At 41.1% G+C, this 72,089-nt stretch overlaps 1 protein-coding gene across 1 annotated transcript; it reads right to left on the bottom strand.

Annotated features, from left to right (window-relative positions):
- Window positions 1-42,133: 42,133 nt before the first annotated feature.
- On the bottom strand, window positions 42,134-68,725 carry gnmt (glycine N-methyltransferase). The gene is made up of 6 exons (XM_079459218.1): window positions 68,317-68,725; window positions 62,269-62,396; window positions 62,077-62,190; window positions 61,863-62,005; window positions 43,112-43,236; window positions 42,134-42,968 (listed from the first exon to the last, which is right to left on the bottom strand). Exons 1-6 carry the CDS (start codon window positions 68,520-68,522, stop codon window positions 42,794-42,796), a joined length of 891 nt encoding a protein of 296 aa, XP_079315344.1. The 5' UTR covers window positions 68,523-68,725; the 3' UTR covers window positions 42,134-42,793.
- Between the last annotated feature and the right edge of the window lie 3,364 nt (window positions 68,726-72,089).

Genomic DNA, 72,089 nt, shown 5'->3' with positions numbered 1-72,089 from the left:
TCCCCTATCAGACAGAATGTCAGGCTATTACAGCCGGTATTTTCTAGTTCCCAAGAAGGATGGGGGGTTGCGTCCAATTCTAGATCTTCGCGGAATGAACCGCTACCTAAAGACACACAAGTTCAAAATGTTGACAATCAAGATGATTGTGTCTCAAATTCAGTGTCACGACTGGTTCGTGACGATCGGTCTCAAAGACGCATACTTTCACATAGAGATCTTGCCACAACACAGGAAATTCCTGAGGTTCGCTTTCGGGGGCGAAGCTTACCAGTATCGGGTTCTTCCATTCGGCCTAGCCTTGTCACCCCGCACATACACAAAATGCATGGATGCAGCTCTGGCTCCTCTGCGACTCCAGGGCATCCGCATTTTGAATTACATAGACGACTGGCTGATTTTAGCTCAGTCTCGGGAGCTAGCGCTTCGACATCGGGATGTCGTCCTAGTTCATCTCGAGACTCTCGGGTTAAGACTCAACGTCAAGAAGAGCGTTCTTTCCCCTACACAGAATACAACGTATCTGGGGGTTATGTGGGACTCGATTGCAATGCAGGCACAACTGTCACCTGCACGTGTCGAATCCATTCAGAACACCCTGAGGAGCATCAGGTTAGGCCAGAGAGTGACAAATCATCACTTTCAAAGAGTTCTAGGTCTCATGGCGGCGGCTTCCACAGTAATACCTCTGGGCCTCCTGCATATGAGACCGTTTCAGTTGTGGCTCAGAGCCAGGGGGTTTCATCCAAGGGCCAACCCCCAGAGGCAAATAAGGGTGACGCGCCAGGGGCTTCGCACCCTTTCTATGTGGTTCAGACCTCAGTTTCTGACTCTAGGTCCCACTCTCGGTCCGTGTTGTCGTCGCAGGATGTTAACGACAGACGCTTCCCTCACGGGTTGGGGTGCGGTTTTAGATGGCCGTCCAGCCCAAGGGATCTGGAGAGGTCATCTTCTCGATTGGCACATAAATTGCCTAGAAATGATGGCTGTATTTCTGGCCCTGAAGTACTTCCTCCGGCAGTTACGAGGCTACCATGTCCTAGTGCGGGTGGACAACACTTCAGTAGTCTCGTACATAAATCACCAGGGTGGGCTGCGGTCGCGCCACCTGAACAAATTGGCCCAGCAGATCCTGCCCTGGGCAGAGGGCAAATTCCTGTCCCTCAGAGCGATTCACATCCCGGGGCATATGAATGTGGGAGCAGACTTTCTGTCCAGACAAGCTGTGACGAACGGGGAATGGAAACTCCACCCCGAGATAGTGAGACAAATCTGGGAAAGATTTTACGAAGCAGAGGTGGACCTCTTTGCTACACAGGAGACAGCACAATGTCCCCTCTACTTCTCTCTGAGTCATCCAGCTCCCCTGGGTCTGGACGCGATGGCCCAAACGTGGCCCAGACTGCGTCTGTACGCATATCCTCCGATAGCTCTGCTCCCGGGAGTCCTAGCGAAGGTCCGTCAACAGGGGTTTCGCCTCTTATTGATAGCTCCCCGTTGGCCAACCAGAATTTGGTTTTCGGACCTAATATCCCTCCTCGACGACACGCCATGGGCGATTCCAGTCAGGAGAGATCTTTTGTCTCAGGCACAGGGGACGGTGTTTCATCCCCATCCCGAGCTGTGGAACCTTCATTTCTGGCCCCTGAAGGGCACCAGCTGAGAGGTTCAGGGCTTCCGCCTGATGTAATAGAGACTATTTTAAGTGCTAGGGCTCCCTCCACTAGAAGGAGCTACGCCCTTAGATGGAGCGTTTTTGAAAGATGGTGCATGGAACACCATGCAGACCCAATTCACTGCCAGATTGTTTCAGTGCTGGAGTTTCTGCAAGAGAAACTGTCCTCAGGGACAAAACCCGGTACTCTCAGGGTTTATGTGGCCGCTATTTCAGCTTGCCATGCCCTGATTGATGGGGTTTCTGTGGGAAAACACCCTTTAGTCGCCCGCTTTATTCGTGGAGCGAGGCGGCTAATGCCTCCTTCTAGACGGACTGTTCCGTCATGGGACTTAGCAATAGTGCTCGAGGGTCTGGTTAGCGCCCCTTTTGAACCTATGGAGTCAGCACCTATTAGGCTTCTGACCTTTAAGATGGTTTTTCGAATGGCAATCACCTCTCTTAAGAGAATTGGAGATTTGCAGGCGCTCTCGACCTCACCGTCCTGCTTAATATTTGCCCCTGGGATGGTCAAAGCTATTCTGCATCCTCACCCGAGTTATCTGCCTAAAGTTCCGTTCTCCACCGTGCATCCGGTTGTTCTTGAGGCCTTCTGTCCTCCGCCGTTCACGACGTCGGAGCAGGAACGATTACACCTACTGTGTCCAGTACGTGCTCTTCAGAATTACATCCACCGCACTAGCCAGTGGCGTAAATCGGAGCAGCTTTTCATATGTTATGGGACCCGCAACAAAGGGGCGGCTGCCACCAGGCAAACAATGTCACATTGGGTAAGGGATGCTATTGCTCTGGCCTATGAGGCGCGAGGCCAAACTTCACCTCTGGGTATCAGAGCCCATTCAACAAGGGGGGTTTCATCTTTTATGGTCTTAGCAAGAGGTGTCCCCTTGCAGCAAGTGTGTGATGCGGCGGGCTGGTCCTCTCCGCACACATTTGTCAGATTTTATAGTCTGGATGTCCACGCTACTCCAGGCTCACAAGTCCTGGAGTCTACATCCCAGAGTCACGTCTGATGCCTTCTCTTGGCTTGTGCACACATACCACACAACCTTGGGGGGTCCAGACACCTCCAGTGCGGCGGCGTTGGTATTCTCGTTCCCATAGCGTTTGAAACGCAGCATCAAGTGTAGCTTTTGATAGGGAACGTCTCGGGTTACTTGCTGTAACCCTGTTCCCTGAAAAAGCGGGAACGAGATGCTGCGCCTCAATGCCGCACTGTAGGCGTGCCGGACGTCCTTTCAGACAAAATTGGAACCTGAAGACGCGTTCGCGCCATGCGTATTTATAACCTGCAGGTGTAGGTGTAATTAACCAAATTACCTGCCGAGGTTATTTAAAGCCAAAAGAATTTTTGGCGTGTTTGACACACGTGCTTCACAACCGGTCGAACAAAGACGTTCTCCCATAGCGTTTGAAACGCAGCATCTCGTTCCCGCTTTTTCAGGGAACAGGGTTACAGCAAGTAACCCGTCGTCTGTTCGTTCTCGAGCTAGCTCAAGAATAACATCTCGTTCAAGCCAGTCTTCTGCAAGACAAGATGCTGCTGCTGAAGTTGCTGCCAATGAAGCCACTTTAAAGGTACTGCTAGAGCAAGAACGTCATATCGAAGAACTTGAAAGACTGCAAACTGAAGCAGACAATTTACGAGCCAAACAAGAGGCTGAAAATGCAGAAAGAGAAAGGGCACTGGAAGCCAAGCGCAGACAACTACAAAGACTGGAGACAATTAAGAAGCTAAAAGCTGCTAAGGCGAGACAGCAAGTATATGATCGAAGTGAATGCTCAGATGAAGAAATATTTGAGCTGCTCCACCAATGTGTCCCTCTGAAGGAGAATGAGGAAGTCAAGCATGAAAGTAGCCTATCGCAGCATCGCTCCCCACCTCCACCCCAGACACAATCAAGACAAGAAGACAATACTGCAGCTCTTGTCAGAGCATTCTTAGAGTCCATCAGTGCGAGTCGCCTTCCCGTACCTGAACCAACAATGTTCAACGGCGACCCACTCAGATTCAATGACTGGAAAGTCTCCTTTCAGACACTTATTGACAGGAAAAACATACCAGCTGAAGAAAAAATATACTAACTGTGAAAGTATGTGGGTGGACCAGCCAAAGGGGCCATAGAAAGCTACTTCCTGCTTGGCACAGAGTCAGCCTATTGTGCAGCATGGACCATCCTAGAAGAGAGATACGGCAATCCATTCCTTATCGCCAAGGCCTTCAGAGATAAGCTCGATACAAGGCCCAAGATAAGCTCCAAGGGGAGTGTGGAGCTTCAAGAACTCGCTGACTTCCTTCGCAGCTGTGAGGCGGCCATGTTTCAGATCAGAGGTCTTGAAGTACTCAACGACTGCCACGAAAACCAAAAAATACTCTCTAAATTGCCAGACTGGTTTACCTTAAGATGGAATAGGAAGGTGATAGAAGCGGAAGAACAAAGTCACACGTTCCCAAGCTTTAGCCAATTTGTCAAGTTTATCATACGTGAAGCTAAAATTGCCTGCAACCCAATGACATCCCTCCACGCTCTAAAACCAAGTGAAGGTGAGAAGATAAAGTTTTCAAAGATCAGAGGTCATGGAGCAAAGGTATTGGCAACTAACTCAGATGTCAAAGCTGTTACCACAAGCTGTGTCTTCTGTGAAAGGGCAGGTCACAGTTTACACAAGTGTCGCAAATTTATGGATGAGACGATTTCCAAGCGGCTAAAGTTTGTTCAAGAAAAGAAATTGTGTTTCGGCTGTCTGAAGTTTGGCCATTGCTCAAAGGACTGTGAAAACAGAAAGATCTGTGATATGTGTGAAAGGAGACATCCATCTTGCCTCCATGATAATCGCACCAAGGACGAAAGGATGTCAACACGGCCTAGTGGAGCAGGGGACAGTGACAGGTCAAGGGAAAGGAAAATGGATCGGCCACAAGATAAAGCAGCAAGATCGTCACGTGAGGCAACATCCAATAGAGTTATACAGAATGTTAAAGACACTCATACATCCACAATCATTCCAGTGTGGTTGTCAGTCACAAGTGAGCCAGATCGTGAAGTTCTTGTATATGCACTCCTTGATACACAGAGCGACACAACATTCATCCTGGAAGAAACGGCAAAGGCTCTCCACACAAGCAATGAACAAGTTCAGCTTAAGCTCTCCACAATGGCTTCAAGAAACACAGTCGTGTCCTGCCGGAAACTGACTGGACTGCAAGTGAGAGGATTCTACTCAGACAAGATAATTCCTCTGCCAGTGGCCTACTCAAGAGAATTCATCCCTGCAAACAGAGATCATATTCCCACACCAGAGACTGCAAAGGCATGGCCACACCTTGAACATATTGCAGATGAGATTGCTCCTCAGCAAAGCTGTGACGTGGGCCTGCTAATCGGCTACAACTGTCCTCAAGCTCTTATCCCAAGGCAAGTGGTGCCTGGTAAAGAAAATCAGCCCTTTGCACAGAGAACAGACCTGGGCTGGAGTGTGGTCGGCTATGGCAACCCATGTCTCGACTATGGAGATGAAATTTGAGTAAGTCACCAGGTTATCGTGAAACAAGTGATTCCTGGTTTCAAGTCCCCTTCAAACCTCACAAGCGAAGTGCACTATGTCTGTAAAACTCAGGTCAAGGAGGTAGTCTCACCCACAGACATCATCAAGGTGCTGGAATCTGACTTTGTCGAAATGTCTTTGGAGGACAGACACATCTCTCAAGAGGATCTCCGATTCCTGTCAAAGATGGAAAGAGGCATCAGACTTAAGGACAATGGTCATTATGAGATGCCGCTGCCATTCAAAGATGAAAGGCCCAACTTACCAGATAACATGGTGTGCGCCATCCACCGTCTCCGATGTATAGAACGGAAGCTGAGAAGAAACAAACAGTATTACAAAGACTACAAGAACTTCATGGATGAGATCATAACACGTGGAGATGCAGAAAGGGTCCCGGAAGAAGACATCAACAAAGTTTCAGCATGGTACATCCCACACCATGGGGTGTATCATCCCCAAAAGCCTGGGAAGATACGGGTTGTCTTCGATTGCTCTGCAAGATTTCAAGAAACATCCTTAAACAACCATCTCCTGACCGGTCCAGAGCTGACAAACACCTTGGTGGGAGTTCTGTGTCGTTTTCGAAGAGGTCCAGTGGCAATCATGTGTGACATAGAACGCATGTTCCACCAGTTCCACGTTAAAGCAGAAGACCAGGATTACCTAAGATTCCTGTGGTGGGAGAATGGAAATCTTGAAGCCAAACCATCCATCTATCGGATGAAGGTCCACTTGTTTGGTGCTGCTTCATCACCTGGCTGCACTAACTATGGACTCAAGCACCTCGCAGCCAAAGGACAAGGACACTTCAATGAAGCCACCATCAAGTTTATTCAGAAGAACTTCTACGTTGATGACGGTTTGTCGAGTTAAGAGTCTGAAACACAAGCTATCCAGTTAGTGAAGGAGGCAAGAGAGCTCTGCAACACAGGCAAACTACGGCTACACAAGTTCATCTCCAACAGCAAGAAAGTCCTAGACACATTCTCAAGGAAGAATGTGCTGAAGCCGCCCAAGACCTGGACATGGCCCTGGGGGAACTACACGTGGAAAGAGCACTCGGCATACAGTGGTGCGTGGCTTCTGATGAGTTCCAGTTTCGAGTGATTGTCAAAGAAAATCCACTTACCCGAAGAGGAGTCTTGTCCACGGTCGCTTCAGTATATGATCCACTCGGATTTGTGGCACCGTTCATCTTGGTAGGAAAGCAGATCCTGCAGCAGATGTGTCGTGACAAGCTCAGTTGGGATGACGTCTTACCTGAAAATCTTCGACCCCTGTGGGAGTTTTGGCTCAAAGACCTGCAAAACTTGGCTAGTGTGAAGATCCAGAGATGCTACATTCCATCAAATTTTAAGGTTCAAAGTTACGAGCTCCATCATTTCTCTGACGCCAGTGTTTCAGGGTATGGTGAGTGTTCGTACCTCCGAGCAATCAGTGCATCAGGCGAAGTCCACTGCTCTTTGGTAATGGGGAAGTCAAGAGTAGCCCCTGTTAAGGTTACCACCATACCAAGACTTGAGCTGTCAGCAGCAGTCGTAGCTGTCCGCACCAGTGACATGCTCAAAAGGGAACTGGAGATAGATGGCCTACAAGAATTCTTCTGGACCGATTCGAAGGTTGTCCTCGGATACATCAGTAATGAAGCCAGGAGATTTCATGTGTTCGTAGCAAACCGTGTGGAACGCATCAAGCAAAGTACAGAGTCTGAACAATGGAGGTATGTGGCTTCTGAAGAGAATCCAGCAGATCATGCCTCAAGAGGTCTTGCAGCAGGACAACTTGTAGCCTCTAACTGGTTCACAGGCCCAGACTTTCTTTGGCAGAAAGAGTTACCCAGCGGAGTAGTCAAGATGGGAGAGATTGCAAGTAGTGATCCAGAGATCAAGAAGGCCCAGGCTCATGACACCCAGACAAGGGAAATAAGGTCACTGTTAGATCACCTACAAAAGTTCTCTGACTGGTCAAGAATGGTGAAAGCTATAGCCAGACTAAAGCGGCGTGCAAAGGAAGAGAAAGGCCTCAAGCCAAGGTCATGTGAAAGCACCAGTTTAGAGGAAAGGAGAGAAGCAGAGCTCAGCATAATCAAGATGGGCCAACAAGCAACCCTCTCTCAAGAAATTCAGGACATCCAGTGTCATAAGAACACACAAATCAAAAACAAGGCCAACAAATTACACAAGTTATGTCCATTCCTGGATGACCAAGGTATCCTCAGAGTGGGAGGCCGCTTAACTCACGCTGCTCTACATCCACATGTGAAACATCCAGCTGTCCTCCCTAGAGACAGTCACGTGTCGGCATTACTCGTCAAGCACTATCATGAGAGAGTGCATCATCAAGGACGGGGAATGACCATGAATGAGCTCCGATCCAATGGCATATGGATCCTGGGATGTAGCAATGCAGTGTCATCCCACATTTACAAGTGCACAACGTGCAGGAAGTTCAGAAGATGCACAGAACAACAAAGGATGGCAAATCTCCCGGAAGATCGAATGGAAACAGCCCCTCCATTTACTTACTGTGGGATGGACTGCTTCGGGCCATTCTACGTCAAGGAAGGAAGGAAAGAGTTCAAGCGTTATGGACTGTTACTGACCTGCATGTGTTCCAGAGCAGTACATATTGAAATGCTCGATGATTTGACCACAGATGCCTTCATCAACGCTCTGCGTTCATTCATCGCTATTCGGGGAACAGTACGGCAAATAAGATGTGATCAAGGGACAAACTTTGTTGGCGCTAGGCGTGAGTTTATTGAAGCATTAAAGGAGATGGACCAAGGGGAACTCAAAGAACTGAGATGTGAGTTCATCATGAACACCCCAGCTTCAAGTCATATGGGTGGCATCTGGGAAAGACAAATTCGCACTATCAGAAGTGTCTTGACGTCCATTCTAGAACAGTCAGCCAGACAACTAGACTGCTCCACACTACGAACGTTCCTATATGAAGTCATGGCTGTTGTAAATAGCAGACCTCTGACCACTGATTATCTGAACGATACATCCAGTCCAGAGCCCTTGACACCAAACCACATCCTGACCATGAAATCTAAGATCATCTCTCCACCTCCTGGAAGGTTCGTCAGGGAAGATGTGTACCTCCGCAAGAGATGGCGCAGAGTTCAACTCTTAGCCAACAACTTTTGGACACGGTGGAAGAAGGAATACCTCCTCAATCTCGAACACAGACAAAAGTGGATCAAAGATCGCAGAAACGCAAAGGTCAACGATATTGTTATTTTGCAAGATGAATCTACACTACGAAACCAGTTGAAGTTAGCAAAAGTTATTGAAGTGTACCCAGGAAAGGACGGAAGAGTGAGAAGACTCAAGTTACTTATCAGCGATTCAACTCTGGATGGAAGAGGAAAGCGCATCTCTAAACCTGTTCATTTGGAGAGGCCCATCCATAAGACAGTTACATTGTTGGAAGCAGACTGAAAACTCCTGCATCCTCTTGTCACTCTTTCCACCGGTTCTTAAATTCAGCCATAAGTAAATAGTTAGTACTTTATTATATGCTGTTTATTTGCAATATGTTTGTTTCTTTAAGCTGTTTTGAGAAATCACTTGTGATTTGGTGGGAGTGTAACTGCCTCACGTATTTTAGTTAAATTTGTTACTGTTTTTCTTTTTTATAAATTCTCTTTTATATAATAATAGGTGATTTGTATAGGCGGAACTAATTAGCGCCGATCTTGTGTTCTGCTCGTAATTAGAAGCAACACAATCCTTGAAGTGAAGCGCTAAAAACATAGCATGGCAAGAGCTCCTCAAGTAAAGTAAATATTAAGAGTATAAACATATCTGGGCATATGTCATCTAAGAAGAAAGAAGACTTTAAGTTTAGCCCCTCTTTAGTAGAAAGCAGCCTACGAGGTGTGTTTCTTTTGTATCCGGTTTCTGTGATATATTTCATGTGCATAGCTTGTGTTAACGAAGTGTGTAACTATAGTGGCATAATCTGAATTCAAGACATACATGCATTTTATTTATAGTATCTTTTTATTTTTGCTCTTTTTTCACCCAGTTCTCACGGGTGGACAGAATGTGCTGTAGAAATAAAACCCCGTTTTTTAATCAAGACCTCGTGCTTCGTGTTGACTATTAGAGGGAGCTACAGCTTGTTTCTGACAGTCTAACAGCTCAAGTAGAGCATTTCAGTAATGAACAGTATTCTTTGTCAAAACTGACATTCTCATCATTAACTGATGCACTTTGTCACAAAATGTAGTTCTCAGCTCAGAAAGCTTGTTTCTGACATTCTAACAGCTCAATTAGATTTTAGTAATGAACAGTGTTCTTTGTCAAAACTGACATTCTCATCATCCACTGATGCACTTTGTCACAAAATGCAGTTTTCAGCTCAGAAAGCTTTGTTTCTGACATTCTAACAGCTCAATTAGAGCATTTCAGTAATGAACAGTGTTCTTTGTCAAAACTGACATTCTCATCATCCACTGATGCACTTTGTCACAAAATGCAGTTCTCAGCTCAGAAAGCTTGTTTCTGATATTCTAACAGCTCAATTAGAGCATTTTAGTAATGAACAGTGTTCTTTGTCAAAACTGACATTCTCATCATCCACTGATGCACTTTGTAACAAAATGCAGTTTTCAGCTCAGAAAGCTTGTTTCTGACATTCTAACAGATCAATTAGAGCATTTTAGTAATGAACAGTGTTCTTTGTCAAAACTGACATTCTCATCATCCACTGATGCACTTTTTCACAAAATGCAGTTTTCAGCTCAGAAAGCTTGTTTCTGACATTCTAACAAATCAATTAGAGAATTTCAGTAATGAACAGTGTTCTTTGTCAAAACTGACATTCTCATCATCCACTGATGCACTTTGTCACAAAATGCAGTTCTCAGCTCAGAAAGCTTGTTTCTGATATTCTAACAGCTTAATTAGAGCATTTTAGTAATGAACAGTGTTCTTTGTCAAAACTGACATTCTCATCATCCACTGATGCACTTTGGCACAAAATGTAGTTCTCAGCTCAGAAAGCTTGTTTCTGACATTCAAACAGCTCAATTAAAGCATTTCAGTAATGAACGGTGTTCTTTGTCAAAACTGACATTCTCATCATCCACTGATCCACTTTGTAACAAAATGCAGTTTTCAGCTCAGAAAGCTTGTTTCTGACATTCTAACAGCTCAATTAGAGCATTTCAGTAATGAACAGTGTTCTTTGTCAAAACTGACATTCTCATCATCCACTGATGCACTTTGTAACAAAATGCAGTTCTCAGCTCAGAAAGCTTGTTTCTGACATTCTAACAGCTCAATTAGAGCATTTCAGTAATGAACAGTGTTCTTTGTCAAAACTGACATTCTCATCATCCACTGATGCACTTTGTAACAAAATGCAGTTTTCAGCTCAGAAAGCTTGTTTCTGACATTCTAACAGCTCAATTAAAGCATTTCAGTAATGAACGGTGTTCTTTGTCAAAACTGACATTCTCATCATCCACTGATGCACTTTGTAACAAAATGCAGTTTTCAGCCTCAGAAAGCTTGTTTCTGACATTCTAACAGCTCAATTAGAGAATTTCAGTAATGAACAGTGTTCTTTGTCAAAACTGACATTCTCATCATCCACTGATGCACTTTGTCACAAAATGCAGTTTTCAGCTCAGAAAGCTTTGTTTCTGACATTCTAACAGCTCAATTAGAGCATTTCAGTAATGAACAGTGTTCTTTGTCAAAACTGACATTGTCATCATCCACTGATGCACTTTGTCACAAAATGCAGTTCTCAGCTGAGAAAGCTTGTTTCTGATATTCTAACAGCTCAATTAGAGCATTTTAGTAATGAACAGTGTTCTTTGTCAAAACTGACATTCTCATCATCCACTGATGCACTTTGTCACAAAATGCAGTTTTCAGCTCAGAAAGCTTGTTTCTGACATTCTAACAGCTCAATTAGACCATTTTAGTAATGAACAGTGTTCTTTGTCAAATCTGACATTCTCATCATCCACTGATGCACTTTGTAACAAAATGCAGTTTTCAGCTCAGAAAGCTTGTTTCTGACATTCTAACAGCTCAATTAGAGAATTTTAGTAATGAACAGTGTTCTTTGTCAAAACTGACATTCTCATCATCCACTGATGCTCTTTGTAACAAAATGCAGTTTTCAGCTCAGAAAGCTTGTTTCTGACATTCTAACAGATCAATTAGAGCTTTTCAGTGATGAACTGGGTTCTTTGTCTAAACTGAGTTTCTCATCATCCTCCGGTGCACTTTGTCACAAAATGCAGTTTTCAGCTCAGAAAGCTTGTTTCTGACATTCTAACAACTCAATTAGAGCATTTCAGTGATGAACTGGGTTCTTTGTCAAAACTGAGTTTCTCATCATCCTCTGATGCACTTTGTCACAAAATGCAGTTTTCAGCTCAGTAAGCTCGTTTCTGACATTATAACAGCTCAATAAGAGCATTTCAGTGATGAACTGTGTTCTTTGTCAAAACTAAGTTTCTCATCATCCTCTGATGCACTTTGTCACAAAATGCAGTTTTCAGTTCAGAAAGCTTGTTTCTGACATTCTAACAGCTCAATTAGAGCATTTCAGTGATGATCTGTGTTCTTTTTCAAAACTGAGTTTCTCATCATCCTCTGATGCACTTTGTCACAAAATGCAGTTTTCAGCTCAGAAAGCTTGTTTCTGACATTCTAACAGCTCAATTAGAGCATTTCAGTGATGAACTGTGTTATTTGTCAAAACTGAGTTTCTCATCATCCTCTGATGCACTTTGTCACAAAATGCAGTTTTCAGCTCAGAAAGCTTGTTTCTGACATTCTAACAGCTCAATTAGAGCATTTCAGTAATGAACTGGGTTCTTTGTCAAAACTGAGTTTCTCATCATCCTCTGATGCACTTTGTCACAAAATGTCAGGAAGCGGCAGTCGGAGATCCTGAAGAGAGATTTCAGGAGTCTGATCGAGACGGTACGCAACGCATCGCCAGCAGCGAGGATTATCGTATCAGGACCGCTGCCTACCTACCGACGAGGGAATGATAAGTTCAGTAGACTTTTTTCACTTAATCAATGGTTGATGTCATGGTGTATTGAACAGAAGCTGCTCTTTGTAAATAATTTTGATCTGTTCTGGGAGCGACCTAGGCTCTTCCGCCCCGACGGCCTGCACCCCAGCAGCATCGGCGCGGCTCTCCTTTCCGACAACATCTCGAAGGCGCTACGCACCTGTTGACTGTGTCTCCCTCAGGTAAGTCTCCCTCAGGTAAGTGAAAACCTTAACCATAGAATGTGCGCATCAACTGCTATAAATGTTACTGTTTCAAAATATATAAAGACTATATGTGTCCCCCGAATAATACTACCAAGTAAAATTTTTTGCAAAAGTCATAGAAAAAATCTGCTCGTGATTAAACCTGAAGACAATGTAATAAACAACCAAAACCAATTTATAAAGTTCGGCCTACTTAATATTAGATCACTAAATTCAAAGGCAGTTATTGTAAATGAAATGATCACGGACAACAGTTTTGATATACTCTGTCTTACCGAGACCTGGCTTAAACCAAATGATTATTTCGGTCTAAATGAGTGTACCCCACCAAGCTACTGTTATATGCATGAGCCACGTCCGGTTGGTCGGGGTGGCGGCGTAGCTACAATATTTAGAAACTTTCTTAATGTAACTCAGAGAATAAAGCATAAATTTAAATCATTTGAAGTGCTTGCGTTGAACATAATTATTCCTAACAAAAGTAAAAAACCATTGCTTTCTTTTGCATTGGCTACGGTGTATAGACCACCTGGTCCCTATACTGAATTTCTGAAAGAGTTCGCGGACTTACTATCGGATCTATTGGTTAACGCTGATAAAATACTAATTGTCGGAGATTTTAATATCCACGTAGATAGTGCTAACGATGCATTAGCACTGGCGTTTACAGAACTACTACAATCTTTTGGGGTAATACAACACATTAAAGGACCCACTCATCGATTTAATCATACACTAGACCTGATTATATCTCACGGAGCCGATCTAACCAATATAGATATTACGCCTCAAAGCGAAGATGTCACCGATCACTATCTTATAACGGGTACTTTGTGCACGTCTGGAATCAGCCCTTTAACTCGTTATCGACAGGGTAGAACAATCACCTCCGCTACTAAAGATAGTTTCACAAAGATCTTGCCAGATCTGACTCCTTTAATAACCATACCAATAAATAACGAATCGCTCGATGTCATGAACAGGAAATTGGGCACTATTTTCTCTAATACATTAGAAGCTGTTGCACCTACGAAGTCAAAAAAGATTAATGAGAAAAATATTGCACCATGGTACAATAGCACCACTCGGGCCCTTAAAAGAGAAACTCGCAAACTAGAGCGCAAATGGATAACATCGCAATTAGAAGTCTTTAAAATGGCGTGGAAAGAGAGTGCAAATTGTTATAAAAAGGCACTAAAAGCAGCAAAGGCTGAGCACCTTCGTAACCTCATAGAAACCAACAAAAACAATCCAAGGTTTTTATTTAGCACAGTCGCTAAATTAACAAATAAACAGACACCACCTGACCTGGCTATTCCGCCGCACCTCGGTAGCAATGAATTCATGAAATTTTTTACAGAGAAAATCGAAAACATTCGCTACAAAATTGTTAATACTCAACCTCCAAATCTGTCCTACGAATTAGCACCAACCATCGCTCCAAAACAAAGGCTCCAGCGTTTTTCATCTATAAAACAGGAAGATTTAATTAAACTTATTGCAACTTCTAAACCTACAACTTGCTTACTAGACCCCATACCAACTAAATTATTAAAAGAGTTACTACCTGTTGCAATTGAGCCCATTTATAACATTATCAACTCGTCAATTAATCTAGGCCATGTCCCAGGACCCTTTAAAATGGCCGTCATTAAGCCTCTTATCAAGAAACCAAACTTAGATCCAAATGAACTAGGAAACTATAGACCGATTTCAAATCTCCCATACCTGTCTAAAATCCTAGAAAAAGTAGTGTGCACTCAGTTGTGCTCTTTCTTACAAAATAACGACATGCACGAAAAATTTCAGTCAGGCTTCAGACCGCATCATAGCACTGAGACTGCGCTCGTTAAAATTACAAACGACCTGCTTATAGCATCAGATAAAGGTAACATCTCACTCCTGGTCCTGCTTGACCTTAGTGCTGCGTTCGATACCGTAGACCATAACACACTTCTAGATCGCTTAAACAATTATACTGGTATTGAGGGACAGGCACTACAATGGTTTAGATCTTACTTGTCAGACAGACATCAATTTGTCCATTTAAATGGGGAATCATCAAATCTAACGCAAGTAAATTATGGATTACCTCAGGGATCGGTTCTGGGACCCGTTCTGTTCTCCATATACATGCTGCCCCTCGGAAACATTATTAAAAAACATGGAATTAGCTTCCATTGCTATGCAGATGATACTCAGCTATATATCTCATCAAGACCAGATGATTCCTCCAAGCTATCCAAATTGGCAGAGTGCATTGTAGATATAAAACATTGGATGACCTGTAATTTCCTTCTTTTAAATTCTAATAAAACAGAAATATTACTTATCGGACCAAAGACACGCAAACCAAATATTTCTGATTATAAACTGCAAATTGAAGGATGTACTGTTACTCCAACAAATACAGTAAAAGATCTAGGCGTTATATTAGACAGTCAGCTTTCAAGTCAAGTCAGCTTTATTTATATAGCGCTTTTTACAATTTTCATTGTTACAAAGCAGCTGTACAAGAAAAAATGACTATAAGTAAAACATAAAAGGTTATGGAATTCAAAACACAGGTCAAATATCAGACACACAATAAATTCCTATATGCAGTGTTAATTAAATAAGACTAACAAATTCTAGCAGCCCCCCCGGCCAGGCAAAACAGTGCAAAACAGTATGCAAACGGTGGCGAGGAACCCAAAACTCCATTGGAGGAGAAAAAAAACCTCGGAGGGAAACCAGGCCTAACCAGGGGATTCCAGTTCCCCTCTGGCAAAAACTGCAGCCTCTGCACAAGCTCAAAAGTGCTTGCACAATAAGGCGAAAATAAAAAAAAATTAGATTTAAAATTATCATTAATAATCTAATAGTGGCTGAAGTTTTGTAGGGACGTCACTTCCTTCGTCCAGCATTTGTCAGGTCTAGGAATGTATTGCGCCCTGCCCGCTCCGCTCTTGTAACCTTGGAACAATGAGACAAGACTGGCTGAGAGTAGAGTACTGTTCTGCACTCTTTGATGCAACAAATGCATCAGTTGTTATTGGAAGTGTCCCTGGTTCCGGTTGATCTAACTAGTGCAGCCTAGATCTTTGAAATACATATATTATGATAATGTAGTGTATGCAAGATTAAAAAGATGCGTCTTTAGTCTAGATTTAAACTGACAGAGTGTGTCCGCCTCCCGGATATTGCAGGGAAGACTGTTCCAAAGTTTAGGCGCTAGATAAGAAAAGGATCTGCCGCCTGCACTTGATTTTGAAATTCTAGGTATTACCAACTGACCTGACGCCTGAGAGCGTAGTGCATGTGATGGACTATAATACGTTAGAAGTTCTCTCAAGTAGTGAGGAGCTAAACCATGCAAGGCTTTATAGGTAATAAGCAAGATTTTAAAATTTATGCGATGCTTTATAGGTAACCAGTGCAAGGTTGACAGAACCGGGCTAATATGCTCATACTTTTTTGTACGTGTAAGAACTCGAGCTGCCGCATTTTGGACCAGTTGGAGTTTTTGTAATAGGCCTGCAGGGCAACCACCTAATAGTGCATTACAGTAATCTAGTCTTGATGTCATAAAGGCATGTATAAGCTTCTCTGCATCTGATGATGACAGCATATGACGTAATTTAGATATATTTTTAAGATGGAAAAACGCAATCTTACAGGTTTTGGCGATCTGGTTCTCAAATGACAGAGTACTATCGAATATAAAGCCAAGATTCTTAGCTGAAGATGAGGGTTTTATGGAACATCCATCAATAGTTAAGCAGTATTCTTGGTTGTTACGTAGGGCGGTTTTCGGTCCGATAAGACAGCAACCTGTCATTTCAAAATCACATCTCAAATGTCACAAAAACAGCCTTTTTCCACCTAAGAAATGTGTCCAAGTTACGAAATATTCTGTGTGTTGCTGACGCGGAGAAGCTTATTCATGCATTTATAACCTCAAGACTTGACTACTGTAATGCGCTACTCAGTGGCTGTCCTGCATCATCAATAAACAAACTACAGTTAGTTCAGAATGCAGCTGCCAGAGTCCTAACCAGGTCCAGAAAATACGATCACATAACCCCAATTTTATCAACCCTTCACTGGCTACCCATTAAGTATCGTATTGACTTTAAAGTTCTTTTAATCACTTATAAAGCCCTAAAGGGTTTCGCCCCTACCTACCTAACAGAGCTTCTATCACACTACAACCCATCACGCTCTCTAAGATCTCAAAACGCGGGACTTTTGATAATACCCAGAATAACTAAATCCTCCAAAGGGGGTCGAGCTTTCTCATACGTAGCACCTAAACTCTGGAATAGCCTTCCTGATATTATTCGAGGATCAGACACACTCGCCCAATTTAAATCTAGATTAAAAACGCATCTTTTCACACAAGCATTCAATTAATGCAAATATGCTAAATAAATCAGATTTACATAGATATTATTTACTAGAATAATTGGATTTTTATAAAACACCATGTAGCGTGTTTTACCCTTTCTTGGATTTTTCGTTTTTCCCCTGTAAAGCTGCTTTGGAACAATGCAAATTGTGAAAAGCGCTATATAAATAAAATTGAATTGAATTGAATTGAAAATGCATTTTTTCAGCTCATAAAGCTTGTTTCTGACATTCTAACAGCTCAATTAGAGCATTCCAGTAATGAACTGGGTTCTTTGTCTAAACTGAGTTTCTCATCATCCTCTGGAGCACTCTGTCACACAATGCAGTTTTCAGCTCAGAAAGCTTGTTTCTGACATTCTAACAGCTCAATTAGAGCATTTCAGTGATGAACTGGGTTCTTTGTCAAAACTGAGTTTCTCAACATCCTCTGATGCACTTTGTCACAAAATGCAAATTTTCAGCTCAGAGAGCTTGTTTCTGACATTCTAACAGCTCAATTAGAGCATTTCACTGATGAACTGGGTTCTTTGTCAAAACTGAGTTTCTCATCATCATCTGGTGCACTTTGTCACAAAATGCAGTTTTCAGCTCAGAAAGCTTGTTTCTGACATTCTAACAGCTCAATTAGAGCATTTCAGTAATGAACTGGGTTCTTTGTCTAAACTGAGTTTCTCATCATCATCTGGTGCACTTTGTCACAAAATGCAGTTTTCAGCTCAGAAAGCTTGTTTCTGACATTCTAACAGCTCAATTAGAGCATTTCAGTGATGAACTGGGTTATTTGTCAAAACTGAGTTTCTCATAATCCTCTGTTGCACTTTGTCACAAAATGCAGTTTTCAGCTCAGAAAGCTTGTTTCTGACATTCTTACAGCTCAATTAGAGCATTTCAGTAATGAACTGGGTTCTTTGTCTAAACTGAGTTTCTCATCATCCTCTGGTGCACTTTCTCACAAAATGCAGTTTTCAGCTCAGAAAGCTTGTTTCTGACATTCTAACAAGCTCAATTGGAGCATTTCAGTGATGAACTGGGTTCTTTGTCAAAACTGAGTCTCTCATCATCCTCTGATGCACTTTGTCACAAAATGCAGTTTTCAGCTCAGAAAGCTTGTTTCTGACATTCTAACAGCTCAATTAGAACATTTCAGTAATGAACTGGGTTCTTTGTCTAAACTGAGTTTCTCATCATCCTCTGATGCACTTTGTCACAAAATGCAAATTTTCAGCTCAGAAAGCTTGTTTCTGACATTCTAACAGCTCAATTAGAGCATTTCAGTGATTAACTTGGTTCTTTGTCAAAACTGAGTTTCTCATCATCCTCTGATGCACTTTGTCACAAAATGCATTTTTCAGCTCATAAAGCTTGTTTCTGACATTCTAACAGCTCAATTAGAGCATTTCAGTAATGAACTGGGTTCTTTGTCTAAACTAAGTTTCTCATCATCCTCTGGTGCACTTTGTCACAAAATGCAGTTTTCAGCTCAGAAAGCTTGTTTCTGACATTCTAACAGCTCAATTAGAGCATTTCAGTAATGAACTAAGTAAATTGAAAATTGTCTAAACTGAGTAAATTGTCTAAACTGAGTTTCTCATCATCCCCTGATGCACTTTGTCACAAAATGCAGTTTTCAGCTCAGAAAGCTTGTTTCTGACATTCTAACATTTCAATTAGAGCATTTCAGTAATGAACTGGGTTCTTTGTCTAAACTGAGTTTCTCATCATCCTCTGATGCACTTTGTCACAAAATGCAGTTTTCAGCTCAGAAAGCTTGTTTCTGACATTCTAACATTTCAATTAGAGCATTTCAGTGATGAACTGGGTTCTTTGTCTAAACTGAGTTTCTCATCATCCTCTGGTACACTTTGTCACAAAATGCAGTTTTCAGCTCAGAAAGCTTGTTTCTGACATTCTAACAGCTCAATTAGGCATTTCAGTGATGAACTGGGTTCTTTGTCAAAACTGAGTTTCTCATCATCCTCTGATGCACTTTGTCACAAAATGCAAATTTTCAGCTCAGAAAGCTTGTTTCTGACATTCTAACAGCTCAATTAGAGCATTTCAGTGATTAACTTGGTTCTTTGTCAAAACTGAGTTTCTCATCTTCCTCTGATGCACTTTGTCACAAAATGCATTTTTCAGCTCATAAAGCTTGTTTCTGACATTCTAACAGCTCAATTAGAGCATTTCAGTGATGAACTGGGTTCTTTGTCTAAAATGAGTTTCTCATTATCCTCCGGTGCACTTTGTCACAAAATGCAGTTTTCAGCTCAGAAAGCTTGTTTCTGACATTCTAACAGCTCAATTAGAGCATTTCAGTGATGAACTGGGTTATTTGTCAAAACTGAGTTCCCTTTCGAGGGAACTCTACACTGCGTCAATGTTGACACTTTGGGGAACGCCAGCAGCGTGACGCATCTGAATACGTTGTGTGAAACTAATCTCGCGACTTATCGTCGCGCCGCGAGTTATCGTCGCGCCGCGATGACGTCACTATGACGTCACGAGTGACGCGCGGCACCATAAGGTATAAATAGGAAGCGGATGCAATGCAAATCAGCTTCTGCCATTTCAGCAAAGCGCTCTGTGTGTGTGAAGTTTATTGTCTGTTTGTTTACGACGTTGTCTAGATTGTTTATTGAAAACTTTATTAGAAATGAGTAGACAAAAGACCTTTAAGCCATGTGTTTCCCCTTGTCCTCGTTTTATTACGGGTGGGGATACACATGAACTCTGTGTTGAGTATTTGGGATTTGAGCATGCTAAGGCAGCTCTTAAGGGGGATCCCTGTGAACATTGTTTGTGGCTATCACTAAAAACACTCAACTCTCGTGCTGCTTTGTTTGATGAGTCAGGCAAAATTCGCCAGCCTCACGGATCGGGACCCGCTACTGCCGAGGCAGCGCGGCGTCTCCGTTCGTGGGGCTCGCAGATGGATGTTTATGAGGGTGTTGAGACGGCTTCGGCCTTTTCTCAACCCCCCAGTTCCATTGCCTCTGGAAGGGATACGGGAGCCCGTATGGCGGCTTCTCCCGCCCCATCCAGAAGCCCAACGCACTGCTCTAGCTCTGAGGAGTTAGAGAGTGTTGGTTTTCATGCACGGGACACAGATGAGCCCAATGAAATTCCCCTTTCCCCTGGGTATGAGGAGCTGTTAGAGGTTGTTGGCCGGGCGGTAGCCAGACTTGGCATTGACTGGCCCACAGAGCAACAAGAAGTTTTGTCTGTCAGTAAATTGGATGAAAGATTCTTGGAAAAACGGGTACAACCTCAGCGTCGGGGGTTGCCTTTTTTCCCCGATTTACACTCAGAGGTGTCCAAATCGTGGAAAAAACCATACTCTTCTCGCATTTCTTCCACATCCACGAATTTTTCGAATGTGTTAGGGGCTAGAGATAAGGGGTATGGCATGATGCCAAGGGTAGAAGATACGTTGGCCGTGTATCTTTCACCAGATTCGGCATCATCTTTGAAATCCCCGACATTGCCCTCCAAACCATGTAGAGTGACATCTAATTTGGTAGGCAAGGCATATATGGCTTCAGGTCGGGCTGGATCATGCCTACACACCATGGGTCTATTGCAGGCATACCAGGCCGACTTGCTGGGGGATATTAAAGAGGGCGAGGTAATAGATCCAAGTCTGCTCAACGAGTTGAGAACAGCAGCAGATCTTACTCTTCGGGCCACTAAGGAGACAGCCCAAGCTGTTGGGCGCTCCATGTCAGCACTGGTAGCCACAGAGAGACACCTGTGGGTAAATCTGTCAGGCATTAAGGAGAGAGATAAAACTGTGCTGCTTGATGCACCTCTCTCCTCGGAAGGCCTCTTTGGTGGTGCGGTCGAGACAGTTGTTGACCGTTTCCAGGAGACAAAACGCCAGGCTGCTGCGTTTCATAAGTATTTACCTCTCCGCTCTTATCCCCAGGGGTCTGCAGTCCAAGGACAGCCCCAGCCATCTACAAGCTCCTCATATAGGCAGCAGCAGAAACAGAGTGTAGCTACTCGAACCCCCCCTCAGAGAGCTTGGGGGTCGAGGCAGCAACCTCCTAAACCTGCTAGGCAGGCGAAGCCGGATCTGAGGACAGTCATTGCCTCAAACCGGAAGGCTGCTGCAAAGAGGTCCTGATGGGTTTTCAGGACATCCGAGGGCGGCTCCTCTTGGAGGACTGAAAAGTTCGATCCTTCCAAGAAGTCCTCAGAAAATCTTTACGTTAACCCTGCCGTCCAAGACGTTTCGGGGCACGTTAGTTTCTATTACATGGAATCATCAGAGTCTACCCGAAGATGATGTAGACCTAGTGAATCTGCAAATAAAATCAACAGTCCGACCATTCCCTGCCGGTCAGCCGCTTCAGGGCATCGGGCTTCACACAACCGACATCAATGTCGAGAGGTTGACCCCTTAGCATACCTTTCTCCACGAGTGGAGAAAGCTTTACAAATTCTAATGGGGTAGTAGAAGGGTAAGAGTTGTCTCTCTTGGTAAAAGGGGCCATAGAATATGTCCCCCCCATGAGAGTCAGATCGGCTTTAAACAGCCGGTACTTCACAGTCGGAAGAAGGATGGAGGGCTGAGGCACATTTTTATATCTGAGAAATCTCAACAAATCTGAAGAGATACAAGCTCAAGATACTCACTGTCCCTTTTATTGTGGCCGGAATCGGATCAGAAGACTGGTTAACCACAATAGCGCTGAAATTTGCATACTTCCACACTCTTATCCTTCCTCAATATCGGAAGTTTCTCAGGTTTGCTTTCGGGGGCAAAGCTTACCTATATCGAGTTCTTCCATACGGCCTTGTTCTTTCCTCACGCACCTTTACAAAATGCATGGATTCAGCCCTTGCTCCATTGAGACTTCAAGGGATCCATATACTAAATTACATAGACAACTGGTTAATATTAGTTCAGTTTCAAAATATGGCGATTCGACATTGAGATCTCGTTCTCGACCATATGAAGCGTGGGGGGTTATGGCTCAATGCCAAAAAGAGCAACTAAACTCCTCAATAGAGGTAGTATAGAATTCGGTCATGATGCAGGCACGATTGTCCCCTGCACGTGTCGAATAGATCCTGACAGCGGTGTCCAGGATCAAGTAAGGTCATGCTTACACTGTCAAGCATTTCTGTGAATTTTTTGGTCTAATGGCGGCAGCGTCCAACGTGATTCCTTTGGCCTCCTGCACATGAGATCTTTACAGTGGTGGCTAAAAGGCAAAAGGTTTTCCTCGAGAGGTAACCCGTTCTGTATGATCAGGTTAACGCGCAGATGCCTTCGTTTCCTGGTTATATGGAAGAATCCTTGGTTTCTCAATCAAGGGTTGAAATTGGAGTGCAGCATCACCAACTGCACAAATATTGCCTGGAGATTAGCTGTACTACAAGTACTGAGGTACTTCCTCCCAGTCCTTAGAGGCCATCATGTTCTTATCAACAGAATACGACAGTTCTCTTACATAAATCTTCAAGGGGACCTGAGTCTACGCCCTCTCTGCAGACTGGCGCACAAGGTTCTCCTATGGGCCCAGGAGAAGTTTACATCGCTCAGGGCAGTGTACATCCCTGGAGTCCAGAATGTGGGAGCAGACAAGCTGTCAAGGCAGGGGCTGAGGCCCGGGGAGAGGAGACTCCATCGACCTGTTTGCGTCCCAAGAGACGTTTCATTGTCCTCTGTGGTCTTCATTTACACGCCCAGCTCCGTTGGGACTGGGCGCCCTGGTACGGACATTGCCACAACGGCATCTGTAAGCTTTCCCTCCGATCGCTCTGCTCCCAGGACTTCTAGAAAGAGTCCGACATACATTAAAGTGTATGTGGCAGCTATCTCTGCCTGTCACCCCCTATACCCGAGGGTTCTCTGGGGAGACATCCCTTAGCTGTTCGGTTCCTGCATGGAACCATGAGGATGAGGCCTTCATCTCAGGTGAAAGTTCCTGCTCTAGACTGTGATTCTAGAAGGGCTTTCCCAGATGCCTTTTAAGGCCATTGAGTCTAGCTGGGACATTCATTTATACCTCAAGCTAGCCTGTCTGGTAGTCATTACCTCTCTTTGGAGGGTAGGCGACCTTCAAGCTTTATCAGCTTCTCAATCATGTTTGGAGTTAGCTCCAGGCTTTTCATCCTCCACCTCAAGATAGCAGATAACCGAAGGTAATATTTGTCATGCCCTGTCTGGGCGTTAGAAGAATATGTGCGCAGGTCTTCTGTATGACGAAATTCTAACCGACTGTTGGTCTGTTTTGGACCTCGTAACAGAGGTCAACCAACCTCTAAGCAGCCCATTTGTAAATGGATGGTAGAGGCAATTTCTTTAGCTTACGAGGTGCGTGGAATACCTTCACCTCTGCTAGTAAGGGCACATTCAACTCGGAGTATGGCTTCCTCGCGGGCCCTTCTGTCGGGCGTCTATGCAGGATGTTTATATGGTACTACAAACTGGACCTCTTTTCCTTACCTGGAACCCAGGCACTTTTGTCCTGAGATGTGCGTGGACACCTTCACACTTGGACAGACACAATGCATTATGGCGTAGTGGGCATTTCGTTCCCCAAAGTGTCAACATTGACGCAGTGTAGAGTTCCCTCGAAAGGGAACGTCTCAGGTTACGACTGTAACCGTAGTTCCCTGAGACAGGGAACGAGACACTGCGTCGTTGTGCCACAACTCCCTGTGCCTGGAGGATTTGCTTCAATAATTTTTGCAGAAGCTGATTTGCATTGCGTCCGCTTCCTATTTATACCTTCCGGTGCCGCGCGTCACTCGTGACGTCATAGTGACGTCATCGCGGCGCGACGATAAATCGCGGCGCGACGATAAGTCGCGAGATTAGTTTCACACAACGTATTCAGATGCGTCACGCTGCTGGTGTTCCCCAAAGTGTCAACATTGACGCAGTGTCTCGTTCCCTGTCTCAGGGAACTACGGTTACAGTCGTAACCTGAGACGTTTCTCATCATCCTCTGATGCACTTTGTCACAAAATGTATTTTTCAGCTCAGAAAGCTTGTTTCTGACATTCAAACAGCTCAATTAGAGCATTTCAATAATGAATTGGGTTCTTTGTCTAAACTGAGTTTCTCATCATCCTCTGGTGCACTTTCTCACAAAATGCAGTTTTCAGCTCAGAAAGCTTGTTTCTGACATTCTAACAGCTCAATTAGAGCATTTCAGTAATGAACTGGGTTCTTCGTCTAAACTGAGTTTCTCTTCATCCTCTGATGCACTTTGTCACAAACAGTGGCGGCGCCAGGGGGGGTCTTGGGGGGTCTCAAGACCCTTCCAAAAAACGCCTTGACCCCCCTTTAGACCCCCCACCCCATCCTGATTAAAAAATATTTTATATATATTCAAATATATATATCCGGGATAAAGATTAAAAAATTGTTCTCTTCAAACTACGCAGAACAATAATAATTAATAATTTAATCGACATATAAAAAAATATAAACACAAGAATCAAAGCGACGCCTCATGAACGTTGCTGTCGCTGCGCCTTGCGTCATTACGTTCAAGGCGCTGTCGCGAGCCGCAAGAGCTGCTACGCACTTTTCTTGAAGCTAAAAATGGATCGTTTTGTAATACCTAAAAAAGGGCGGAGGAGACAGGTGAGCAGATGGAAAGAAATGGCGCCTCATCGAGCGCTATAGCGGGCACGGATGGTGGGAATCCTGCCGGCGGAGAGCATTTAACTGGGGATTTAATCCATGGCCCAGCCGAGAAATCAAGACAGCCTCAACTAAAATCATACCCGCGTAGTTCATTTGGATTGTAAATATGTTTTCTGTCATGAGTGTGGCCAGCACCCCCGCTCCCACGCGCATCACACGCTTTGCGTAAGGCACCAAGTGCTGAGGGGGCACCAAAAATAGCGTAATGAAAAACATTTTTTTAAATCTAATTTTATTTCATTAGGCTATAGAAAAATGATTAGGCAGGCACATTTCAGCCATGTATATGTAAAAAAACCGGCCGAACATTCCCATATCACCACCACCAGCCCATGTACGGTCCGCGCGGCAGCGCCGGTTGATCGCGCGTGCGCCTGACGCAGTTTGACAGACGGTTGCCTAGGCAACTTATCAGAGAAAAGGAAGAAGAAGAAACTGCGAGATGATGCCCGTGCATCACATGCAGGTATGTCCATGTTTAATTAACTTAAATTCGGGAAATGTGGATGTGCTGCTACTAATTCTGTTTACTGAAGAAAAGTTTGCACTTTCAAATGTGTAGTGTGTGTTGGCTATTCTACATATGTTTACAAAGTCAGCAAAGCTGTAAAGATTTTACTTTCTCTATTTAGTGTTCCTAGGTTTTATACTGCGATGCTGCTATTGTGTTATTGGTATTGAGTTATATGTTTGGTAATAAAAAGTTAAACTGGCAAATTTCAGGGTGGGGGGGGTCATCATAATGGAATTATGCTTAGGGCACCAATATGGCTAGCAGCAGCACTGGGTGTGGCAATTAAAGTTTGAGCATATTGTTTGCATACAACAATTCATTAATTAATTAAAAACAAAGTAGTTGATATGCTGTGTTGTTTTATTTGTTTAGTAGCATTAATATGCAGCTATTAGCCGTGTCCACTGTATTTTCTGTTGGTTTTCATGAGACCCCCCTTTAAATGACCAGGACCCCCCATTGCTCCCCCAATCAAAATTGTCTGGAGCCGCCACTGGTCACAAAATGCAGTTTTCAGCTCAGAAAGCTTGTTTCTGACATTCTAACAGCTCAATTGTAGCATTTCAGTGATGAACTGGGTTCTTTGTCAAAACTGAGTTTCTCATAATCCTCTGATGCACTTTGTCACAAAATGCAGTTTTCATCTCAGAAAGCTAGTTTCTGACATTCTAACACCTCAATTAGAGCATTTCAGTGATGAACTGGGTTCTTTGTCAAAACTGAGTTTCTCATCATCCACTGATGCACTTTGTCACAAAATGGAGTTTTCAGCTCAGAAAGCTTGTTTCTAACATTCTAACAGCTCAATTAGAACATTTCAGTAATAAACTGGGTTCTTTGTCTAAACTGAGTTTCTCATCATCGTCTGATGCACTTTGTCACAAAATGCAAATTTTCAGCTCAGAAAGCTTGTTTCTGACATTCTAACAGCTCAATTACAGCATTTCAGTGATTAACTGGGTTCTTTGTCAAAACTGAGTTTCTCATCATCCTCTGATGCACTTTGTCACAAAATGTATTTTTTTTTAGCTCATAAAGCTTGTTTCTGACATTCTAACAGCTCAATTAGAGCATTTCAGTAATGAACTGGGTTCTTTGTCTAAACTGAGTTTCTCATCATCCTCTGATGCACTTTGTCACAAAATGCAGTTTTCATCTCAGAAAGCTAGTTTCTGACATTCTAACAGCTCAATTAGAGCATTTCAGTGATGAACTGGGTTCTTTGTCAAAACTGAGTTTCTCATCATCCTCTGATGCACTTTGTCACAAAATGCAGTTTTCAGCTCAGAAAGCTTGTTTCTGACATTCTAACAGCTCAATTAGAGCATTTCAGTGATGAACTGGGTTATTTTTCAAAACTGAGTTTCTCATCATCCTCTGATGCACTTTGTCACAAAATGTATGTTTCAGCTCAGAAAGCTTGTTTCTGACATTCTAACAGCTCAATTAGAGCATTTCAGTGATTAACTGGGTTCTTTGTCAAAACTGAGTTTCTCATCATCCTCTGATGCACTTTGTCACAAAATGTATTTTTTTTAGCTCATAAAGCTTGTTTCTGACATTCTAACAGCTCAATTAGAGCATTTCAGTAAAGAACTGGTTTCTTTGTCTAAACTGAGTTTCTCATCATCCTCTGATGCACTTTGTCACAAAATGCATTTTTCAGCTCAGAAAGCTTGTTTCTGATATTCTAACAGCTCAATTAGAGCATTTTAGTAATGAACAGTGTTCTTTGTCAAAACTGACATTCTCATCATCCACTGATGCACTTTGTCACAAAATTCAGTTTTCAGCTCAGAAAGCTTGTTTCTGACATTCTAACAGCTCAATTAGAGCATTTTAGTAATGAACAGTGTTCTTTGTCTAAACTGAGTTTCTCATCATCATCTGGTGCACTTTGTCACAAAATGCAGTTTTCAGCTCAGAAAGCTTGTTTCTGAAATTCTAACAGCTCAATTAGAGCATTTCAGTGATGAACTGGGTTATTTGTCAAAACTGAGTTTCTCATCATCCTCTGGTGCACTTTCTCACAAAATGCAGTTTTCAGCTCAGAAAGCTTGTTTCTGACATTCTAACAGCTCAATTAGAGCATTTCAGTAATGAACTGGGTTCTTTGTCTAAACTGAGTTTCTCATCATCCTCTGATGCACTTTGTCACAAAATGCAGTTTTCAGCTCAGAAAGCTTGTTTCTGACATTCTAACATTTCAATTAGAGCATTTCAGTGATGAACTGGGTTCTTTGTCTAAAATGAGTTTCTCATCATCCTCTGGTGCACTTTGTCACAAAATGCAGTTTTCAGCTCAGAAAGCTTGTTTCTGACATTCTAATTAGAGCATTTCAGTGATGAACTGTGTTCTTTGTCAAAACTGAGTTTCTCATCATCCTCTGATGCACTTTGTCACAAAATGCAGTTTTCAGCTCAGGAAGCTTCTTTCTGACATTCTAACAAGCTCAATTAGAGCATTTCAGTGATGAACTGGGTTCTTTGTCAAAACTGAGTCTCTCATCATCCTCTGATGCACTTTGTCACAAAATGCAGTTTTCAGCTCAGAAAGCTTGTTTCTGACATTCTAACAGCTCAATTGGAGCATTTCAGTGATGAACTGGGTTCTTTGTCAAAACTGAGTCTCTCATCATCCTCTGATGCACTTTGTCACAAAATGCAGTTTTCAGCTCAGAAAGCTTGTTTCTGACATTCTAACAGCTCAATTGGAGCATTTCAGTGATGAACTGGGTTCTTTGTCTAAACTGAGTTTCTCATCATCCTCTGGTGCACTTTGTCACAAAATGCATTTTTCAGCTCAGAAAGCTTGTTTCTGACATTCTAACAGCTCAATTAGAGCATTTCAGTAATGAACTGGGTTCCTTGTCTAAACTGAGTTTCTCATCATCCTCTGGTAAACTTTGTCACAAAATGCAGTTTTCAGCTCAGAAAGCTTGTTTCTGACATTCTAACAGCTCAATTAGAGCATTTCAGTAATGAACTGGGTCCTTGGTCTAAACTGAGTTTCTCATTATCCTCTGATGCACTTTGTCTCAAAATGCAGTTTTCAGCTCAGAAAGCTTGTTTCTGACATTATAACATTTCAATTAGAGCATTTCAGTGATGAACTGTGTTCTTTGTCAAAACAAAGTGCATCAGAGGATGATGAGAAACTCAGTCACAAAATGCAGTTTTCAGCTCAGAAAGCTTCTTTCTGACATTCTAACAGCTCAATAAGAGCATTTCAGTGATGAACTGGGTTCTTTGTCAAAACTAAGTTTCTCATCATCCTCTGATGCACTTTGTCACAAAATGCAGTTTTCAGCTCAGAAAGCTTGTTTCTGTTTTTCTAACAGCTCAATTAGAGCATTTCAGTGATGAACTGCGTTCTTTGTCGAAACTGAGTTTCTCATCATCCTCTGATGCACTTTGTCACAAAATGCAGTTTTCAGCTCAGAAAGCTTGTTTCTGACATTCTAACAGCTCAATTAGAGCATTTCAGTGATTAACTGTGTTCTTTGTCAAAACTGAGTTTCTCATCATCCTCTGATGCACTTTGTCCCAAAATGCACTTTTCAGCTCAGAAAATTTGTTTCTGACATTCTAACAGCTTAATTAGAGCATTTCAGTGATTAACTGTGTTCTTTGTCAAAACTGAGTTTCCCATCATCCTCTGATGCACTTTGTCACAAAATGCGCCTATAAAATAGCGTTTTGCCATCTTAAAAATATATCTAAACTACGTTATATGCTGTCACCATCAGATGCAGAGAAGCTTATTCATGCCTTTATGACATCAAGACTAGATTACTGCAATGCACTATTAGGTGGTTGCCCTGCAGGCCTATTACAAAAGCTCCAACTGGTCCAAAATGTGGCAGCTCGAGTTCTTACACGTACAAAAAAGTATAAGCATATTAGCCCGGTTCTGTCAACCTTGCACTGGTTACCTATAAAGCATTGTATTAACTTTAAAATATTGCTTATTACCTATAAAGCCCTGCATGGTTTAGCTCCTCACTACTTGAGTGAACTTCTCACGTATTACAGTCCATCACGTGCACTACGCTCTCAGGCCATGACCCAGGTCAGTCGGTAATACCTAGATTTTCAAAATCAACTGGAGGCGGCAGATCCTTTTCCTATCTAGCGTTTAAACTTTGGAACAGTCTTCCTTGCACTGTCCGGGAGTCAGACACACTCTGTCAGTTTAAATCTAGACTTAAGACTCATCTTTTTAATCTTGCATACACTACTGTTAGGACTCTGTCCTTCCTGTCTCGAGCTTTCAAGCTCCCTGGGCAGAGTCATGACATTGCCACGTCTTTCGGGTTTCTGTTGTGTTATGTGTGGAGACATGTGGCTTTATGTTGTTACTTGATGCCACGTGTCTTCCTGTTATGTCTCTCAGCCCCACCCTCCTATCTCCTGTAATTTCTTAAGGGTTTCATTCCCATCGTCTGTTTGGTGTTTCACTTTAATTAGGGTTTTATTCCCATCAGCTGTCACCACTCTCCCCATGTAATCACTCCTCGTTAGTGTCTCCCTTTATATAGTCTTAGTTTCCCTCTGTTCAGTGTCGGTGCATTGTCTACTGTTCATGCTTAACACTTGTCTTTGGATTACATGTTGTTCCTGTTCCAGTTTGTAGACTTATTATTTCTCTTTTATATAGACCTTATTTTTTCCCCTCGTGGAAAGTGTTTGTTTCTAGTGTTTGTTTTTTTAGTGTGTTTTTGTTCTTGTTTTTCCCCATTGTGGGTCTTTGATTTAATAAACATTTCTATTTTACCCTTCGTCTGCCTGCATCTGGGTTCTGTCAAAACCATTTTGTGACACACTACACTATAATAATATATATATTTCAAAGATCTAGGCTACACTAGTTAGGTCAACCGGAACCAGGAACACTTCCAAGAACATCTGATGCATTTGTTGCATCAAAGAGTGCAGAACAGTACTCTACTCTCAGCCAGTCTTGTCTCATTGTTCCAAGGTTACTAAAGCGGGCAGGATGCAGTCCAAGGTTACCGGAGCGGGCAGGGCACAATCCATACCCAGACCTGACAAATGCTGTGATGATAAAGCTGGACGAAGGACGTGGCGACTCTATAAAACTTCAGCCGGTATTAGATTATCAATGATAATTTTAAATCTAACTTTTTATTTTGCCTTGTTGTGCAAGCACTGTCGAGCTTGTGCAGAGGCTGCAGTTTTTGCCAGAGGGGAACTGGAATCCCCTGGTTAGGCCTGGTTTCCCTCTGAGGTTTTTTTCTCCTCCAATGGAGTTTTAGGTTCCTCACCACCGTTTGCATACCGTTTTGCACTGTTTGCCTGGCCGGGGGCTGCTAGAATTTGATAGTCTTATTTAATTAACACTGCATATAGGAATTTATTGTGTGTCTGATATTTGACCTGTGTTTTGACTTCCATAACCTTTTATGTTTTACTTATAGTTAATGTTTTCCTGTACAGCTGCTTTGTAACAATGCAAATTTTAAAAAGCGCTATATAAATAAAGCGGTCTTGACTTGACTTGACACACAAACATTACGCAACATTAAACACGACACACAAACATTACGCAACATTAAACACAAAACAAAACATAGAAAGAGGTAGAGAGAAAGACATGGATTGTAAGAAAGCATTACAGCGATTCCTGAACACCAATAAAATCATCTTTAACAAAGAGGCACAAACTTAAACGCAGCTATTCTCTGTGCTAGAGATGGAAAGGTTCAATTGGTTTCAGGATGCAGTCTTGCTGGAAAAGTTCCAGCCTCGTGGCCGCTTGGTCCATTGTTCCTTCTTTCAGAAGAGACGCCACAAACTGGTTTCTGCTCGAGGCAGGTATACAGGAAGAGGTCCAAATGAAGGAGCAAACAAGAAGGGAAGGAAGAGACTGTGATTTAAGTTGTAAAGAAGTCACGCACTACAGATGTGACTGACCCAATCAGACGATGGCACCTTTGGAGGGAAAGGAATTTGTCTTGGTCTTCCAGCACTTTGCATGTGGAAGCTGATTGTATGTCCTCTAAAGAAAATTCTAAGAGTTGAATAAAACTAATATAGACAGAATTACCCACAACACAACAAACATTATCATTAAGGAAATCACAAATGCATCTAATAGAACCCAAACATGATCTACCTATCATCTTGGTTAAATGAGTTACTGCAACTCTAGTAATTCCAGAAGTTATACACAAACATTAAGCCAAATTAGTTGGAATGAATAAGACAGACATATTAACAAGAACATCAATACATGGTTAGGTTCTAATGTACTGTGGATATATGTACATTTCTATATAACTGGGTATAGGACTGTATTCTGTTCCCCCAGTGAATAAAGAGAGCAATCTCTATACATTCCATTAAGTCGTAAAATAGTCTTATCTTGATGGTTTGGTGTGGGTGGCTATGGTAACCAGGGGTCTGGTTCTGCGGTGTTAGTTGCAGAGTGGGGGGTAGATCACCTGGTACCAAGCTTGCTGGCTGGGTGAAGGGTGAAGTTGTTATAATTTAGAAATCAAACTAGTTATTGCATGTCTGACCTGCCTCAGACACTACAAAATGTATGTCTGTCTGATAAATAAGATCTGATCTTTTTTAGTGCCTGTCCCTCAATACCGGTATAATCGTGCAAGTGATCTAGAAGTATGTTATGGTCTTCAGTATCGAAGGTAGCTCTAAGGTCAAGCAGGATTAAGAGTGAGAAATTACCTTTATCTGATGCTATACGCAGGTCATTTGTAATTTTGACGAGCGCAGTTTCAGTACAATGATGCGGTCTAAAGCCTGACTGAACTTTAATGCGTATGTCTTTATTTTGTAAGAAAGAACATAACAGAGTGGACTTAGTGGACTGGTTGGTACTAATTCATAGGACAGACTTGGAGGTTGAGTTTTACTATTTTGTCTTGTATGTTTTCGATTTTCTCTGTAAAAAATTTCATGAATTCATTGCTACCAAGGTGCGGCGGAATATTCAGGTCAGTTGATGTCTGTTTATTTGTTAATTTAGCAACCGTACTTAATTAAATCCTTGGATTGTTTTTGTTAGTTTCTATGAGGTTACGAAGGTGCTCAGCCTTTTAGTGCCTTTTTATAACAATTTGCACTCTCTTTCATGCAATTTTAATGACCTCTAATTGGGTTGATTTCCAATTGCGCTCCGGTGTATGTGTTTCTCTTTTAAGGGCGTGAGTGGTGCTATTGTACCATGGTGCTCCATTTTTCTCATTCATATATTTTATTTCATAGGTGCGACAGCTTCTAATGTATTAAGAGAAAATAGTGCCCAATTTGCTGACCATGTCATAGAGCGATTCTGTTTTTATTGGTATGGTTATTAAAGGAGTCAGATCTGGCAACTCTTTGCTAGTCTTTAGTTAGTATATCTCAAGTTATACATAGTAGAGTCTTTGTTATCGTTTGGGGGCCCCACCAGATAGTAAAGAGCTATCCCAAGAGGGCTCATGTGACACCCCTTTTCATCGCTCTCCACTGGCTACCGGTTGAAGCCCGTATCAGAGTCAAGTCACTGATGTTTGCCTACAGGACTATCACTGGATCTGCACCGGCATACATTCACATCCTACTACACCCCATCAAGAACCCAGACTGTAAGTGGCTCTTTTGTTTGTTTGTGAGCTTGCAGGCTCTTGTTAATTCAATTATTTCCACAGTCTGTTCTGAGTTATGGTTTAGGCGATATGCCTCCACCCTCACCTTACTGTGTCACAATGGCATATCCCAAGGGCGTCGATTTGGGTAGGAACAGTAGGGACGTGTCCCTAACAATATTCAGGGAACACTAAAGTACCCCTACCCAATTTAAACTATATCTATTGTATAACCAGTGATGTCGGTCTTGTGTTTTGTACTTATAACTTATTTTATTCACCATTTATTTATTCAGTAATCATTTAATCGAAATAAAAAATCTTTTACAACCGCGTTCTGGAAAAATAGCACAGTTTGTGGTACACAGATTTCATTCTCTGCAATGAGTCCCGCCTCTGTAGTTTATGTTGCTTATAGAATTGGCTTTGACTTCGAGTTGCGCCTGTCTAACCCATGTCGCTTTATGATCGCTTTTGACTTTTTCTTGCTAACGCGACGTAGGCTTCTGCTGATTCGGTTCGGTTTTAAGTGCCAAGTTCGCCAAAGCTCGGTCAACAAGATGTGATAAGCATGATTATGCAGGTTACCAGGTAAGAAAACATTCTTACCAAGAGTTTATTGAGAAAAATACGGGACAAGTCACGTCCCATATGGATTCAAGAACAACGTTTCTCCCATTGCATGACAATCCCTTTAACCGTATGAGTCCTAAACTTAAACGTTAGTGTGTGTCTGTACTTATTACATCTATGAGGATAGCTAAATATAGTTGAATATCATGACAATCGACTGTTTCATATGCCTTTATTAGCTAAAATGCTTATTTTTAATAAGCATTTTGACAATAATGATCCAAATTATGTTTCTATCTAACTGTTTAGCTGTGTGAGGGTTATGTTTCAGGCTATATACAATGTATATAACCACCTGATTTCAACAAAGGAACAAACGTATCAGCATTACATGGCGGCGGGCAGAACTGGTGTGTTTACAGCAGCACTCAGCAATGCATTCATCATAAACTTATATGACTTTAATGGTGCGGGATATTTGAACCCTCTAACCCAATTTTGCAATTATGCGGTCCAAAAACACTTTTTTTGGCGTTTTAGGCGTTTTGCTCAGCACTTTCATCCGACCCGGTATGGAAATCAGGGCTACATTTTGCATTTACATTTAGGCATTTGGTAGACGCTTTTATTTTTAAGCGACTTATATAGCATTATCCTATACATTTTACATAGGTATCTGCAATCCCCTGGGATCAAACCCACAACCTTGCATCGTTAACGCAATGCTCTTACTACTGAGCTACAGGAAAGCTACCAAAAAACAAAATCATATCAGGGCAGATGGTCAAAGAGTGGAATTACTTATTATTGTATTTAGCCTGCTTTTAGCGGGCAATATTCATCAATGTCCGGGCCCTTCTTCCAGTCCTAAACATTAAGTAAAATCTCCAACGATGTTTACATCCACCACCGTGAGCGATCACCCTGCACTACAGGTATATAAAAACATCATAAATACTGCAAATCCGGATATTGACTACACACCGGATCTAGCTGTCTGCTCTTTGAGGGCCTTAGAGTCCATGTGATCGGGGGCCGGCCTGACAGGATGACCACTGCGATTGAATGGGAGGATACAAAGAGCAATAGGTGCTAATACAAAGTTACTAGTTTTAACAAAAGCTAGACCACTACCTGTTGAGAGAAGAGGGTTAGCGACTTTTTTTTCTCATTTGTCTGTCAAGTATTCGCCGAAGAGGTGTGTTTTAAGTAGTTTTTTTAGAAGGTTGTGAGAGATGTGTTTGACCGGACCGCAGCGGGAAGACTGTTCCACCAGGAAGGAGTTGTGAAGGAGAATGAGTGGGAAAGGGATTTAGTGCCCTTATGAGAAGGCATTACAAGGCGCCACTCGTTTGCTGAACACAGGGTTCTTGATGGGGTGTAGGAGTGTAGTAGGGTGTGAAAGTATGCCGGCGCAGATCCAGTGATAGTCCTGTATGCAAACATCAGTGACTTGAAACGATCCGGGCTTCAACCGGTTGCCAGTGGAGAGAGATGAAAAGGGGTGTCACATGATAAATAAAGATCTCCTTAAAAACGATATGATACATAGCAGAATATCATATCTAAATGGCTGGTTGTCTGAGTGGTGCCAGCAGAATGATATAGTTTTTATAAATAACTGGAAAAATTTTGAGGGCAGACCTGACCTGTTGAAAAGTGATGGTCTCCACCCCTCCTGGGCTGGAGCTTTTCTACTGTCTAGAAATATGGCACAAAGTCTTAATGCTAAAACTTGACTCACTGGGGCCCAGGTCAGGGAGCAGACAGTATGGCTTAACCAACGGTCTGCTTGCCGTCTCACGTTGCAGAACACACTAAATACACAACATGCGATAATACTTTCTCCCAAACATCATAAAATAGAGACTGTGTCTGTCCCCTGGATTAACAAACATAAAATAATGCGTAAACCTCTCAAAGGTAAATTAATTAACGTTAAACTAACTAAACATGAACATAATACAGATAATCAACTGTTACGACTCGGATTGCTAAATATTAGATCTCTCTCTAATAAAGCACTTTTTGTTAACGATATGATAATAGATCATAAAATAGACATGCTCTGTCTAACAGAAACATGGCTAAAGCCAGATGATTATATTACTTTAAATGAGTCTGTCCCCCAAGATTATTATTATAAACACGAGCTTCGCCTAAAAGGCAGAGGGGGAGGTGTTGCTGCACTTTACCGTAACTCTTTTAGCATTTCTCAGAAGTCTAATCCTAAATACAATTCTTTTGAAGTCATGGTACTTGATGCATCAATACCTAATACTAAGGACAAAACATCTTTAAAATTTATTCTGGCTATTGTATATAGGTCTCCAGGGCACCACACACATTTTATTAAAGAATTTGGTGGGTTCTTATCAGAACTAGTACTGGCTGCAGACAGAGTCCTTGTTGTTGGTGACTTTAACATTCATGTAGATAATGATACAGATGCTTTAGGAATGGCTTTTAAAGACACTCTTAACTCCATGGGCGTTAGACAACATGTGTCGGGACCTACTCACCTTCGTAATCATACTTTAGATTTAATATTGTCTTACGGTATAAACGTGGGCGACGTAAAAATCCTTCAGCAGAGCGAAGATATTTCGGATCATTATCTGGTATCATGCTTGCTTCACTACCCAATGGTGGCAAATCAAACTCCAAGTTACAAATATTGTAGAACAATAACTTCGAATACAAAAGGTGCGTTTCTTGATAATTTGCCTGAATTGTCTCAAATCTCTATCATGAGTAATAACGTTGAAGATCTTGACTTTAACATTGAAAATATTAATGCCACCTTCTCGGAAACGCTAGACATAGTCGCTCCTCTGCGCTTAAAGAAGATTAAAAATGACAGACCGACACCGTGGAATAATGAACACACTCAGGCTCTAAAGAAAGCAGCACGAAAAATGGAGCGCAACTTTAAGAAAACTAAATTAGAGGTATTTCGTACTGCCTGGAAGGATAGTATTAAAAAATACAGGAAAGCCCTAAAAACGTCTAGATCTGCCTACCTTTCATTACTAATAGAAGAAAACCAGCATAACCCTAGGTTTTTATTTGATACAGTGGCTAAATTAACCAAAAATAAATTGTCAGCAACTTCTGATTCTGTATACCAGCATAGCAGTGATGATTTTATGAACTATTTCACAAATAAAATCCAAGATAGAGAAAAAATTATAACTATGCAACCAGAAGTGAATCCCGCTGAACAAACGACTAACTACAGCGCCTCTAAGGAGAAATTATATTTATTTTCTACTATAGATCACGATGAACTCTCTAAAATCATTAGATCATCTAAATCAACTTCATGCATGTTAGACCCTATACCTACAAATCTACTGAAAGAGATGCTCCCAGAAATTATAGATCCTCTACTTAGCATTATTAACGTGCCCAATTATGTTATGTGCCTAAAGCGTATAAGGTGTCTGTTATAAGGCCCCTTGTCAAAAAAAACCATCTGGACCCTGGAGAACTAGTTAACTGCAGACCTATTTCGAATCTACCTTTCTTATCTAAAGTTCTGGAAAAAGTAGTCTCAACTCAAATATGCTCCTTCCTCCAAAGGAATGAGATCAATGAAGATTTCCAGTCTGGATTTTAGAGCACGTCACAGTACAGAGACTGCTCTGATCAGAGTTACAAATTATCTGCTTATGGCGTCCGACCGAGGTTGTATCTCCTTATTGAGCTGCTAGATCTTAGTGCTGCATTCGACACCATTGACCACAGCATGCTCCTACATAGACTCGAAAATGATGTCGGTATTAAGGAAATAGCTTTGAAATGGCTTAGATCGTATTTATGCGACCATTTTCAATATGTAGCAATAAACAATGAGGTATCACGCAAATCGCAAGTCCAGTACGGTGTACCACAGGGCTCAGTCTTAGGGCCTATGCTCTTCGCATTATACATGCTACCTCTAGGCGATATAATAAAGCGACACGGAGTAAGCTTTTACTGTTATGCTGATGATACGCAACTCTATATTTCCTCGAAGCCTCATGAAACACAGCAATTCCATCAATAGTGGAATGCATAGTCGATATAAAAAAGTGGATGAGTAGCAATTTTTTATTAATGAACTCGGACATAACTGAAGTGTTACTTATCGGACCGAAGACCGCCCTACGTAACAACCAAGAATACTGCTATATTCTTATAACTATTGATGGATCTTCCATAAATCCCTCATCTTCAGCTAAGAATATTGGATTTATATTCGATAGTACTCTGTCATTTGAGAACCAGGTCGCCAACACCTGTAAAATTGCGTTTTTCCATCTTAAAAATATATCTAAACTACGTCATATGCTGTCACCATCAGATGCAGAGAAGCTTATACATGCCTTTATGACATCAAGAATAGATTACTGTAATGCACTATTAGGTGGTTGCCCTGCAGGCCTATTACAAAAACTCCAACTGGTCCAAAATGCGGCAGCTCGAGTTCTTATGCGTACAAAAAAGTATGAGCATATTAGCCCGGTTCTGTCAACCTTGCACTGGTTACCTATAAAGCATCGCATAAACTTTAAAATCTTGCTTATTACCTATAAAGCCTTGCATGGTTTAGCTCCTCACTACTTGAGAGAACTTCTAACGTCCATCAGGTGCACTACGCTCTCAGGTGTCAGGTCAGTTGGTAATACCTAGAATCATAATATATATATTTCAAAGATCTAGGCTGCACTAGTTAGATCAACCAAAACCAGGGACACTTCCAATAACAACTGATGCATTTGTTGCATCAAAGAGTGCAGAACAGTACTCTACTCTCAGCCAGTCTTGTCTCATTGTTCCAAGGTTACTAGAGCGGGCAGGATGCAGTCCAAGGTTACCGGAGCGGGCAGGGCGCAATCCATTCCCAGACCTGACAAATGCTGGATGAAGGACGTGGCGACTCTACAAAACTTCAGTTGCTATTAGATTATTAAGGATAATTTTAAATCTAACTTTTTTATTTTGCCTTGTTGTGCAAGCACTGTCGAGCTTGTGCAGAGGCAGCAGTTTTTGCCAGAGGGGAACTGGAATCCCCTGGTTAGGCCTGGTATCCCTCTGAGTTTTTTTTTCTCCTCCAATGGAGTTTTGGGTTCCTCGCCACCGTTTGCATACTGTTTTGCACTTTTTGCCTGGCTAGGGGGGCTGCTAGAATTTTATAGTCTTATTTAATTAACACTGCAAATAGGAATTTATTGTGTGTCTGATATTTGACCTGTGTTTTGACTTCCATAACCTTTTATGTTTTACTTATAGTCAATGTTTTCCTGTACAGCTGCTTTGTAACAATGCAAATTTTAAAAAGCGCTATATAAATAAAGCTGACTTGACTTGACTTAAATAAGCAGTAGACTGCAAACAGCCCAAACAATTAGCTTATTCGGTTTCGAGTCTTTTGAGTGTAATTTTCACATGTCACAAATGAACACATCTGCATAATCTTGCCTGCAAAACACAAACACTCTGACCTGCCCACAAACACAAAAACTGATAGCTTGTGTGTTTACATCATGTAGCAGAGCCAGAGACGCTGTGTTGTGTGCTGCAAAATCAAGCATGTCGTTATTTTTACTTCCAAATCAAAAGGATGGTGATGTAAAGCACCAGAGGATACAAATATTTTTACACGATTCTACAGCAGTATAATCCAAACCTTTTGTCATTTTACGGACAACTTTTTCTCCAACCTTGGTGAGTTCAGTGTGGGATCTGCTAAACGTTTCTCCATGAAAGATGGGTCAGCATAACTTAATTTGGACCAATAAACATCTCAGAATTACAACCTGTAAATGGAATTAATAAAACGTTTAAGTTATATCTTCTTTTGATTTTTGAAAATCACAAATTTTGTGTCTTATGTGGTGTAACATTTAATTTACAGCAGCTATAACTGTCATTCTGAGTTTGTTCTGCAAATCAGGTGAGAACTTTTGTCTAAAAATTTGTAGTTTAATGTCTGTCGTTTTTTTTACTTGGATTCATGATAAAAGATGTGGATGGATTTCGTTGATATGCTGTAATGTTTCATAAATCAATAAAACGTTAGCATTTCAGCTAGCGCATTAACGTGGCTTTACTGTAGGCCTACTGTGTTTACTGTTTAGGTGTTGGTCCTTTCGCTTACATAAGTTTCATTATCTTTCTAACACATAACAATGCCTTTTTGTAACCTTAGAATCTCTGTGTACCAAAAATCTTAGTGCAAGTTACTACCAAACCTCCAAGAGCTAAAAATTTTGTTGTGCGTCTGTGTGGAAAGACAAGTCACAACAGACTGGGGTAGCCGACAAATCGAAAACACAGTGGGCTTGTGGAAGGGAGGGGTTTAAAGAAACTGAATCATCAAATTGCATAGAGGGAACTGTTAAGAGATCTATGAGAAATGGGGTGATATTAAATGCATATTTTGAGGACATGACAGTGTTATTTGATATTGGATGCATTTAAACTTGTTGTTGGGGACTCAAATACCATATTTGGACCCTTAAAAATAGAAAATAATGGGCTCTTTAATGTGATTAAAACCTGGCATATTTGGTACCTAAATGTTTGTCTCTTGATTCCTCCTTGTTGAAATATTTTGTGTTACCATAAAACATCTTGGTTACGTATGTAACCTCCGTTCCCTGATGGAGGGAACGAGACGTTGTGTTGAACCGACAGATGGGGTTTGACTTGAGAACCTATCATCTTCTGACTATTTTGAAAAGGCCAATGAAATTGGAGAATTAAATTTGCATGCCGGACTCCGCCCCCGGATATCCGGGTATAAAAGGGAGACGGTGTGCTGCATTCATTCACCTTTTGTGCTGAGGAGCCTGAGAGCATCTCTTGACTGCTGCAGCGGACGGCAAGTGTTGTGTCATGAGGGACGTTGTGTCGAACCGACAGATGGGGTTCCTATGGAAAACGCCACAGCACTATGCCGCGTCACAATCTGTGCACTGTGCACCTCGAAAGCGAACCGTAGGAACGGCCGATGACAAGGGAGAATCGAGACATGAAAGTATGCATCCTTCAGGTCGATGGCTACGAACCAATCCTGACGTCTGCCAGACGTCAAGATGCACCTCTGCATGAGCATCCTGAACGGCAGCTTCTGCAGGTGCTTGTTCAGGGTACGCAGATCAAGAATAGGGCGCAACCCTCCGCCTTTCTTGGGGACGTCGAAGTACGGCCTGTAAAGCCCGCTGGACATCTCGGCCGGGGGGACAGGCAATCTCGGCCCGTAGTACAGGAGCATCTCTGCCTCTGCTGAGGTGAAGAGGATGCCCCGAAACCTGGGCGGAGGCCTGACGAATTGGATCGCATAGCCGAGACGGACCGTATTCTGTAGCCACTGTGACGCCTTGGGAAGTGCTACCCAAGCATCCAAAGACCGAAACAGGGGGACTAGAGGTACGATCAGCTTCATCGCCCCCGCGATGGGGTGGTTCGACAGCCAGCAGTGCCGGTCCCCCGCCGGGGGAGACCCCCACGGGAAGGGACCAGCTCCGCTGTGTTTCCTGCCTGGCGATGGCACAGCTCTACGCACCGTCGAGGTGAGAGTGCTGAGGGCTAGCTATGTTTATACTCTGCACTGCGTGTCACCGTGACGCAACGTCGAGTCGCCGAACACCGTCCGCAGAGGGTGAGAGCGGCTGTGAGAAAGACCCAGGGGGAACGAAAGCTCTTGTGAACATGTGGGCACCAGGCCCCCGAAGGGGCCCAGCAGATGTTGGGATGGGGCAGGAACCATCCCAGTCCGACCCGGCAGCGATGGAATGGCTGGGGTTAGGCCCAATCTTGTTCTCCTTGGGTTCACCTCATCAGGAGCGCTTGTGCTTCCGCAGCCGCTGCTGATGAGACGGCGGACCTTTCCTTGACGTCTTCCTCCGGGGGGCCGCCTGAGGAGGGGCGCCGGAACTGGGGACGACGAAAAAGGTGGCCGGGGCTGTTTAGGAGCAGCCCCCGAACGGGACCTCGACAGACGGAAGGCGGCTGGCCCGCGGCGGGGCTCACCAAAAAGCCCACCCTGCGAGATGGGAGCAGCGAGAAAGCGGACCTTCTCGGCGTCCGGCATCTGGGCAAGGTTGAGCCAGAGGTGCCTCTTCTGGACCACCGTGGCTGACGGATTAACGCTCACGGAAATCCCCAATTCACCCACGCTGCTTGCTGTCGCTGACGGCATGGCCGGAGCCACCGCGGTCACAGGACGGGAAGCAAATGAGGTGGTGGCAGGCTCTTAAAAGAACACAGCCACCCGTGACTGCAACGTCTGAATAGCCATCCGCCCGCAGTGCGGGCAGGATTTATCCACAACGGCTGCGTCAGCGTGTTGGACCCCCAAGCACGCGAGGCAGACATCGTGTCCCTCCCCCTCCTCAATGAGTGTGTTGCACCCGTGAGGACAGCGAGACATGCTGCGCTGTAGAAATTTGCTTTTTTAGAGAGAAAAACACCTCCGGAACCGCTGAGACGCCAGGGGAAGTCACTGATGAGGGACAGTCCGCTGCACCACGTCGAGAAATCTGCTTTTTTAGAAGTATTGTCATTAGATGCAACGGCTCCGAAGAACAAAAGGTGAATGAATGCAGCACGCCGTCTCCCTTTTATACCCGGATATATCCGGGGGCGGAGTCCGGCATGCAAATTTCATTCGCCAATTTCATTGGCCTTTTTCAAAATAGTCAGAAGATGATAGGTTCTCAAGTCAAACCCCATCTGTCGGTTCGACACAACGAGACTGACAGAAAGGGAACACTTCATACTCTTTACTGTATATAATAATCTAGACTGGTATTTCGTAAATTTGCTAGGAGGTCATAAAGATGCAAATTTTGTGAACAGTGAAAAACAAAACAGTTCTTAAACACCAGAGACTGTTACTGATTCCATTTTTTATTCGTCAAATGTTTTTTGTCAGTTTATATGTACCCATATCACTACTTACAAAATTAGCACAATGAATCAATTGGACATTTATTTTTGATAGAAACTTTATAACAGAAAGAAACACTACAACACGTTTTTGGAGTACACCTATGCCAAAAATACAATTTCTAATATTTTAGGAAAAATAACTATTATATTCTTAAATCATATTATGCTTTTTAATTGTTTAATTTGCATAAAAAGAAACACTGCAATTCTTTAAAATGTCACTTTTTAGAGTTTTTAGGCCAAATCTTCAGTACCAAATTTGGACACCTGTTGTTTAGGGTTTTTACATTAGCCTTCTAGAAATATAAATAAAGGAGAATTGAGAAATGTGAAATAGGGTACAATGAAGAAGTAAGTAACTAAGCAATTATGATATTAAGCAATAGTGCTAAGAAAGTACTAAGGACCTAAATCTGTTCAAATAAAGCACAAAGATCTTACAATTTCACTTGCAAAATATAATAGTGTGTACTTCAAAATATACAATATGGCCTCATAATGTGTTAAAATATCCTTGTGTTTGTTGATAGCAGCAGCAGGGCAGAGTAATAGGGAAATTAACTGTCAACTAATGTAGCTTTAAGCTGTAACTTTTATCTATAAGATCTGCTTTTTAACTACATGGATGAAATAACAGGGTGTCTCTTGTTGCCCTGGGGTGTGCTGCTTAAAGTCACCATATACATTGTGCTCACACTTATTAAAAAAGGATCCTCCTAAAATCTCCTTGAAACTTTCCAGACGATGAGGATAGTATGACAGGCGGAATTTACTACAAGACAGAGAAAATATATAAGTATTTAAAAAAGAAATCACAAATATATGTATAATTATTATATTTAATTCATATTGCCATTATTTACCCTCAAGTTACCATGACCAAAGAAAACCTGACCCGATGGGAAGTCTTATTACCTTGTCTCAGGGGGAGTTTGAACGCCCTCAAGCTGAGGCAGTTCCAAAGTGTAGTCCAGTGTGATCATGTGAGGTTTGTTATTAACCCACAGCACAGAGGTGGAAATGTCCTGTTTCAGGTCACTCTGAAAACACATTTTCAAGAAACATTACTTCAATTAAATTTTACAGAGCTATTATGTCTTAAAACAGAGAAACCAGAAAAAAAAGAGAAAAATGAAAAATTATTATGTTTGAAAAATCTGTAAACAAAAAAGGTAACAAAATTTTCATTGATGCTGTGACAGTATTGCACAACACTGTTACAGCAAAACTCCAAAGAGTTACACAAGCTTTTTAAACACCAAACGTACACTATCCATACCTACATGAGTATACCTTAAAATCTCTGTTATTTGGCTTTTTTCGAAGCTTTGATTATGTTTTTTGGGTGTTTAAAAATGGAAGTAAATTTTTCTTGTTTCATAAAACGTGTTTATTTCACATATTTCAAGTCTAATGTTCACCGCAGTCCCTCTTCTCACAACACGATAGGATTCTTTCCGGTTTCCAGAAAGTCCCTCCTTCTGAAACGTTCTGGCTAAATCCGAAATCGGAAACTCAATGAGCAGGTACTTCATTTCAGTAAGTACGTACCTCATGGGGCTAAATGGGTATGTACTGTTGTAGGGTCGAGTCAGACCAAAAGGTTACCACCTGGGATTGTAAAACCCCAAACGCTCTAGGTTATCTTTTTTTTGTATTGATCAGGACACATTCCAAAACTCACCCCTGGGCTTCAAAGGGATTCTTGGGGGGAGGACTGGGCTGTGTCCTAAGGTGAGAATAGCCATATGGCACCAGACAGAGAGCGTCAAATTATTTCCTTTAATGGCCCTTTCTCTCCTCTAGCCACATAAGAATGGCCTAAAGTGTACATAAATGTATCTCCACATTGTATGCTTGTTCCCATGTTATTCTACCTCACCTATAACCTATGTGTTTCATATGTGTTTCATCGTAACCATGTCTGTAATAGCTTTCTTGTACAAACTACAGGTCAATGTACTCATGTTTCGCACCCAAAATCAGCTCACTACATTGGATCGCCCACCCTAGAGGGGCGTGATGCCCTTAGGGTTTAAACTTCTGGGCACGGAAGGAAAGTTGCTCGTTCGTGTTCCTTCATCTCTCGAGACCTGTCTCTCCCCTGGAGACAGCCTTTTCCGGCAGTTTGCTTCGGCTAAGTTCATCTACCTGCGTCAGCCAATCCGGTTAGCAGGAAGAATCCAACGGACTCACCCGCTCGCTTTTAACCCACAAGGACTCGGAAACCTTCATCACACCCCAGAATTTGTACCAGCACACCCAGAAAGCCAATGCAAGTATCTGATCTATTTCCAAATAGCTGCGTTTAGGCTTTGCCCCTTTTAAATAAGGAGATTGTCCTTGATGGTTTATGCAGATGTGAATAGCTGATGTAATACTGTCATTCTTTACTTTGTCTATTTTCTATCATTTCTTTACTGGGCTTGTGATCAGAAGGTTGCCGGTTCAAATCTCAGTGCCAGCAGGTCATGACTGAATTGCCCTTGAGCAAGACACCACCTTACCCATGTGAGGCAGTAATGTGCCACTGTAGAAAACTACTTTTTAGTCGCTTTGGATAAAAGCGTCTGCCAAATGAATTAATGTAAATGTAAATCTTAATGTCACTTAAACTGCTTGATTTCGTTACGAAGACTGAAGTGGTACTGTACTACAGTAAGAGTATTGTTTTCCAAGGCCAGGAAGGTGATATTTCTTAAGAGTTAATATACAAAACAAAAGGAATACAATATGTTTGTGATTTTGTGATACGTTATCTCAGTCTAATATAGTCAATAACAGGCACACACTTCCCATTGTGAAGAATTATTATCCCAAATGGAATATTATTTTCGTAGCAGAAAAATGCTTATTGACTATAAACTGATGCTAATTAATCTTTTGACTGTATTCTTCCTATTGTGTGATGTCTCTCACATAGATACGTTGCTCTTTTAAGCATTCTGTTGTATTAAAAACAACCTGAGAAAATCTCTGTGGAGTTTTTTTACGTGCTAAGCATGGTTTAAAATGAATGTTATCCAAATGTTATCTAACCTCGCTCTCGTTTAACTTTCACTTCCTCATCTGTTCTTTTCTTTTCTTGTCCATAAAACTACACACTTTTTACATCTCTTAATTATTCATTTGGATAAATAAGTAATTTAATTTAGGTAATTAATTGGTTTATAAATTTATTTTTTAGGATTTGTGTTTTGTAATTATATGTTTATGAAAGGTGATCAGAAAGTTGAATTGGGCCAGTGTATCCGTTAAACCACCTGATTAAATGATCTTATGTATTATTATCATGTATTTGTAACTCCCATGGAATATAGTTTTTGCGTGTCATGATGCTGGGTACAAGTTGCAATGGATACTGCTTGTACCTGAGTCAAGTAAGATACAGGACCGACAACATGAGCAGAATAGAAAAAGAAGTGGTAACAACGAGCCGCTGGTCAAGACTCATCTTTGACAGTGATGAAAAGACCTATGAGATATGGGAGACAACATTTTTGGGGCCAACTTTGTTTGCAAGGACCAAAAAAGACTATTATAAATGAGACTTCTGATGATAATGAAGACGATACAATAAAAATGGCGAAGCATATGCAGAGCTTATTCAGTTCCTGGATGACAAGAGTTTGTCGCTAGTCATGCGAGAGGCAGCGGATGGCGGACGAGCAGCGTTGCAGATTTTGCGTGGATGGCAAGGGGAAAGCCAGAATAATTGGATTATATACAGAACTAACTTTGAAATATGCTTGTGCGGCTGGAAATATGTTACAAGTGTGGTACAAAAGGTCACAAAGCAAACACATGTCGCATGGTGGACATGGTGTAGTCAATGCAAAAGGAATACTCACCGTGATGCAACATGCAGACAGAGAAGGCAGAGAGATAACGCAAGGCATTTTGAAAAGTGTGAAATTTGCATACAAGGAAAATGTATAGACTAGAAACAGAGGGCCAGATGCTAGAGCCAAAACAGCTTTAGAAGTGGTGCATACAAATTGGGAAGGCCTATAGACCCAGAGTCCAGAGATGGTCATAGGTATGCACTATCCTTTATGGATGATTACTCCAGTATTGTGTTTGTGTATTTTCTGAAAAGGTACACAGTGACTGCCACAGAGAAATTTATAGCAGATATGGCCCCGTGTGGGAGGATTAAATTTATAAAGTTGGAAAATGGCACAGAGTTCACAGGAACAGTGTACCAAAGGTTATTGAGTGGAAATGGTATTTTCTTATGAGACTTCAGCACCATACTCGCCACACCAAAATGTCACTGATGAACAAAACTGGCGAACCTTATTTGACATTGGTAGCTGAATACTAATAGAGAGTAGGTTACCTAAAACACAAAGGACCTATGCAGTCCAGACAGCAGCTGTAGTGAGAAACAGACGTTTCAACAATAGCACCATTCTAGAATTCTAGAATAAAGAAGTTTGGATCAGAGTGTTACGCCTAAAGACATGACAAAGGGTAGTGGGACTCTAGATGTGAGAAAGGAGTTTTTGTGGGATATGATAAGAATAGTCCAGCTCACATGGCCTATTAACCCAATAGTAGGAAAATAAAGAAACAGACTATTGGTGTTCGTAACTAAAAAGATTACTGAAGCAGATCAGTCACCAATAGATGATGAGGATGATTTTGTAGTCAGGAACAGTCCTAAAGAATCAGAAAAAAACCCCAGAGTAAATCTGAGAAGTCCTCAATCCAATCCAATCCAACTTTATTTGATTGAGCTTAACATGAAGAGGCAGATCGTTCCATAAATTAGGAGCCGATACAGCAAAGGCACGGTCCCCTCTGAGCTTCCGCTTAGTGTTAGGCACACTCAGGAGGGGCTGATCCTCAGATCTGAGAGAGCGGCTGGGTATATAAGGGCATTGTAGCTCTGAGAGGTAGGGCAGGGCAAGACCATTTAGAGCTTTAAAAGCAAATAAAAGAATTTTAAATTTAATCACTTCCAGTGAAGTGCAGCTAAAATGGGGGAAATGTGCTCATGCTTACGTGTGGTAGTTAAAAGACGTGCAGCAGCATTCTGTACCAACTGGAGACGGGCGATGGAGGACCCACTTACCCCCACATACAGTGCATTACAGTAATCCAGTTTAGTGGTAACAAAGGCGTGGATTATCATTTCAAAATGCTGCCTTGATAGTATTGGCTTTATTTTTGCCAGCTGCCTCAAATGGAAGAAACTTGCTTTAAAAACCGCATTGATCTGACCACTAAACTTCAGCTCCCGGTCTACTTTAACTACTAGGTTTTTGATGCTAGGTTTAATGTACTGGCCCAAGGAACCCAAATCTACAGGGACCCACCCAGTAGTGCTACCAAAAACCACTACTTCTGTTTTTTCATCATTGAAATTTATAAAGTTCAAAGCCATCCAAGCCTTTATGTGATCAAGACACTTAAGTAGTAGATTGGCAGAGTATGAATCTTTCCTTTTTCAGTGGTATATAAATCTGACTGCCATCTGCATAACAGTGGAAAGAAATGCCATGCTTCCTAAGTATGGAACCAAGTGGGAGCAGATAGAGAGAGAAAAGAAGAGGGCCAAGTACTGAGCCCTGTGGAACCCCACACATAAGAGGAGCCGAGGAGGATACACAGCCACCAAGGCTGACACAGAAAGTTCGATCAGCCAAGTACGACCTGAACCACTCTAGTGCTATGGCCCCAATGCCCACCCACTGCTTCAAACGTGATATCAATATCTCATGATCCACTAGGTCAAATGCAGCGGTTAAACGTAAAAGCACAAGAATAACACAGTCACCAGAGTCAGTAGCTAAAAAGATATCATTCCAAAAAGGCTATTAATTGATTGTGCTCAATCTTCTCCAGGATTTTTGCAAGGAAAGGCAGTTTAGAGATAGGCCTGAAATTAGCAAGTACAGATGGATCTAAAGCAGGTTTTTTAATCGGAGGTTGTACTACTGCATGTTTAAAATTTCCCGGGACCACACCTGAGGACAGACTGCTATTTACGACAGCAATAACAGATGGTCCTATAGTGGGGGAAACCTCTTTAAATAGTGGGGGAGGGACAGTATCCTTTATAGAACCTGAGGGCTTCAATTGATCAACAATGTTCTGTAAAAGGGAAAGGGTCACAGGCTCAAATTGATCAAAAACAGCAGAGCAGGAGGCAGGGATTGAGGGATCATAAAATGGAGATTTGAGCCCTAATAGAAATGACTTTATCAATAAAAAAGTGAAGGAAATTTTCACACACAGCAGTGGTTACCTCCATACAGGTGGTCTGCGGGGCATTTAGAAGAGAGTCAATAGTTTTAAACAAAACGCAAGGTTTGTGACAATTTGACAGGATAATATCTGAGAAATGTTTACTTTTAGCATCTTTCACAGTTTTCTGATAAAGCTGCCAGTCTTCCCTTAACATTTGCAAAGACACCTGCAGTTTGTCCTTCTTCCACTTGCGCTCAGCTCTATGGCACTCAGTCTGACAACATGGGTTGTATCATTTAGCCAGGGCTCAGATTACATTTTTGGCTGCCTGAGTTTTAATGGAGCCACAGTGTCTAAAGCAGTTTCGCAGGTGGAGTGAAACCATGAGCTAAGCTTCTCTGTAGTACACAGAATCCGGGATGATGAGTCCTTACTGATAGCATCCGAGAACTGAGCCGCAGTGAAAGGGTTAATAATACGATAGCAACGAGCAACATCACTAGGTTTAACTGTATTACAGACCAAAACAACCTCAAATAAAACAGTCATATGGTCAGAAAACACTGCATCACATATCTCCAGATTAGAAATGGGCAAACCAAATGATAGGACAAGATCAAGTGTGTGTCCATGTTCTTGTGTGGGTCCCGACACAGACTGCACAAGAATAAATGAATCTATGAGGTTTAAAAAAATCATTTTAAGCTTGTCAGGACAACAAACATGGACATTAAAATCCCCAACAGTAAGAACACGATCATATTTAGGCATGATTTCAGCTAGAAAATCAGAAAAATCATCTAAAAAATCCTTATTGTACTTAGGAGGGCAATAGACCACAGCACACAGCACTGTGTTAGAGCGACCACACTCAAATAAACTCAGTTCAAAGCTGGTGAAAGAGGATGATAACAATAACTGCTTACATTTATAATGTTTATTATAGACAATCGCTGTTCCTCCTCCTCGACCCGACATCCGCGGGGAGTTAAAGTAGCAGCAATCACTAGGTAGAAGTTCAATAAAAGCGCTGGACTCACCAACACTCAGTCATGTCTCAGTCACACAGAGGAAATCCAATTCACGGGACATAAAAAAGTCCTTTATGATAAAAGTCTTGTTTGCTAGCGATCTAGCATTTACCAGGCCAATCCTGGCAGGAACCGGCGCCACCGTGGCGTTGACTGTCCGGGGAACCCGACACAGCAGCTGCAGGTTGCAGTGATTCACCCCGCACCAGCCAGGACGAAGAGAGCTGCGGGCGCGAGGCTGTAATGCCTTTTTTGTGCCGACGACAGGTATCTGCCAGGCGTCGACAGGGTCCAACGAGCGTCGAGGAACAACGAGGTTAGGTACGACCCCAATCTCAGTCCAAAAAGGCGTAGGAACCTCACACAGAGTCCGTAAATTACCCAGATTTACCCCGTGCCTGCGAGGACGAGTAGAGCAAGGGCCGCAGGGCTGGAACACCTTTTTTGTGCCGACGACAGGTATCTGCCAGGCGTCGGCAGGGTCCAACGAGCGTCGAGGAAAAACGAGGTTAGGTACGACCCCAATCTCAGTCCAAAAAGGCGTAGGAGCCTCACACAGAGTCCGTAAATTACCCAGATTTACCCCGTGCCTGCGAGGACGAGTAGAGCAAGGGCCGCGGGGCTGGAACACCTCATCCAAGCCAACAACAGGTATCCGCCAGGCACCATCCACGACCCCAATCTCAGTCCGAGCAGGCGTAGACGAACGTGCAAAACGGGACTTCAACCTAACCATCCGGCCGCTGCATTTACCCCGGCCGCGGAGGCGCAGCAGGTGGAAACCGGACGAAGCAAAATTGTGCCGGGACCCTCACCAGAAATGGGGGCAAAGTTTCATGTCCACCATCATCCCATTTTACTACATCTTCGACGAAAAATCGAAGATCCAGCAGTGTTTGGCGATCATATACTAGTAGAGCATCGACATCAAGAGCAATGAGAAAAAGAAATAGCACAAACACAAACAACACAGACAGTAAGCCACACACACTGGAGCCATCCAAGCCTCAAGAACAGGTTAGAGTATTACTTAAGCACTCTGCTAACACTTTCTTTGTTTGACTCCTCATGATTCTTATCATTCGTTTCAGAAACGACCTTTTAGTCATTAGAAAGATCATAATATGAAATCGACCTAGCAAAATTAGGTCAGTGCGGTGCGAGGCAAGAAACTTGCAACTTTAGCCGGTTTCTTTCTGTATGAATATTTTTTGCATCAGCCAAAATATGAGAAACTGTCTATTTGTTTTGTAGATTAACTTCTGACAAGTTAAACATCGTATTTGGAATACATTTTAAAACTGCTACGTGCCTAAAAAAACTGTTCTTGAATGAATTGCAAGACGTGATACAGCGCTCTCGCAATTCACATGAGCATCTTTTGGCAAAGATTTGTTTAGTTTGGGGTTAAGTTTCTTAAGATTCACACCTTTCCCAGTACCCCAGTGGAATCTGTTTTTTTTAATCAACCCAGACCTGGGTAGGTTTCTTCAGAAATGCATCACCTTGAGTAAACAGCTGAGATAATTAAAAAACAAATGTCAAACACTCCACCCAGATTAGACTCATAACAATGATTAAAAACAGATCAAATATATACGTTCTAGGTTCAGAGATTATGTATATAATGAAGTTCAAATAGAAGGGAAGGAATGAGATGGGAACCGTCGGACGTAAACTAACTTCTAATTAATAAAATCAAACGTAAATAAACACACACAAACCACAACATAAAATCCAGGCCTGGTCCTCTCTCACTGACGGTCCGGTTGCTCGTCCTCTTATATGCTCCCGGCTCTTGTCCCGCCTACCTCGCTACATACCCCCATCGCCCCTCGCAGGCCGGGGGTACCCCAAGACTGTGCTTGCTCCCCCTTCCCTCGGGAGAGAGAAAAAAAAAGAAAAAAGTCTGATTCCCCGACATGCTGCCGCTCGGTCCTCAACCACCCACTGCACTCTCCTTGTGGTGGCCCTGAGCGCCAGACCTCGCGCCCCCTGGCGGCGGCCCCTCTGGTAGGGACACAGTAGCGGGTCCTCCGTCCCCTGGTCCTCCCCCTTGGGCAGACGGACGCAGGCTCTGGCCTCTGGCAGGCGGTGGCCGCTCTCAGCACTTCCGCCCCCTGCTCCTCCCCCTCTGGCGGACAGATCCCCAAAATCCGGCCTCCCTCTCTTGGGCCGACGAGACAGGCTCCGGCCTCGGGCGGACGGTGGCGACCCGCTCCCTCTGGGGAGGCAGCCATCCCGCAGAGACCCAGGTGCTCTGCGGCAAGGTCTCTGCTCCAGAACCACCGCTTCTCGTGTCCATATTGCCCGAACTCTCCGACACCGCAAGGCCACTCGGTTGGCGAGGACTTTTCGACAGCATGTCTCTCTTTCCTCCCCGGTTTCGCTACCACTGTAATGAATGAGGTTCAATAGAAGGGAAGGAAGGAGGTGGGAACCAGCGAACATTTAATAAACTTTAATAAAAAAATAAACAAACAACACACGCGGAAGTAAAGACCGGCAGCCACCGGGCCCGGTCCTCTCTCACTGACGGTCCGGACGCTCGTCCTCTTAAATGCTCCACAATCTCCTCCGTGATACGAGACCGGTGCGCGTACAGCTGACGCTCGTTAACACTCACGCACCAGCCTCGCATCACGGCTCTCTACCCGCCTACCTCGCTACAATGTACTTTTTCCAAAGGTGTATAACAGCGCCACCTGCTGTACAACAGTACAAAAACCGATTGCCATAATAACTCGTCTTTGGGAGGGAACGGTTGATTCTTAAATGACAAGATAACTTGTCAATGGCAAGAAAAGAGTTAAAGGGGCCACGTTCTTAATCGTGCTGCTGGGACTCGTGTCACTAATATTAATCAAAGAACAGATGAAATCAATATGATTTCATAGCTTTTATGAGGATTCTTCTGTATTTCATATATTTAGCAGTAAAGACTGTCAAGTGTTTGAGAACTTAAGCCTGGTTTCACAGACAAAGGTTAAAGCTAGTCCTAGACTAAAATAAATGTGCAACCTGTCCTAATTGAACATAAGAAATGTCTTAAAATATATCTGTGCCATTGTTTTGTTTTGAGATGCACACCAGTAATGTTTTTTTCAAAGGCATTTTTATAAAAGCAACATAAATATCTAAATTCAACGAAGGCATAGTCCAGGCTTATGATAAGCTGTGTCTGTGAAACCTTTATTTAATAACAGGTCTGTACACCATTGTTTCCTCGTTCCTTTGTAAATCGTGTGCGTGCAAAAGACCACTGAAAAAAAATTGTGATGAATGCCCCCAACGTTGCATATAGACGCCCATGTTCTAGGCCAGCCGGACGTGCACAGCCGAATCATCGTCAGTTTTGCAGGTTTTGTGAATAGGTATGGGCGATGTCTACTTTCTACAGTGAAACCTTGCGATGGACAATGACATTTTTGTATTCGTTAAATTATCTGCAATGTTATGAAGTCAGGGGTGTCTAGGCGCGATCTGCGCAGAGACACGTCTTCTCTATAAAACACAAGCTGTATTACCATTAGAACCCCTACCGCAAGCAGTAAGCAGTGATTTTAACCACTTCAATTTCCCAAGCGCTCTAGTTGCTGTTAACTGCCATATTATAAGAAACTTAAAAACGCCCACAAGTTTCTCCTTCATCATTGCAGAATCCAGACATATAAAGCATCTGTACATTTCCGTTACCACAACAGAAGGCAAGCTTCTCCATTCATTCGATTGGACTATGAAAAAAGAACCTGCAATGACGAAAAGGAAAATCACACTACATCCGTCTCGCATGTATGGATAAATGAAATGGTGATAGTGATTCCAAAAAAGTGTATTTTGACATTAAAATTGTGTCAAATGCATCAGCCATATAGCCCACGCATTTAGCCACGCAGAACTCCGTCTGAGGCTGTGTCTAGTGTAAACATTGTTGTTGCTGCACAATTACTGGAGGAGAACCATGTCTGTGTCAGTATACGCTTTACTGGCAACACCTTGCAGTTGGTGATTGATGTTGCTACACAGGCATCGAAAGAGCTCTTGGAGCTGCACGATATCTTGTGAAGCACTTCAAAAAAAGTAATCAATCCTGCAGTAAGCTCAAAGAAAAACAGAACCAAACGGGTGCAATGGAAATAGGGCTGTGCAATTAATCGCAATCGCAAAAAAATTGCGATTTGAGCACATGCGATTTCTAAATCGCACAAAGCTGCGATTTTATTAATGAATTTATAACTCAGACTCAAACTAAAACGGTGTTGTGCGCATGTTTAAGATGTTAACCAATCAGAGCTCACTTATGCGAACTGCGCAAAATACGAAAAAAGCTGAGAGGAACAAGAACAGAATAGGCGAACGGGAGGAATCTATATAAAATATGGATGCAGGTCAGAATAAAAATGATTTGCTGCCAAAAAGAAATTCAACATCAGTCGTATGGGAGTATTTTGGATTTAGGAGAGAAGATGTGTCAGAGAGCAAGGTAATCTGCAAGATCTGTGAAATGATTATTGCAACGAAACGGGGCAATACAACAAACTGTTCCAACACTTAAAACAGCGGCATAAAAAACTATATGATCAATGCATGTCAACAAAGTCCGTTGAACCTAACAAAAGCACACAACAAAGCCAAGCTGAACAAGTATCCATCGTCGAAGCATTTGCAGGCGTAACGCCTTATGAGAAAGGATCAAAACGCCATAAAGAAATTACCGAAGCGATCACCTATCACATTTGCAAAGACATGATGCCTGCGTACATCGTCAGTAAAGACGGCTTCCGAAGATTAATACAAACACTCGACAAAAGATACCAGCTGCCCTCGCGCACTCATTTCACACGAGTTGTTATTCCTGAAATGTATGAGAAATGTAAGGCAGGCGTTGAATGCGAACTTAAGCAGGTAAAATACTATGCCACAACCACAGATAAGTGGTCCAGCAGAACGATGGAGCCGTATATGAGCTTAACGGTGCATTATATTAATGACAACTTTGAAATGAAGAGTCGATGCTTGCAAACAGCATACTTTCCAGAAGATCACACTGGAGAAAATATGTCTCGAGGTTTAAAAGATGCTTTAGCATCATGGGGACTTGCTGAAGAGCAACAAGTGTCTGTCACCATAGACAATGGATCTAATATAGTGAAGGCTGTCACTTTGAACAACTGGACACGATTGCAGTGATAAACAAGGGTGCATGGATACTTCATCTGTTGAACACAAAGATTCTTGCAGTGGATGATGAAGATACTGACCTGACCAAGACTATAAAATCAAAGATTCTTAACTACATCAACAAACATTATGGGGAAGAAACTACCCAAGAGATTCTGGATATAGCAACATTTTTGGATCCAAGATTCAAAACCAGCTACACTGATGAGGATAAACTTCAAAACATTAAGGCCAGGGTCATGTCTGATATGGAAGTGGGTTCACACCAGGTGAGTAAATTTATGTAAACTGGATGAAACTGTCATCTCTTAATATCAAAACTCTTGTATATGGCTTTTTGATCTTCCCTTCCTGTTCTGTATGTCAAAGGATACATCTGAATCTGCGAGTTGCACAAGCAAAGAGAATCCTGACATCAATCTACCTCCACCAGGCAAAAAAGCAAGGAAGTCCTTAGGAAGCTTCTTCAAAAAGAAATCAGCCATGCCAGCAGCTCTGCAACTTAAAGCCATAGCATCTGAGCTAAACAGCTACCTGCTTTCTCCATCCATTGACAGTGAGGAAGATCCTCTGAAATGGTGGAGACTCCATCAGATACATTTTCCAAGAATGAGCAGGGTTGCAAAAAAGTATCTTTGTGTTCCGGCCACCAGCTCACCTTCAGAGAGAGTGTTTAGTACTGGGGGTAATGTGGTGACATGTCACCGTTCATGCTTAAAACCAGAAATGGTGAACATGCTGGTTTTTCCCTCGCAAAAAACCTTTAAGAAAGCAATACATTTTTTGGTTCTGTTAGTTTGTTTATTGCTATGACAGGAGTTTAGGTTAGTTCATCTTAATTTATTTTATGTTGTCTGTTTTATGACCTAATTTATTAGTTTTGTTTATCAAGCAGTTAATACTGTACAGTATGTTATTTCATTGTGAAATGTGTAGAGTGAAAAACTATTTTTAAGTTTATTTTTGGAATTTAGGTAAGTTAACCAGAATTTATTTTATGTTGTCTGTTTTAAAGACATTTATTTAAAGCTGTATTACTGTTAATACTATGTTATTCCATTGTGGAATGTTCTGCTATGCACTTCTGGTGCACTTAATACATATAGAATGTTACATGCTTGAAAAAGTAAAATAATTACCAATATCGCAAATAAAAATCGCAATTGCAATATTCCTTATAAAAATCGCAATGTGATTATTTCGTCCATATTGCACAGCCCTAAATGGAAATGTTCTATCCTTGCTTAATGACGTGTTTATCTTTGCTTTCTAAGGTGTTTATCATGTTTTTCTCTGTACGCGTCATACCACTCTGCCTTTGCCCTCGAGCAAAGGCCAAGATGTTCTGTTTGGAATAAGGGGCATCACTTCTCGTAAACCAGCTCGGGATTCTTGCTGGGGGGGAAAAGGGAGAGGGTGTCACGTTTGAATCATATATAAACTGTGTGAAGGAGGAAGGAGAGCCTTTTTCTGCACCATTTAATTGCTTATGATGCAGATTAAATGACAATAAAATTCTTTGCAAAGAAACCTCATGCCTCTGTGCATTGCGTTTGTCTGGGCTGACTCACCTAGTTTAAGAAATAAGAGAAATCCACAACAATTTGGCGGTTGGGATCAAAATGCTGACGGAGAATGGACTGGAGTTGACTGCTCATCCTGGACAAAGCAAATCCAGCTCTAACCCCATACAGGGACGAGAGAACTCTACTCCGCACCCCAAGCTGACGTGATGCCAAAAGATCTCCGTGCAAGGCACAAAAGTGAAAAACGGTGAGTCGAGATAGATTTCAACAGTCTGTAGAGCAGGGACTACTCTAAAGACTGTTTAGAAATCTACTATTTTAGAGCAGGGACTACTCGGAAATAAAATGGCGCAAGGGAGATCCATATGAATATGGATAAACCAACGATAAACCAACGTGAGGAAGAGGTATGGAACAGGAAGTTTAAGGAGTAACCTATTTAAAAGAAAAAGCTTACTTTCCAGAAAACGGTACATTCAGTACCACTAAATTAGAGAAAATAAGAGAACATACAGATAAAAAGACATATTTAAAATGTCTAGAAAAGAAAGAGAAAAATATGATGAAGCATGTAAATGTTTAAAGTTATGGGAGAGGGAAGCAAATAGACGTGACGATGTTTTCAAATTTTTATCGTGTAAACATACTCGGAAATATAATGCATCTCGCACTCCTCGTGCTATGATTAGCCAGTTAACCAGTGCGTAATGATTGATCGAACACTGCAAGCGTGCGATGGAAATGTAACGCATCGTACCATATTTGGAACATCAGGTTCAAGCAATTGTACTGACAGGTACGCCCACCTTACTTTCGTATACATTTGGGCAGTCTTAGTCAAATCATACCACAAACTCACGTAGATTTCTGGGGTGTGGTTACACAAGGCATTTCAGGCAGGTCTGGGTGAGCATTCGCTTTTAAAAAGAATGCATCTTTTGTTCAGACACGTACATTTTTGCAAGTTTAGGTGTCTTATACATGCATGGGCAACTTATAACACACCAAAGACACAGAAAAACATGTATTCACGACATATGACCCCTTCAATCAAATGAGTGTATAAAAGAGAAACTGAGTTTAAAATTATTCTGCCTGTATGGATGCATGGTCCCATCGTGGATTTGATGGCGAGACAGCGCTGATTAAATATTTAGATTATTTCAGATTTAAGATACAAGTTGGATATTACAAGCAGCTATTTATGAAACAATTATCACACAATAGGTTATTTGCACATTACGTCATGGCACTGCGTGAAGTGCTGATAGAGGGCAGCAAGCCATCTCCTCCATAGGAATTCACAATCACAAACTCAAAATACCAATGTTTTGCATTGTTTTTGATTGTTCTCGATTGTTCAAATTGATTAAACCATGAAACTACAAGGTTTTTTAATATGTGGCCTGGGGTTTAGAGTGTTGGGCTTGTGATCAGAAGGTTGCCGGTTCAAATCTCAGTGCCAGCAGGTCATGACTGAAGTGCCCTTGAGCAAGGCACCTTACCCCTGATTGCTCTGCAGTAATGTGTCACTGTAAAAAACTACTTGTAAGTCGCTTTGGATAAAAGCGTCTGCCAAATGAATACATGTAAATGTAAAATTCAAATATTGATGATGATGAGAGAAACAGAGATAAAAGTGTCTTGTAAACCTGAATCTGCGGTCAGGAGCTGTGCCGGATGATTTTTTAAAACGACCAGGGAAGCCTAACTTCTGTCAAAACTTGTCATAAACACTAGGTAATGTTAAAAGAATAAGTACTTATTCCGAGGATTCTTCTCAATAGAAGTTCATTCTAAAGAAACCACATAATGTGGCTCAAGTCAATGACAAACTTGAACTTTAAATTTATTTATCACTGATATCGAACATAAATATTTTACTTGGTTTTCCGTGGTTGTTGTTTTGGCATGATAAGCTGTTTCCTTTTTATGGACTTTTATGGGAAGATTTCTTTGCTTTATCCGTTTAATGAGGGCAACCCTTTGACAGCATAAAAAACATATTTGGTAGGTAACTTAATCGACCAATCACAACGGCGTTTCCATGTCTCTCTGTGAGCTTGTGTTAGTGCATGGATATCTCCCATTCGATCAATGGAGATCAGTCACAAATAGTCACATTATAGCATCTGACCAATCAGGAGTTGCTGGGGCGTTTCCAACTTCAGTTTCAAATGTGAGAATGCAGGGTTCAAATTGTGAGACATATACAGTAGGTACGGAAAGTATTCAGACCCCCTTAAATGTTTCACTCCTTGTTATATTGCAGCAATTTGCTAAAATCATTTAAGTTCATTCTCATTAATGTACACACAGCACCCCATATTGACAGAAAAACACAGAATTGTTGACATATTTCAGTTTTTCTTTTTTTAATAAATCTGCAAATATCACATAGTCCTAAGTATTCAGACCCTTTGCTGTGACATTCATATATTTAACTCAGGTGCTGTCCATTTCTTCTGATCATCCTTGAGATGGTTCTCCACCTTCATTTGAGTACAGCTGAGTTTGATTATACTGATTGGACTTGATTATGAAAGCCACACACCTGTCTATATAAGACCTTACAGCTCACAGTGCATGTCAGAGCAAATGAGATTCATGAGGTCAAAGGAACTGCCTGAATAATTGTGGCAAGGCACAGATCTGACCAAGGTTACAAAAACATTTCTGCTGCACTTAAGGTTGCAAGGTAAGCACAGTGGCCTCCATAATCCTTAAATGGAAGATGTTTGGGACGACCAGAACCCTTCCTAGAGCTTGCCGTCTGGCCAAACTGAGCTATCGGGGGAGAAGAGCCCAAAGATCACTGTGGCTGAGCTCCAGAGATGCAGTCGGGAGATGGGAGAAAGTTGTATAAAGTCAACCATCACTGCAGCCCTCCGTCGGTGCTTTATGGCAGATTGGCTCGACGGAAGCCTCTCTAAGAGACAGCCTGCATGGAGTTTGCCAAAAAACAACTGAAGGACTCCAAGATAGTGAGAAATAAGACTCTCTGGTCTGATGAGACTTTTTGGCCTTAATTCTAAGCTGTATGTGTGGATAAAACCAGGCACTGCTCTTCCTCCTGTTCAATACAGTCCCAACAGCGAAGCGTGGTGGCAGCATCATGCTGTGGGGGTGTTTTTCAGCTTCAGGGACAGGACGACTGGTTGCAATCAAGGGAAAGATGAATGCGGCCAAGTACAGGGATATCCTGGACGAAAACCTTCTCCAGAGTGCTAAAGACCTCAGACTGGGCCAAAGGTTCACCTTCTAACAAGACAATGACCTTAAGCACACAGCAAAAATAACTCTGTGACTGTTCTTGAATGGCTCAGTCAGAGCACTGACTTAAACCCAATTGAGCATCTCTGGAGAGACCTTAAAATGGCTGTCCACCACCGTTTACCATCCAACCTGACAGAACTGGAGAGGATCTGCAAGGAAGAGTGGCAGAGGATCCCCAAATCCAGGTGTGAAAAACTTGTTGCATCTTTCCCAAAAAGACTCATGACTGTATTAGATCAAATGGGTGCTTCTACTAAATACAAAGCAAAGGGTCTGAATACTTAGGACCATGTGAAATTTCAGTTTTCCTTTTTTAATAAATCTGCAAAAATGTCAATATGGGGTGCTGTGTGTACATTAATGAGAAAATGAACTTAAATGATTCTAGCAAATGGCCGCAATATAACAGAGTGAAAAATGTAAGGGGGTCTGAATACTTTCTGTACCCACTGTTTATCCGCTCCGACCTACTCCCACAAATACGATAATACCATTGAAACGTATGTGTTCCTAAATAAAATTAAAATGTTCATTAATAAATGTTTTATGCATGTATTTTTTGTGTCTTATTTTAAATATATATATACTTTTTGGGGAAACAATTTCCATAGCTCGGCGAGGAACCATATATGGTAACTTCACTGACCTTGATTTCCAAATTAAAATAATGTTCAAAAGACTTGTAATAAGTAACCTCCGATAACACTCCAGGGTTGATATATTGAGAAATTTTAAATATTTAAATGAATGCCCTATGAGGGGTTAATAGAAGCTAGTGTTTATGACAAGTTCGGTTTGACAGAAACCTGGGCTTACCTGGTCATTGTTTAGGTTGTTAAACACAGTTATTTTGGATTTGTCATAGTGAATTCCTATGGAGAAAATCACTTCTCTTCGCTCTCTCAACGGAGGCAGTCGCATTTTTCTTGCTCCCGTCCTCCCCTTTTTTTCCTGCTGATCTCGTGTCTCGTCATCTATTGAGAGATTCTCTCTGCACTGCTCTACAACTGAAATTATGGATCTGACCAACTGGTCTCTCAATGCTATTGACACGATCTTCTCGACGAGAAGCTTGGGTTCGGGGGAACCTGTCTGCCCTGATGGAACGTTCGCAGCTGGCTACACGATGGACGCCTGGGAGAGATGGCGGATCATGTGTCTGGCTCCTCTTTCCGTGGAGGACATTGAAGATATCTACCTATTGGGAACCATGATAACAGGTAAAATTGATGTTGTTGGAGGCCAAAATGGATAAAATTGACAAAGAGGGTAGCCGTGGAAATGGAATGCGGTTGCTTGCCCCAAGACTAAACAATCAATCTTATCTTTTTCGACTCCCCGTATCAGCCTTGTGCAAGGCTGCTGCTGGAATTCAACCCTGAGTGGAGCAGTACGGAGAGACGCTCTTGCGTCCCTCCCCCATTCTACTGAAACACCTGCACAGACTATCACACAGACTATCACACACAAACATAGGCCGCACTCGAGGGCGGTCTCCCATCCCCAGATCCATCACCTCCGTCGCTTTGACCCGCCAGCCTGACAAGCGGGTCTGTATTTTTAGATTAGATAAGATTCAACTTTATTGTCATTACACATATACAAGTACAGTGTAACGAAATGTAGTTTAGGTCTAACCAGAAGTGCAGTTAGCAAGTGCAGGATATACAGTTAGAATAAATACAGAATACAAAATTGAGAATATAATACAGTGGGCATGGACTATAAAAATATTTTGCAGTAGGTGTGTTCTATGAAAACACACGGTGCCACCATGGCAGCAGGATCAGATGGCTGCTTGTCGGAACTGGATTACTTATCCCTGTTGCAAGTCTTGTCTGTGGTGTATTGTGTACATGTTTTTTCTCCTCACTTTCCCCATGTTATGCTTTATCTTCTTCTAAAAATACATTTTGTTGCACTGTACTTGTATGTGTGTAATGACAATAAATTTAATCCAATCCAAATCCAAACTAGCTGCCCTCCATTGGCACGTCATCAAAACCATATGATTGCAAACAACCTATACAAGCCCAAATAACACTGCTGGAGATGTGCATCTAACGTATGATATGGTGTGAAATTAAATCTTCTAACATTTACTTTCTGCAATCTCACTTGAGATCACTAACTCGCCATTTGTGTTGCAAAATCCCCTTGTCTTCAGAATGTGCGCACGCATGGGTTTGCCTGCAGGTGCCAAAATTTTCCTGTCAAGTTTTTATAAATGCCATCTATTGTGTAGGAAGTTGCGTACGCATCTTTCGGGACATGTTTTGTGCTGTCGCAATGGTTATAAATGAAGCCTCAGCTCTGTGCTATGTCCCTTGAGCTACTGAGACTTATGCACTGCATATTTGCAAAAAGAAAATCTAGTTAAGGCTCTTGGAGTTTCTGCCTGAAAATATTTCATACACTGGTAAACACATATGTGAGTTTTTTTAATTATTGTACCTTATAGTAAATATTCTTTCCTTGTGGTGCCTGACCAGTCTCAAGGATGTAGTCATAGTTACGGTGATCAATAATCAGGATACCGCCAGGTTTTACCATGCTGGCGATGTTCTGCAAGGCAAGCTTCTGATCGCTTTGGTCTCCTGTGAGACATGAGCAAAACATTGAAAGAGCTTAGTCAATGAATATATAATCATATAAACATTAAACAAACCTTTGAAGTCTGGTAAATGAGCAAACGAGTTTCCCAGGCAAATAACAGCATCAAACCCTTCTCCAGGTTTCTGGATATCTTCTGGTAACGTAAGCCAGTTGGCCTCCTCAATCACTGAAATCAATAAAAACATCTTTCTTTATCATGTGTAAATAAGATATTCTACACCAATTATAATAAATAGGATATTACCCCAATTATCAAAAGATGGCTCTTTCCTCCTCTCCCATCTCTTTTTAAGGGCATATTTGAGCATTTTGTCACTGGCATCCACACTAACCACTTTGAATCCCTCTTCCACCAACATAACGGAATCAACCCTTAAAACAAAAATGGACAAAAAATCTGATAAAGTGCTTTCATATTGTTTATTTTATTTGTTTATATATCAATAGCATATGGTTACCCCAAAACTATGTAGCAGTCTACACAACAAGAAACTTTCAAACTTTTCTTGCTAAAAACACTTAATTCTTGATTGGCAAAGTCTTGGTATGTTTTATTCATATGTAGTCCAATATAACCAGTATAATTTTTCAAACTGACTTGGATTGCTGAACAAGCAGTCCTCCATCCATACAGTCTATAGGAGTATAAGATATTATTAGTAACGGTTAGTGTGTCAGTGGGTGGCACCAGGAGTTCACAAGGTGAAAGCCACTTCAGACAGAGATGTTAATAACAACACCAGCAGTTGCTTTTCTAGCATTTACATTTAGCATTACATTTCTTATCCAAAGAGACGACCAATGCATTCAAGCTCTGGCGGGTGTACGATATGGCAAATAATGCTTAGATACGTTTTTTTAAAAAGCAAAGCCTAGAACACGAGGCTCTCTAGACACGCTTTAAAGACGCATGTTGCTGTCAAAAACAGTTGTCTTGCAACAGAACTTGTAACAATTGCCACACCTCGAGGCAATGAGGGGAAGTAAACAATGGTCAGAATGAGTCTTATATGTGAAAGTATAAGCAGATGATGATTGTCAAATTACACCAGCTTTTGTACTTGACCACTTCAACTGTACCACCATTACATATTCAAGCTGCAGCGGGTTTCAGTCGCACACACACACACACACACACACCCTGGAGCTGTCAGTCTTTTCAGAAACTGATCAGAATTTTTCCGGGTTATATAAATTCCAATACGCTCAGATTGGTCAAGGTGACCCAATCAATTGTGCTTGGCTTAAAGCGTGGGACGAATCCCAGCCGGCATATGACCGACCTTCAACGTTGAAATATGGTTGAAATAATGTCAGTTGTTATTTTAACGTTGAAACAACATTAAATGCAGAACGTCGAAAAACGTGAACAAAACGCTCATAAATCAATGTTGAAATTAGATCAAGATCTAAACTTTAAATCAACATCATGTATTCCATGCATCTTCAACAATCAAAATTTTCGGTAAGTCTCGTATTATTGCATTTAATATATACACACACACACACACACAAATATAAATAAACAATAAAAGCTTATTTTGCTGTTTCATATGTTTTTCCTTTAACCTTAGTAGTGGCGCGAGATTGCACGAGACGTTACGGTAACGGTTCACGTCAGTCAGTGAGGCGGGAAAGCGCGGAGTGACGACGTGACGAGACGACGACTACAATCTATGAAAGTAAGTTGATAATATTATAACAAAAATTATTAAATACTACCCATTATGTCAATTTATGGAGAATTTTCAAGCTACCGTTTAAGGTTATGCGTTTGAAAATGTTTGGATCTACGTCATTGAGGCTTTTGCCACTTGCTTTACGGTTAATCTGGTGATGTTTTGAGATAAAAGTATGTAACTTATAACAATTATACGTTATATGAACGTTTCTTTCTGACACCCAGTGAGGTTGTTCCATGAGATGTAGTGTTGTACACAAGCCTAAAACAGCTCACAGAAATATTTCGACCAACAAGTTAACTAACAGGCAAGGCAGCGCGGCCGCCATTTTAAAGTGAAAATGTGAACTAGTTAACACGGAAACCGACAAAATGCAACAAAAGAGATAGGAAAATAGCTTAGTAAATGCACTCCAAAAATGCTTTTTTGAGAAGTCTACAGTGCGACCGTCATTTGAAGTGAAAATGTGAATAGCCTGTAAATGTGAAGCGGTAACATGTTGTGTATTGGTCCATATGTTAATTAGTAAATATACAATTTCACTATATTATCAATCACACTAATTAATTTTAACAATGCTAGGCTTTTATTTAAACTTACAAGTCTTCTAATTCAAGTGTGGAAGCTGGCGTTTTGTGTGGCATTTTCGCACCCTCATCCCTAGGCATATTAACGTTAACGAGATGTTAAATAAATGAAAATCGATTTTAGGAATTTCTTTAAATTGAGATGATGGCAAAGACTGAGCAAGTGATTGATATTTTATAATAAAACTTTTTTTTTAATAGATGACGTACCATAAAAAATGGAGGCGGCAAAATGCTGAATTGCATGCAATGACACTGTCTACCGGTAGGCCATTCACAGAGAACGCGTGTTACCGTTTACGTGTAATTTATCACACGCTTAATTTAAGTGTATAACATGCTGGGTGCTTGTGAGTTTTGTCATTCAAAAAAAATTATTTTAGGAAACAACGCTATGTAAAACATTACATGCATGTTTTCAGGTCATATCTCATAGAAATTCAAGCTGGTTTCTCTTCTAATGGAATAGCATGTGGGAGGGTTACATAATACTGTAGCGCTACAGTGCCATAGTTATCATTTTAACAGCCATTTACATATACATTATTTCAAATAATTAATAAGTGCCATTTAATTGCTAAAAAGCCTTTTATTTGATCCCAACTTTGTCTCAAATTAATATTTTTTTTCAGCAAGCATATTTGAAAAAACTTGGAGGTGTGGATGATGTGGACATGGTGAAAAAATCAATGTCTGCGTAAGTACTTTTTTGTGCCAGACATTGGATTATTTGTCAGAAATAAAATCAGCTACATCATATCTATTATATGATCATACTGACCTTTCAGTGGTGCACCATTTGTTAAGCTAGTAATAAGCTATCAGCCTCCACTGGCTGATATTCATCCTTATCCTTTAATTGAGTAGAACTGCACTTTTCATCACAATTTTAGTCACACAAGCGTCACTACTCTAACATATAAACACTAACATATAAACACTTGCTCAGCCCCTAAATGATTTAACCCTCTTTCGTCACTAAAGGGGGAACTGTAAGGCCTGTTTGGCAGTGTACTGCAGAATCAATGAAGTAGTTACACACCAGAAAACATTTCAAGACAACTCAAAGCTGAAAAAATATTTTTGAGGATGCAGATTAGATTTCATTGGATTTCTCTTTAAAGACTTAATTTCCTTTCACAAAGAAAGATTTTGTTATATGCATGTTTTGTATGCTGCTTTAATTAACTGTCTTTACTTTTTTTTATTGTTTTACACTTTTTAAAGGTTTTGTACATTCATGTTTATTTTTCAGAACTCTTTCGAATGCTGTGATGTCACAGATGAATTTAAAGGGAAAATGTGGGAAGCTGCCATTTTCAGAGTCTCTGCTATGCCAGATCATATGTGGTAGGTAAAAATAAATGAAATTGCATACATAATATATACTTTTTTATTTGTGCTTATCCAAATTACTATTTAGGGAAGTCTCTTTTACTTGTAGTGATGTTTCAAGTTAAAACAACAGTGTTCTTTTGGCTTCACAAGTCAAATGTTTGCACATATTTTTAAGATACAGGGCAACCTATATGTGATCCCTATTGATCGATTTTGGTACATTTTTGTCAACAACAGGGTTTGGTACCTACAGTTGTCAACAACAGGATTTTTTAAGGCTGAAATATACATGAAACTGTTTTGTTTTTCTCTTCAGATGCTGTCATCTACACACAACACGAACACAAATATTACAGACCATGTCTAAATACTTAAAATATGCTCCAGAGAGGATAGGCGGTGGTGGCCGTAAAAAGACACTTCACTGATGACCCACTCCAGTTTAAAATAATTTAATGAAAATGAATTTGTGTATGTTCGCGCGTGTGATTTAATTTTGTTGAATGAGAAAAAATAAAATGGATGTAAAAATATTGCTGTTTATTTTTATTCTGTCTTATCTGTATATATACAAGTGGACTCTCAAACCTGCACTAAGAGCATCCAAAGTAATTCATTCAAACGATTCTACAGTTATTAGAGAGATTTTTTTTAGGCCAATGTAAAATTGTTACAATTACTATCAACATTAAGTATATACTCCACAGAAAATCACTCTACATGTTAATTATTCATTTAGTATTGAAAAACCATTGAAACGGTAGCAATTTCAATGCTTTATTATGGGGATAAAAAACAATAAAGCAATTATTATACAACATCGTTTTCTGACCGCAATTCAACTAGGTTGAAAGGTAAGACGTTGAAACAACGTTGCTATTTCAACGTTGATTCAATTTGCAAAACCGAAACGTAATTCAACGTTGATTCAACCTTGGTCCTTGACGTTTATTCAACGGTGAATCAACGTTGAATTGTCAGCTGGGATGTTTTTCTGCTTTACGGCCTCTTGTGATTGGTCAAACGCTAAGAGCTTCAAGTCAAGTCAACTTTATTCATATAGCGCTTTTAACAATTTTCATTGTTACAAAGCAGCTATACATGAAACGTATTGACTATAAGCAAATCATTTAAAGTTATACAAGTAAAAACAAAAAAGGTGAAACACAGAAAACAGACACACATACACCCAGGGTTTTTCCTGGCTCAAAATGAGACGGAGGTGGTGCCATCTTGATCTTGCATACACACACACACACACACGTTGGACCAAGCAAATCGACTTTGACATTATAAGTTTATGAAAATTACAATGATTAAGTTATATAAAACATTACTTTTATGCAACCAAAATGAAATGTTTTTATCAAATAAAGCTCTTTACCATTTTCAACTAACTTTTCATTCCACAATAGCCAACTGAATTAACCAGGCTTACTAAATGAGCAAATCTCACCATCTGGCACTCTCTGTGGTTCACTTTAAATTATTCAATAATGGCCCTGTTCAAAATGGCACACTCCAGTCTTGTGGACCTCCTCAGAGGTGTATATATATATATATATACATACACCTATATATATATATATATATTACATTACATTTCAAAAAAAAATTTTTTAAGGATTATGTCTTTTTTCTAGTACAAATATGATCTAAAACTTCTTAAATCAAGATACACTGACCTAAAATATTAAGGGTTGTTTTATGAAATAAAAATAAAAGAATTAGGTTAATTTATGTTTAAAACAAGCAAATAAAAATCTGCAAATGGATTAAAAAAATTACTTTACTTTTTTTTTAAGGGTGCTCTGATTGATCATCATCACTTTAAATAGTTCTCTTTCTATAATAGGCAATCTCTTTAACGGCCGATCAATAGAGCCGATCAAATGACACAACATGTGTTGGCGTAAGTGTGTTCAACTGCAGCACTGTGTACTGTTGACCGAGCGCCTCGTGAGGTCTGGCCCGTTCAAAAGTAACATTACAAAGTAACCCACTTTACTCCATGACGGAGGCTACATTGCATTTGGAAAGAAGTTGTTAATTTCACGAACCAAGGAATGAATTACGTTTGTTGAAACAGTGCTTCCTGCTGACAGAATCATGTACTGTTTAAAAGCGCAACACAGCGACGGCTTCAAAGCTGAATCTAATGAAATACACGTGCAAAATTAGGCTAATGTACCACGACTGCGTCAAGAAAATCTATTAAATTCACAATATGAAACTCTACGTTTTCATTCCTTAAAAAGATGAGGGGCTTTTGGCAAAACATAAGGGACTTGTTATGCTGCCTTCAAGTGCTGTCAGAAATTCTATAATTCCAACATCAACCTGGTTATAATATATGGAACAATGCTCTTTAATGTTAGCAGATACTTGTTATGTTTTAATGTTACTTAATACGTTTAATGCTACTAAATCCAGACGTTGCTTCCGGGTTGATTATCGAACTTCCGAGAGCACGTGAAGACAACATTATGGGGTTCACACAAAACGCAAGAGAAACGATTTGCGCGAGTAAACTACATACAAAGTCGATGCAAAGACGCAAATAGGCACGAACTCGCGGCTGGCAATGCGATACACCATATCGTTTGACATGACTGTAAAGAACACGTACATAATTAAATCCATAGTACATTTTGGGGGAATAAACATGATAACTAGAGGTCGTACCCTGTGCCGCAGGCTACGTCCAGAACACTTTGAGCCCTGTGTTTTCTGAGCAAGGACAGCACCCAGCTCTTGTATTCATCTGTCCTACTCCTAGTGTCTCCGATGTACAGCTGCCACACTTTAGCCGCTTTTCCGTCAGCATACTGGTCAGGAAGCCCGACTGCAGCTACGCCAAGAGATCGTGTGCGGTAAACACTGTCCACCATTCTCAAATGTTACACCACGTGGATATAATATGCTGCCAGTCTTCCGTAAACTCCAGCTTTGTTAAGGTGTTTACCCATGCCTCCGACGTTCACGTTTACATTTATATTACGTCTGTGTTGAAAGAGAAACCTACGACCAATTAGAAGTGCGCATATTCTCACGCCCCCAATATCATTGGTCGAGACGTGTGATCACTTGAATCAGGGAAACGATAACTTGAGACTGGATGATAAGCCCTCGACCTGTTTTTCGTCGTGTTTTATGACGTCTGAAGCAAATGCATAGCTACCAGTAAACAAGAACAAAATAATTGCTATTATAAGGCAGGTTTAGGTAGAAATGTGTGCTTCTTTTAAATATATGTACGCTTTATATTTTCCCAAATCCCAAAAGTTTTCTTCCCCAAAACTATCTTCTAAAGAAAATGTTTATGAATTGTGAAAATATTTTTTTGGATTTATTCCATCCTAAAAAACATTTTCTGAATAGTCTGGATTTAGCACAACTTTTGGCATTGACTTGCATTCTTGAAAAGATCATCTGTTTGCCCTTTTAACTCTTTTGTGCTCACCAAAACACGTGTGAGCATGGATTTGGTAGAAAAAATAAATAGATCACACTATGGCTCCAGATACTAAAAGCCTTGATCTTAATAAAAGTTTTTTTTACTACTAACAACTTTAAATTGACCAAGAAGCCATGTGATTTTATTACATAAGGTTTTTTGTTATACTTTTGCAAAGCAAAGTATAAAATTAGTGCAGCTTCTTTGGGCTTACTGCTTTTATAAAACGGTTATTCCGTATGTAGCAAGTCAGGTTTCATATTATTAAATGCAGCAAATTAAACGCAATGGTATTAAAATAATATTGCTTTGGCATACAAGTTCCTCAGAAACAGAAACAACCAAGTGGTTGCCAAGCAACACAGAGGCAGCAAAATAAATTGGCAGTAAAACTGTAATGGGGTCCTCTGTATGTTTTTAAGTATTTTGCAACTGCTAGAAGATGGCACAACAACAGCCATTACCACACTGAAGCCCATTTATTTCAGTGTTAAACACATTCGCTGGTAGGTTGATAAAATTCATCTCTGTCAAACTGGTATTTTATTATAAGGATGGTTGTGAAAAAAAAATTAATAAATAAAGGTGGCTTTTCTGTAGTTATTTCCTATGCAGACCCATTAAATGAAATGTTGTCTACCCTCTCTCTGTATGATTTATATAATAAAATGTCTTACTGACTGCAGTTGGTTGCCTTGATCATTTATCAATGTTCTTAGTTTCGTATTTGCTTACCTGATTGATTATTTAATAATAAAATACTATGTGAATGTCTTGGCATAATTTAACATTGGGATGTACTGATGATCATATAAACATGAGAAACATATGAATGCTTGCACACTGTTAATGTATTCTTTATCATGCATTCATCCTATTCAACTTAAACACACAAAACTGATTAATACTGTCGTTCTAACACAGTTAGATTTGATTCCTGCAAAATGGACAAACAGTTTAAAACTTTCCAACCTTTACACTTCTGTACCAAAACATGTGGTTAATCAGCAGCTGAAGTGTTTGTTTGGAAAGTATTGAGAAATGCAATCTGTACAGCTGCTATACATGTCTCAACATGTAGTAAAATTAAAATCTGAGCCAATTAATTGGTCAAATATATTTGTACTGAAGACACAAGAAAATTTCTGTTATAATATATTCTGATATGCTTTTACATGTTGTTCTTCTTAAACTCCACATTTGTAGAAATCAATGTTTTACATAAAACATGTGTGCTAATACTATTACTAATTTAGTTTATAGCTACCCCCAAATACAGACCCTCATTTTTAAGGAATCAATATTTATTTAAAGAGACCAAGTGTTGGTTTCTTGGTTGTGCACATTGACCTTTGAATTCTCTATTCTATAATCATTAATCATTGTGTAATTTAAGATAATGTTATTAAACAGGTGGTGCAAACACAACTTTGATTGATCTCCAGCAGTGGTTATCAATTGCCACGAGACAATATTTCATAGAGTGTGCATTTTAAGATATTCTGATTCTGATGTGATTGTTTTAACATGCCCATGAAATACAACTTCACAGCAATATTTCCATTTAGTGAAAATATATGCTAAAACAATACAAATTAAAATAGTAATTATAAAAATCATTATAATTATGAAATAATAAGACTTAGAAAGTACAGGCCATCAGTATAGGCCATCATATGTGTAAATACTGATAAACATAAATATTCAATCTTCCCCCTAAAAATATAAAAAATCCTCCCAAATAGGCTTCCACCTATTCAATGACTCAGGGCTCCACACTGTTTTGCTTTGACTTCTCATTAAATAATTAACAATATTACTGAATAGTTCTCAACTGTGCAGTGCAATGACATTAAAAAAAAGACTTAACATCTCTTCTCTTCACAAAACATTTAAAAAAAATCCAAGCATTTTCCCATTTATTGAGCAACAGTCAGCACCACAGTATATAGTACAAAGGAATATTGTTTAAATTAAAGATATTTACATTGTCCATGTGGTCAATGTTGCTATGGATGTTTTTTTAAATGCAATTACTTTTCTGACATTTTAGTGAGTCATTTGTAGAAACGTTGATCACGCAATTACCTGTCAGGGACAAAGCAGACAAGGCAGAGGGACCATTAGTTTTTCAGATTTTAAAATGCACTATTTATAGAAATTATATTTAAAACTATTTAATATTTCTACCAAAGTTCAAATAAAAATATTGTTCTGACTGAAGAAACATACCTTAAAAACTATTATTATTGATGTTAATAATAATATGTGTACATGTGGATAAATTTTTTTGTTAACCTGTGGTTTTTATCATGTTTTTCAAACTGTCACAAACACTAGGCCGTAATATCCATAATGGAAATGCTGATTCAATTTGAAATGGTCTCTTATTTTTTCTGTAGCTGTATATATACAAAACATATTGTGACCCGTTTCATGTTTTACGTCATGTGGACTTTTAGCCTGTATTTGGTTATGTTATTTGTAATGTTGGGACTCGTAATCAAAAGAAATAAATCAGACCAGATCAATAGTTGTTTTCAACTTCTTTCTCTTTACTTCACACTTCTTCTTCTCCTTTCTCCCACACATAATTCTGTCTAACAGCCCCTAACGGACTGGTTCAGTATTGCATTCCATGAACATAAATCACAGAACATAACATTCCCCTCTTTCTTTAGGAAAGAATCTTGTGGAATTCTAATTCATAAGTGGAATTATTCAACCCAGTTTCCATCCACTTATGAACTCTGTCTATAACTATAAATTTACTTCTGTATCTTAAACTATCAGTTAAACAACATATGAATAAACATACAAACACATTCACCATATATTTCCTTTTACTTCCCTAATACAACTCTAGTGTTCTTTCATTTACTTTTCCTTTCAGTTTCTCTTTACTCTGTAGCCTAGTCCTTTAATCATACTGGAGGCTGTCTAGCCTGTGTGCTCTTAACTGGCTCATACACAACATTCTCTGTTCCGGGATTAACCTGAG

Source organism: Barbatula barbatula (assembly GCF_947034865.1).
Source record: "Barbatula barbatula genome assembly, chromosome: 6".
NCBI classification, from domain to species: domain Eukaryota; kingdom Metazoa; phylum Chordata; class Actinopteri; order Cypriniformes; family Nemacheilidae; genus Barbatula; species Barbatula barbatula.
This window is presented reverse-complemented; position numbering and strand designations above follow the sequence as displayed.

Coding starts and splice junctions, on each gene's coding strand:
- gnmt (XM_079459218.1), bottom strand. CDS start 68,522: ATGGTGGACAGTGTTTACCGCACACGATCTCTTGGCGTAGCTGCAGTC. Junction 62,397..68,316: donor GACGTAGCCTGCGGCACAGG/GTACGACCTCTA, acceptor TTTTGTTTTAAG/GGTTGATTCCGTTATGTTGG. Junction 62,006..62,076: donor TCATTTACCAGACTTCAAAG/GTTTGTTTAATG, acceptor CATGTCTCACAG/GAGACCAAAGCGATCAGAAG.